The sequence below is a fragment of the Gnatocerus cornutus genome, chromosome 10, assembly GCF_029298725.1.
Source record: "Gnatocerus cornutus isolate USDA-ARS CGAHR chromosome 10, icGnaCorn1.1, whole genome shotgun sequence".
In the NCBI taxonomy this organism is placed as follows: Eukaryota; Metazoa; Arthropoda; class Insecta; order Coleoptera; family Tenebrionidae; genus Gnatocerus; species Gnatocerus cornutus.
The window spans coordinates 4,492,504-4,552,836 of NC_142242.1; the positions used below are offsets into that span (position 1 = coordinate 4,492,504).

Sequence of the window (60,333 nt, forward strand, 5' to 3'; positions counted from 1 at the left end):
CTCTTTCGGAGAGATACAGACTGTCCCAGAACATTCGCACTTTCTTTCAATGGCAAATTCTCCATCAAAAACTGAGATGTTCCGGCAGTTATAGAATTCAATCAATAGCATTTTAAATCGATCAATCACAGTGCATCTGCGTGTAATACAAAAAAAAAGACATTTACATGACACAATTACAAGCAAATCAAACTTTACAATTTCCTGAGAAACCGCGAAATGATAAAATAATTACAACAAAACGTTGAATATTTGGTTTTTTAACAAAGCGGACATGCCATAACTGTATGGGAAGTGTTTCTTCTTATTACATGTACAGTAGAGTCTCGTTAATCCGACCTCTCGTCGATCCCACTAATCCGAACAATTTTTCCTGCTGCGTGCGCGCAACTCGCAATTCTTCTTCATGGAGTCTGGTTTGGATAACCGCTTTTTGTAATGGATTTAGTTGTGGCATATTTGTAATAAAATTAAATTTAAGACTGACATAAAGTTAATTGACAGAAGTTTATATTTAACATTTTTGTTTCGTCTAATTTGCACCATAAAAATTTGATTGTTCTAATTTTTTTTAAATACGAACAATCTAGTACGATCTCGACGGTCGTTGATACTGCCGGATAAACCAGACTCTACTGTATGACTATTTTTTTGTCATAATTTGACCTATTTTGACCAGTTACCTTTAGTTAACAGTTCTTACTTACCATACTAATTTTTTTCTCAATTTTATTTACAATACACAGGAAAAAGTCGGATACTACCAGTAACATCAAGACGTGAGAGTGCGGGATTATATAAATGAGTAAATAAAATTCGAAACAATTTATTTAGCTTAAATATAAACATTTTATGCAACAGTAAATAAATTTTGAAAGTAAATTTCAACAGAATTCCCTACTAAACATATACGATTGTTTAGGTTTGATATATGAATATAAATAAAATGAATTAGCAGGCGTCTAAATGCAACATAGGCTTAACATTTATCATGCTACTTTTAACATTTGCTATGACAGTTCGTATGATACAGACGACACTCAGCGTTAGGTAGCGAAGCACGAGTAGATTTGGCACATATCACATTGCACTGTGTCCGCGCACCGCACACCGCAGCGTCAAATCAACAAGAAGAGTACCAAAAGGAGCCCGGATCGCAGCATCATGTCCTCCGTACTCCCGGAACTTCCGGAACTGATATTCGGTTGCAAGCTGCTCTCTTCAGTTTCAGTGAGTGGCCCTTGAAAGCCGTTATAGAGACGCTTTTCTGAATTTTCCGTTTCGACATCTTCGTCCATATTTTCGTCTTCGGAATCTGCCCGTTCTTGGATCTCCATTTCTGTAACGGTAGTCAATATTAAATATTTTAAACAAAAATGTCCGTATTGATCCCTTCCAATACGTTTCAAACTTTAAGTTTTATTTGAATATTATTCGAATCTCAGAGTTCCCCCTTCATTTTCGCATAGTTGCCGAACTTTAGATTCAAATTAGGTGGCTACAAATTTCAATAAACGAATACAAACAATCTTGGCTCGACCCTATTAATTACGGCCATATTTTCCATGATCAGGACTAATCGAAAATAAAACATCTTCCTCTCTTAAAAACACATAATGTTATTCTCGATTTGAAATCGCTCGAATCCATGGAAAGTTTTAATTTGTTTCGCATCGAAAGGTCGATAGGCGAAATTTTACTCCTAAATAAATAAACAATGGACTTAAATCGTTAAATCTGCTTGTAGCTCGCTTATAGGGGAAACGCAGATTCCAATAATTACGGTGATATTTTTGAACGCTGCATTTCTGTAGAACGGACAAAAAACATCGTCACCAACGTTTTTAAGCGCAGATGTGAAAATTTATGTCGGCATGAATTTCAAATGTACAACCTACGATATATTGCGATAGATCGTAAGATTATACTCGCTCAAAATAATGGGGACCGCGCAAAATTCTTTTGAATAACTTGAATAAAAACTGACTGCAGATTCCTACTTTTTGACGTTGTTCACTCTTAATATTTTATTCAACTTCGGCTGTAAATCAATCTATGTCAACAAAGATTTTTTCACTCAACACACGAGCGAAAATATTATTTACCGGAAGCATCAATTCTAGTTTTCATCCAGTCGCATTTTCACAGACCATCAAGTGACGAATTCGATGCCTTGTGTTAAACAAAGAAAATTATTAATTGAAATAAATATCCATATTTAATTAAACGCAATAAAATTGTGAAATATGTCCTCATTTATCTGCCATTATATCTATTTTACGAGGTGCTCACTATAATAATAATAATTAAAGACTCGATGAGTTATTATTATTATAATTTCATAAACCGATTCTGGAAAACGTGCTGCGTGCTACCGAAAGCTCAAATAAAACATTATTTACACATATCCAGAAAGCACACTTCTTACAAAGCAATACTGTTAATCCCTAAAAATATTGATACAAGAACTGCGAAAATACTCGTGTTTTTTCAGGCAGTTGCTAATGCCATAACTCTAGTAATAAATTAATGTTGTTCGAGAGGGTAAAACGATATTTTCCATTGTAACTGTCAGTTTCGTCACTGCAAATTTTATTTAAAATCCCGGAAAATGCACATGTGGGATAATTTACCATTAAGAAACCGCTGTGTACACTGTGCATTCTGTAGTAAAGGCTAATGAAAAACGGCAATTGTATTTAAATTTAATTTCAAATAATGCAATTAGTTTTGTACAAAATTACAACCCTAATTGTCATTCGCCCTGAGACTTCGTTTTAATTCGTTACATCGTTTACTCAGTAAACATAAATACGTCAAGATTAAAACTGAAATTCTCTTAGAAAAAGCTTGCAACTTACAGCCAAAGCTTGTACATACACACATTCGTGTTTCTGTAATCATAATTTATCACAACACTAAAATTGATTTCACACCATTTTTATTTCATCTCTAGGGCACGAGATGTGTAGATATAAATTAGAGTAGGTGTTTAGCAGACATTATACGATTTTTAATTAATATTTTGATTAAAACACTACCGGCATAGATAAAGCCGGTTTTTGTGGACAGAGGTTATTAATGGCGGAAATGATTTATTAAATCAAATCTGATGAAACAACATGAAAATTTAATTGCTTCAGTTTTAATATATTCCACTCACTTTAAGACTTAAATAACCAAAAGAAAAATATTTATCTATGAAACCTCCCCAAAAAATAAATAATTAATGTTGTTCACTGTTGATTGACTTGACAACCAACAAATCATTTAGTGTTCGTGTAAAAAATTAAAAATTCAAACTGTTGTAATATTATATTTACTACCTACGATAGATTTAATAAATAATTTGATGACTGGTTCTAATCTCGTAGAATTAATGCCAGTCCCTCCATTTCGAAAAGTTGAATGCATTCCAATATATTTATGCATGCCAAGCTAAATAACATTCCTGAATACGTAACTGACACTTTCATTATCTAGACACTCCGACGAAAGCTTCTAATCTCTTTTCTCGCCAATTAAACGCCCAACATTTTAACATTAATTTCACTATGGAGATTGAATCAGATGAAAATATTGCCTTCGTTGTACTCGTGCATAGTTACTTAAATAAGGAAAATGGAGAAATGTTGGAAGTTAAGCTGCCTTCCCAGATAAATGCACACTTTTTGAATACCGGTCTGCCTGGAAGTTTTATTTAGCTTCTCATTTGAAATATGCATATTTACCACGTTTTCATAAATAGCTTTACAGTTAAGGCGCATCAAGTTTGAGCATCATACATTGCAAAAAAAGTTTAAACATACGCCATAATTTTCTGCTAGTTCTGTGCTAATTTGTACTGCAATTCCTAAATACTGTGCTGCTCTTTTCGTTTTCGAGTTATTTGAAAAATACAAATAATCCTCAAACTGAGCTTCATATGTCATAAACTGATCTTTTATAACTTTGTATTAATTCTGTGTGAATTTGTGCTGCCAGTTATTATTATTTTGAAATTTTGTGCTCTTTTCGTTTTTAAGTTTGAAAGAGCGTCGTGTTTGAGCATAACGCATCAAATATTGAAAAATGTCGCTACTGAATAAACTTCTGCTAACTAAATAAATACACTAATGGTTGGAGAACTTAAGAACTTGAAAGCTCGTTATCACAATATGTAAGATCTATTCCCTGAAGGTTGTCAAAAAGAAATTACTGCCTTTCTACAATAATTCTCATCAATGACAGTTCAGATTAAAATTTTTAGAATCTTACACACGTAGATGAGTTTAATATGAAAATATTATTTTAAATTTCCGTTAAAATCTGTATTTTAAGTTGATTTCTATTTTCTGTATGTTTTTTAAAATCCACAAATTAGCACAGCATTTCACCTTCATTTCAACTCAGAAACAAAAAGAACACATAATTTAGAAATTGGAGCACCAATTAGTACAAAATTATAATGACGTATGTTTAAACTTTTTTTGCGATGTATAATGCTTAAACTTGACGCACCTCTAAGAAATCCACACTGTCGCATTTCAACAAGCAATTAATATAAAAGGTCAGAAGGAAAATCAAATGGATTGAAACAGCGATCGTAATTAAACGAATAAAAAAAATTTCATTTCAGGCAGGATGTGTAAATCCGTAAGGATCTGAAGTCTCAGAGGTGCTCAAAAATCCAAATCTAAAAATTCGAAAATCGAATAAAAAAAATTATTTAAAAGAATAAAAAAAATTATAAAAATAAGTGTGTTTTTCTTGGTTTGTTTATGAATTTTTAAACGGTTCGCTCTCGAGACAGTTGAATTTGAAGTGTGTAAACTACTACGCTTTGAAGCACTGCAATTAGAGAATTGCTTCTGATTGGTTTGTAGACATTGTGGCCTCGTCTTTAGAGATAAGATCGAAATGTATGTAGGTCGTCTTTGAAATATTATCAGTTTGTAAATTAGTGGTGGCGTCTTAAACCTAATGAAGAAAATTCGTATGCAAAGGGTAAGAATCGTGAGATTGAGCATATTTAATTTAACTAATAGAGAAAGGTGGAGTGAAATTTGAGTTGTATATTTTTGTGTAATTTGAGTGGAATGGTAATTGTGCCGTTAGAGTGTAATTGGTTTTCGTGTCGGAGGCGCAAATGAAGAAATATCGGAGTGGTCGGATAGAGGTAATTTTTGTGTAAGATGGCGCTTGATTGTTGAGTATTTGGGTAAGGTGTAAAGTTAAGAGAAAAGTGTGGGTAGAGGCAATAAAAGTGGGAGAAGCAATTGACTTAAACCGTTAACAGATATACATTGGTGTGTCGAAAATGGGTCGGATACAAAAGTAGTAAGTGAAATTTTAGCGATTTTTGTGAAAAATCCAATTTCATTTTATTGCGTCGCCAATTCTAGTGTGAGTCTCATCAACATTTCATAGTTTCGAAGCTGTAAATCAGAGAGTAAGTGGAAGTTGGCTTACCATAGAGACGAATGTTGCCTTCGGCGTCACCGATTGAGTTTTTGGAGATACATTTGTAGCCTCCCAGGTCGGATTTGTGAAAGCGCTTTATGACAAGCTTCATCTGAACGCTATAATAAGAATTGTTAATTTCGGTCATATGATACTTGTCATTGGTGATGATCATCTCTCCTGCAAAAACAAAAACCTTCTAATCAAACTAAAAATTTAAATTATAAACTTACCGCTTTCTCTCGTCCAGTAGTTGATTGCCTTCGGTGATGCTTCTACGTGACACTGGAGGGTGACATCGGTGTTAACCGGGGCGCCGACGAGCTGGTTGGGAACTTGTATCAGGGGGTGAACTGCAACAGAGGGGTTTACATCATCCGTCAACGGTGTCAGGCGCAGTGCTCTACCCTTCCCACAATACGCCGGAAATAAGCTACGAATAGCCAGCGGAAACTGCACGAAAATGGAGTGTTGTGACAATTATGCCTGTGCGGGCCACAACTCGACGAGGTTAGCGAGGTGCAAACACAGCGGTCGGAGCAAAAATCGCGAATTTCGCGAGGGGAGATACAGACACGACCAACTGATAATATCTGCGATAACAACTCCGCACTGGTCAATGAGCAGAAAAAACTTCCAAATTTAACTTTATTCTAAGTAAATCTTGGCTCGCCCTTTATATTTATTATTGTTAACATTCAATAACGCAGCGACTTTTATTTCTTTCAATTTCATTTTATTAATTATTGTTTCAAAGTTATTGATGCTTTCAATTTAACTGACTTTTGTGGTTCTATTAATTCCCACTCAAACAAAGCATCTTGTTGGCAAATCTTATTAGTACCCTCAATACAACAAGAGTAAAAACTTTGATGAAACACTGTGACCTTTCCAGGCGCTATTTTTAAGTGTTGGTGTTTTGGAAAAACATTCCAAAAAGAGAAGTTTTACTTTAAAATGATTAGACTTGGTGGGATAATTTAAAATGGAGGTGTTGACGGTATAATATAAAAGAATGTAAATATTGATGTTAGAAGTTGGCGTTATAATTTGAAATACATCAGAAGTTATTTAATTATTTCCAGCAACCTGGTGATATGGCCCAGTGTGCGGGTGGCTGAAAGATGTGGTGAAAGACCAGTGAGTCATAACGGCAGTGATAAGCTTTTATAATATAAGTACTAGAACTCCAACTGCTCATACTTTTTATCGGGCTGTGAAGTTGGAACCTCCTTGTGCCCTACACTAACATTTCTTAAGAGATGACTTTCAATTTCAGACTTTACACAGTATATTTACTTAGCGGCCTGAACAGCGGCGCGGTAGATGTATAGCTGAAATTCATTCCCCTCGACGATAAAACTTTGGAGCGCGATCGAATTATTCACTATATTGTGGCACGGGTAGCGGAACTGAAAACTGATAACAAGTGCCCCAAATTGATTGACTAACTGACTGTTTTTTAACTGGAAAAATTGAAATTGTTTCCAAACTTAACTCAACTACATTGTTTCTTACAAATCGACTGCAATATACGAACTTTGGGGTGAGATATTGGTCACATTCGATACGATAGTGATTTACGGTTATCATTTGGAACGTATCAAGATTAATTTCCGCTCGGCGCGTCCAGCAATCGACGCCAAGTACGGACGACCCAACAAAATCATTTTAAAATCTACATCTAAATGTCAGTTTCTGCGAATACATTTAATGCATACCTTTTGATGCAAATGTTACCCGTACTAAAATCCATTAATAGATGTTAAATATTCCAGAAAGTTTATTAGGAAAGCGACGGACATTCGTCCTGTGAAGCACTCATACATTTATTTATTTAATGTAATACATAAATTACTCCATTCCGTATTGCGTAAATGCATAACCGGTATAAACCTATGAGCGCTTAGCATACACACGTCGGAAAATGATTGAAGTTGCGTCGGCCAACGTTTGTATTTATGGTTATGTTTATAATCAGCCAGCATTGTCTACTTAGCGCGCACCCATTACCCCGGGCTATTGTACCGTGTGCATTCCGCCGCATCCATATTCATATGAGCTTTTAAAACAATTGTTCATTCTCGCCTTTATGCAACAAAATAAATAAAAATGCAATACCGCATAGTAAACATCCCAACTGTCAGATCCGCATGTCATCTCTACTCTAACTTATTGTTACATTGAACCATCGACCCTCCACACATATATATTCACCCTGTACAACTACAACCCTTTTCCCTCTTTTCCAAGATCACTGCATAATTACATCCCACACCCCAACAAGCACAGACTCCACGCAATTGTTGAAACAGTACCATTAACTAGATTTACTGTTCCATTTTTTATCTACTATTTCGGGACAATTTCACGTTTCGAGAACCAAATCGATCATTGCGTTTTCAACCCGTACGCTCTTTTACATCATTTCATATTTCCATTTTGCGATTCTATTTAATCAAAGACCACTTGGAACCCAAGCTCCGTACTATTATTTCACCAGTTTACAGATTAAACGTCTTTCATTTTCGCTTTCCGTCGACAGATAATCAAATCAATCTCAATATCCGTCATTAAAACTCAAATAACATTCACACCACCAAATACATTTATCATTTCTTTCCATAAAAAGCTCCATTCATTGAGAACTGGACCGCGCTTTAATTCTTAACTTATTGTTAAACTACCACAATACTATCTCGTTAATCACAAATATTTATTAGAATTTAACTTCTAATTATACTGACCAAAATACAATGTGATGACAAAAAAAGTGCCCATGTTGTTTTCTATTAAACGATCAGAAAATTTATTCTTTTTTTTTAAATACGCATTGTGTTTCAATAGCAAGAATTTGCAATACTGCACAATTTAATATTTCGAATACTAAATTAAAATTACTTGAACTAGTTTTCGAATTTAAGAAACATTAAAAAAATATGTCAAATTAACGTAGTTTGTAGTCAATCAATTTAAATATTCAAAAAATAAGGAAAATAGGGTAAATCGGCACCATTAGCCAGATTTCTCAACTTCAAAATGCTGTATAAAATTGAATTTTTGTTCTACGTCTGTATGATTTTTGTCATTTTTCTTAGAAAAACTTTAATTTGTTGTAAAAATAGTTGTGAACCTCCAGATAATGTTAAAAACTCGTAAATCTTCAAAATTCACAAGACACAGCATTAAGCTAATAATAGGCACCGTTTTTGCCAATAGTCTCGACTAATAATGGGCACCATTTCAAAACACAGAGGATTACTAAAATTGCAAAACTGTAAATTGGTATATTAATATTAATTATTGTAACTAAAAATTTTAATTGTAAAAGTCTTTTTCCTAGTTTTTTCTTCTTGGCTAATAATAGCACATTTGCTTTCTGCAATTTTTCTCTCTCAATTTCTTTATCGACTCTTATAAACAATTCAAACTCGATTAATCAAGCCACGGTTAATCGAGGTTCCTTCCACTGTCGTATAAAAAGTAAAACCAAACAAATTTTTGATTGTACAAAAAGAAAAGCTTTTATTTCAGTGAAGGAAGCATTCATTCAACTTGGGTTACAATTTCACGTTTAGACAAATATTACAAATAACCTTGTATTGAGCAGGGCCGTCTTCTTTTTTGAACCTTTTTATCACCCTAAACAACAGTGTTTTTTTATAAATTCAAATTTGGGATTCTCATGTAAAAAAAATGCAACAATGCCAGTGATGGAAAATGGTTGTAACTCAAAATAACAATAATGTATGAATGAAATTTAATATTATTCATCATTTCCAATAATTAGCAGATTTCAATTTATTTAATTTCAATACACCAAAAGACTTGCATCAAAACAGGTACCCACATATTTTATTGAAATAACGAATATAGAATAGGAAATTTTAATAAATAATTATATGGCAAACATATTTATCTATATCAAACAGCTTTGTGGATAACTCTTTCAGAAATATGAGGACGAATTGTTTTTTGAGCAATCGTTCACGTGCGCTAACCAATTAGAAAGAACTTATTGAGTTATAGGTTGGAACATCTAGACGGATACTTGGAGCGGTGTTAATAAAATATTTTTTTTAGTCTCGTTTCTGTTAGACGTCGAACATAAAAGAATTCCCAAAGGTTAAGAAGAATTTTCTTTGCTAGTTGAAATGAGTTGTACAATTTCTTGATTAAAGCTTGTTTTACATTTTGTTTCGCAAAATATATGACTCTGACTTGCGCTAGTTTCATATTTAACTTTATGTACACACGTTATTAACCCAAATGCTTTTAACAGCACAACAGAGAGGCTTTGTGAACACTGGAAAATCAATACCAATTGAAACGAGTTCAGTTATCAAAAACTACATTTTTTGACATCTCGTTTCGCGTTTGAGAATTGCTCATTCGTTAAAAGATAACAATAAGAAAAAGAGATAATACTTTAGTAGATTTACGTGTTTTTTAATCTGTCAATTTAAAAACTCTGCCACTTGAAGCGGTTTCCTATGTTTATATAATTTAATAAATAAAACTATACAATTTGAATGCTATTATAATTCTTTAGAAAGTTGCTAACGCTATGTTTGAAGTCTAAAAGCAGTTTTTGCAGTATTCCCAACGAGCACTCTGTGAGCAAACTTCAACATTCCTATGCGGAAACTAAACAAAGCTTTTCAATTTTAGCTCTATAGGTTTCAAATTAGTTGGAATCGCTATATTTAACGATCATTACTAATTTATTTAAAAAGCAACTGAAACATTATGTTTATATATTTGATTCTTAATTAGATTATAATTGGAATTGAGTATTTTATTAGCAAAAAATAACAATAAAAGAAGTGATCTATGTTCTTCATTTCCGTCGCTCTTGGCAAATAATGTTCGTTTCAATTTTATAAATGGTCCGTAGGTATTTCGTTTTAAATGCCAACAATTACAAGCTACATGAAGAGTTATAATTTGCACCCTTTTAAAATATGGACAATACAATTGTTTGTAGAATCTGAGTAAATTAGCAAAGTCTACAGAGCACCACATTCAGGTGATGAATTGTATTGTTATTGAATTTGATTGAACAGTCGAAATACAAACCAACAATAGTTCAATTACATATCATACTTAAATCGTTTTACAGGATACTAATAATAGTCGATGGTTTGTTTACCAAATACTCAAAAAACACAAATTCAGATTTTAAATTTGATTTAAATGCAACTTTTAACAATTTGAAATACACTCGAAAAGTTTGTGCACCGGTATCGTTTTTTTTAACTTCGAATACAATTTCAATTAAGTTTTTTTAGAAGAAATTATCGGGAAAATTATATTTTCAACCTCGACCAGGCTGCTTTATATCGAGGCAAAATGTAAGTTAATTATTTCAATCAGTTGCTAATTAATTAGGTTAAGATTAGGGAGAACCATATCAATGGAAAATCTAGGATATATTTTACAGACTTTGTAATTTTATACGACCGGAATCTCGGATGAATTTTATTTGAGTTTTTATTTTAATCACAGCATTGTCCAAACGGAACATTTCTTTTTGGCTTAAGGCAAATAAAGCGACAGATCTGTATTCGCAAATTTAATAAAATCTCTCTGTTTCCTATATAACACTCATAAAATAAGTTAATTTTGTGGGAAATAACATAAATTTGATATATAAGAGATTTGCAAATGGAGGATGACAGCTCCCCTGTCATTATCAAGTTTCGAAAATGGTTCCCTCAAAGCTATGAAAATCTGGTACTGTTTCTTTGACTATAATTGAATACAGCGCTTATTCCGCAAATTTATGCCTCTAGGGATTAAATGTTTGCTCAAACCAAGGCCTTAAACCAACAAACAAAAGTGCAGTGAGTTGAAAACATTTAAAGAAATTAACAATTTGTTGTTACAAAAACACAAATATTTACGTAAATTCAATTCTGGTATAGTTGTTGGCGTTGACGACTAAATCTACATTTTGCTCTTTATCACAAAAATGAACAGTGAAGATCTTACATTTTAATATTATGTATATTCGGAGCGAATCGCTTTACGTGCTTGTCGTAAGAAGAAAAGAAATAAATTGCAATAAAAGCTTGTTTTATTTAACTGATCCTTATTTTTCGAGAAATTCAATTATTCAAAATTGTATCCGAGATGGGTTGTATATGTACGGTAAAATTCGCACGAAATTAAGTTGTCGGATTTATTTGAAATTCACCCTTACATCCAACTGAATTAAGAAAGAGCATCACAGCGTATATTCCCTTGAACCGGGTGCTAAAATATACAGTCGGGGCGTCGCAACGACCTCACATACGTATTCGCCAAACATAAGTTTCAATAATAATGATATTAATAGCAACACGCATCGCAGCCCCGTGCATTGATTATTTACAGAATCAATTTTTTTCGATACTTACAATGTACATGGAGCATCATTCTTTTGCTGACGGAAGGCGGCACGCCGTTGGCAGCGATGCAGAGGTAAGCGCCCATTTCAGACCTTGTGACTTTCGTCAGGGCTAACATTTCACCCTCAACGGAGGTGAGTCTTTCGGCTCTACCGCCAGTGGAGCTTCTGGCGACGATTGCTCCGCCGTCCTCTCGCCGCCAGACAATGCGCGGTTTTGGATAGCCGCGAGCTTTACATACCAACTTGGCGGAACCACCTTCTGGTACCATCATATCTCCCGACGTTTCTTCATAAATAATGTCCGGAGGAATTACCACTTCTAGAAAGGCAGTCTGCAAAGATAGGCAATTACAGAACGTTTATTGCTTTGCCAGGAAGAAGCGACTTAAAAAGTAATTGTTTAAGCGCTGCAAATGTCTCCCCATCTACTATATTATGATGGTGGCCTTATTTATTGCTCTGCAGCCATATTCAGATTGCATTGCGAAAACCCGACATACATCTTTTACCCAGTTGTCACTCTCGCGCAATTCATTAAATGTGCGCACACTACGTTTTCACGTTAACAATACTGTAATGTTACCATTAAATTTTCACTGGGACAGTTCTAATCACCTCTTTATACTTGTTGGGGCTCGAATCTCGTTTGAAATTTTATTATTGACAGCATTGTTTATTTCGCTCCAAATATATACAACTCCAATTAAGTCAAACCAGCTTTTGTTATAAAAATACGTACCTACAACATACGCTGCATGTCAATGAATAGACTCTTAATGTATTAATTCTACTATACCAACTGAACTTCTAAACTCCATAGAAATAGCAAGAGTTATGTTAGAGTCACGGAGAAATGAACTTCGCTCAGTAACACTCGCTACATCTCGAAATATGCATTCAACATATTTAACAAAAATGATAATGAACAATATAAAACTTCAATGAATGTTTTATCTATTGTTTATTTTAACTAAAATACCGTTTTTAATTAACGTTAATAAAATTGATTTGGAAAATCAATATTTAACAGGAAGTAAATCAATCAGTTCAATTTCGTTTGAGACTTATTGAAATAATGTGCTTCGTCTTTAGCATTGCGTGTTAAGGTCCCGAAAATGGGATTAAAAACTTGTTGTAAGTTTGTAAGACTGTTCCACTGTAATATGTAAGCGGAAGAAGTGTGAGTATATTAAGCAGAAGCAACTTTTCATTAGTTAATTTAACCAAAATTCTTCGGCAAAAGCCGCAATGTTGGTAGAATATACACATAAATAACTAGTAATAAATTGTAGGGAATAGCGCTAATAATGCAAAGAAATTTTAATGTGCAAAGCTGTAGGACAATACGGAAGCTCACATTTCACGCGCGGCACAAAACTTGTTGACAGGATTTGGATGGAAAATTCTCAAACAGTCCCTGAAGTCCTCTCGTAAGCAACTACAATTTGTCTGGATCTTATAAGGAAGCAGATCCTACAACGCCGATCACAAAATTCAAACCAAAACTTCAGAAATATAAAACACGCAAAAAATAAGGAATTTTTCCATCAACGTTTTTAAACTGTTTCTGTAACTTTCCGACGAAACATACTCCGATTAACGAACTCTAAACTTTTCTAAATCAATTTTGAGATGCTGCGTTTATCTCGAGCGTTAAACATTTTTAACAAACTCTGGCACTTACAAATTAAAGGACTTATGGCTGGCTAGTGGAGTGACTTGCCCACCACTGATATTCTTTTCCAGTTATCTGATTTTAAACCATTAACAGACATTTAAAGCAATTTCGGCACATCGATCAGATTATCCGATCAAACTGATTGACAGATAGACAGTTTGACCGTAAGTGGAATTCTTGCGATATTCTTCCAGTTAACTGGCAGATATTCGGTTAAATTTTTCGAACAAAACCGATCTGCTTTCTAATTATTGAAACCCGAATAACCTAACCTTTATTCAACATCAAAATCGAAATAGATGAATGCGGAAATTTGAATAAACCTGGAAAATCAGGACCTTTTCATTGCTAGTTAAAACATCACAAATCAATAACAAAACTACAGTTTTCACACATTTTCATTTTATTAAATTCGTAAAATAAAGAGATAAAATCAATGCACTAAATACATGTGCTAACAAATCTAGCAGTGGCATCAAATTTATTTATGGTTCAATATTTACACTTTTATTAAAACGTCGGTAAAATCACACGGTTTATTTTTTTTAAAGATTGTTGTTAAAAAGGTTTCTGTAAACAATTTAGTTGTTATATGTAATGACCACATTCATTTTTAGAATTCTCAACAGTTTCCTTCACTGTTTCAACAAATTTCCATGCACTTCGTTTGCGTTCTCTTCTTTCAAACTATCATAACCAGAAACTCGTTAAATTATTCTTAGCGACAAAATTCCAGCCAAATGAAGGACTATTTGGAATAGCAACTAGATTGAACTTGAAACGAGTAGCTAAAAATAACTAAATCATCGGAACAATGAAGATTGAAAAAATTATTTCAGACAATGATCCTGGAAAGTAATCCATTTTTGTCGTATTGAAGATTTAAAAATCCACTCTTACAAATAACATTGTTGCAACGAATAGTAGAAAATCCCCCTGTCATTAACAACAAAACCAAATAAAATTTCCAAGGTAATAAAAGCTCCACTCACCTGCATTTTCATTGGATCAGTGTTTACTTGGCACATATACTGACCCCGATCTTCTCTTTTAACGTTTCGTATATTTAACGTCCATGTGTTGAAATCGTTGTGTGTTACGGATAATCGTGCGTTGTTGGTAATAACGTGCTCATGGATGGCTAATATTGCCTTGGTGTCCGCTTTTATCCACGCGACCTGATCCAAAATGAATTGTGAACAGTTGTGGTAAACACGCTTTAATTCGATTTCAGTTTATTTATTTCCAAAGATGCGCGAAATTTCAAAACAAAAGGCGTTTTGAGATTTTACGCAATAAGTGCAATACTACAATGTTAACGAGGAAAATCTGCAGTCCCTTCTAAAACGTTAAAAAGGAGAAAGACGCGACACGGAAGCAATCATAATAATAATTAAGTGTCGCAGCTTTCAAAAAATATGATAAGAAATATCCTGTAATTAATTTACCTTTTTACGCAATTACAACTAATTACACACCAACCACGCGACTTTCGTTGTTTACGCCACAAAACCAAAGCTTCCTGAGAAGTTTGAAAAGAAGAAAAAGAAATTTCTAATTAAAAAGTTTGAGTAGCATAATGACCTAGCCGATCACTGTTTGATTGGAGGCTATAGCATAACTTAAAACTGAGTAAAAAATAAACGACGCTCGAAAACAATCTTAGTATTTATTCAAAATATTTACAATTACACAACGGAAGTTTAAGCCCACAATGACTTGATCTCATCTTACGGTAGTTATTTTTGGTTTCCCACTTTCTCTCCTCGTTTTTATCATCCTATAAACGCAAAACTCCTTCAAAATGTATGACAGAAACTTTTAACGCTTACCAACAATTTTGGTGGATGCGCCGCACAACATTTAAATACATAAAATTCGTTAGTTTTGCCAATCGGTAATTAAAGTTAGCCTTCTTAGTTTATTATAGTAGTGGGGTTTCAACCAAAAATCTAAATTTTTAGTGACGTCATTTGCATTTAAATTTAACTTATTTTATTACAAATTACATGTTTATATCTACCACCTAAGTAAAAGTTGATAATGCGGTGGAACACTAAACACTGGCTTTATCCCTCATCTGCATAAAAGAGACTTTACAAAACGGGGCATTAATTTGAACGGGCGCAACTTTATTAAATTTTCCTACAATTTTTCTAAAGTTTTGTTGAGTGTTTAGTGGAGTTAAATTGGGTTTAATGATTTTATAAGAAGTAACTTTAGTAATTTTATTTTCACCTAAACTACAAGAAAATATTTTCCATTGGTTGGCTAATTAATTAGTAATTAGCAAGATCGGTAATGAAGTGTCCAACAACCAGTGCACCGGAACAAAACCTAGTTGACTTGTTTTATTGAGTAAATAAACAGTATAAAATAAAGACACCCGTGCTGACAGAACAAAGGAGCACAATATTGTAGTGCGATGTAAAGTTTTTTCTTTTTCGTAGCTGTAATTTATACGTGAGAAAGTGCATTTTATGGAATAAATACATGAAGCCATGCATTGTGTATAAAATTCTCATATAATGTAGTCAAGTTTAGCATTTTAAAATCGGTAAATTAGAACGCTGCCGCCCCTAACTGTCAACCGCAGCTTCGTCTACCTTCACATAGTACATGTTGTACAGTAATCGCGTTGTTCTGGTTACGCATTTTAATAAATTAAAGGTGACCAACATTTCCCATATCCGAAGTAAGTTAGTCAGCGCACCATTAACTAAATAGAGGTCCGCAATTAATTGTAAAGAACAAAGTATCTACATAGTTGGAGGAATATCAAAAAATAAAAAGGCAGTTCCGTTGCAAATATCGGTGTGTTTGTTGAAAATTTGCATCCAGTTGAGTTAATCTAAGTAAAGCAGATATGCAGTGTGTCGCGTGTAGTTTTTCTAGAACAGCAGCGTTTACGCGAGGATGGATATGCAATGATAGTTACGCACTGATGGTTACGTGTTTGGGATCGATACTGTGTAAGTGTTACGATTTTAATCCGTGAGTTATGGTGTTATCCATATATCTGTTGGGCATGTATTTCCTCTTTCAGATAAGTGTTTACCAAATCTGATGCGACTGGCGTCGAAGGTGAATAATGGCAATCTTGTTTGCATATGAAAGCTAACGGTCCCGCAGTTGGTCCCGGGCCATGACCTCGCAACCATGTCACATGCAGCCGATAGACTCACGATAGCATCAAATCCTATAGGTCGTTCACGGCGAAAGTGAATTGGAATTAGAGATATGCCAGCAAACAGCACCCATAGTGAATTCGGGTCTAGTGAGTTAAGCCCTTTAACACCACGCGCATCAACTATTGTGTGCTAAACACAATTGCATATTTCATTATCTGGAGAAACAGAAGGATTACTAGAGTTCGCACCAAGATGGCTACATAATAGAACGCATAATTCCGCTACAAATGTCCGTGTTAGTGGCGTGTTCAGGGCGCTCGAGGTCGTCCTTTCGCAGGACATTCTCTGTACCGAGATATTGCTGATCTAGCAATTAATCCACGCCATTGTTTGGTCAGACGGGTCAGACACTAGTTTTAGATCTGCCGCGGTAAACTAAATAATGGTCGCTTAAACATTTAAAGAAAATTTTATACCACCACTCTAACAAACACATCCGAACTACAGAAATCCTAATTAATGCTACGAGACCCGCATTAGCCTAATCCCGACAAAATCACCAATCCGAAAAATGACGCTATGCACCGTGACGTGATTCTTAATTTCAGAAGTAATTCTGTTATCATCTGCTTCAACAAACTCCAGTACAGTATCAACAAAAACATACATAAATATTATCAATATTCCAAAGATTATTGGGACAACCTGACGTGACGACACCGTAAATTTTCACTATTGCAATAAAAGAATGTAAGAATGACTGTGCTCACAGTAAAACCCACTCTCGAGTAGATTTTTATGTTGCTTCAGCTTTACCTAGTTACATCAAACTCATCACTACTCTAAAAATTCCACTGAAGCTTTATTACTTTTTCAAAATAAAATTAGAGTTAAATATTCAATTACAAACACAATATTTTTTTATAATTTGAGATTTCACGCCCGCCTCTCTAACACTTTTGTGTTTATAGAAGACTACATTTTCTCTGTTTTTATATTTACTGATAAAGCTTAACAGTATTGTTTACACTATGGACTGAAGATGGATAAAGCAGAGCCCGAGTATTCAATTAAAAGATCCAAAGTGAAAATATTTCAGTGTTTCTGTTTTAAAAATTCATTTATTTCACATGAAAGGATCAATTTTTTCTTGCCATTATATATACTATAGTACAGAGAGACCGCGATACAAAAATTAAACATGCATTATCTTCTATCAGACTTTGTAAAATTAATTGGGGATTAAAATTAATTAATAAATTGACTAGTTTCGCCAAAAAAAAGACAACTAAATGCAGGTATACCAAAAAGTCGTGACGTCATTAGATCCACGTCTTCATAGTAAACTAGAACCGGTCCACATTCCTTCGCGTGCTTACTCGTTGTTTACTAATAACTAGTAGACCTTGAGAAACCTGGAGAAGTGGGTGACACTCAAGGCCACCAAGTGGTTATGTGGGTCAGATTCTTTCGGTAGTCTTGCAATTTTCACTTTCCAAAGAAAATCATCAACATCATTTATACTACCTTTTGCTTCATATTTATACATATGAATCATTCTGTAATTTACAGATTTTTGCTTAAACGGTTTGTGCTGTGACATTTTAGATACCACTGTGTTGTCATTGTCAAATTTGGATTCTTCAGTTAAATGTTTAGTCCATGGCCCAATAATATTGAAAATGTTGGAGCGATAAATTAGGGATAAGAAGATGGAGTTCAGACAAATTATTTTCTCATGTAAAGACTTGACATAATACCGAGTTAAGTAATAATATTAATAAATAATAATATTTTCGTTTATACCCGGCATTACCATATTAACCTGACGGCAAAAAATATTTTATTAGGCTTTGGTAATGGATTTTTTGCATAATTTGATATTGAGAGCTCTTAATTACCTTCTTCACAAATGTGAAAAAAAAAACATTCACGTTGAATTTTAAAAAAAACTGGTAAGCACCAAAATGTTAATTATAAATAATCAGACTTTGACCAATACGAATTAATTAATACTTTCTTTTCTTTTAGTTTAAAAATTGGCAATCACATTTATTCAATGAGCAAAAACGTAAAAAATTGGTATGAATTTTATTAAAAAAATCGTAACAATACTAAATCTTTTAAAGTCTATTTATTAAATTGTCGTAACTCTTAGTTTTCAGCTTTTAAAAATGGTAAAATTTGCTGGCGATTTTTCATTTTTAATGATTGTTCACAATACAGTTGTACCAATGCAAGCGTACATGTATAATACACCTATAACATTTTTAACAATTAAGTAAATTTAAGAATTTTTATTATAATAAATTAAATTATTTAACAATTGAGATTGTTTACTGTCACATCAATTATAAAAATATTAATTTATTTACCAAAAATTGTCTGAATTCACGTTTCTATATAAGAGAATTAGTCGATTTTGCTATTAAAAAATCATTACTTTCTTGAAACTATTTAGTAATGATATCTTTGAAATAACAAATAAAAGCGTTGATTTTCTGCACCCCTGCTGAACTTACTTTTTGACAAGTTTCAATTTCTACACGTTTTAACAATTCTGCGTCAATGCATTGCAATAATTTCCAAAAAATCGAAATAACAAACCATAATAGAACCGAAATAGGCCTGTGTTGGTTGAAATTAAGGATAATCAGACTATAATCTCAAATAAGAAACCTCAAAAACGACAGATTGAAACAGATGTCAGGGATGTCCAAGTTTGCACTTAATTTTATAGCCGAAGATGATTTTGTACTTTTGGTGCTTAGTTTTTACTCTTTTTTTTTAGAAATTTAATCTACTAGAAGGTTTGTTTAATTTATCAAGGGATTAAAATGTTATCTTGCCTGATTTTTCTTTTCAACCAAAAACGACCAAAATCAATTGTGAAACAATTTTTAATTTAAGTTGACCAAATATTTTTGAATCAACTAATTATGCCGAACAAAGCCTAGCATCCGCTAATAATTTATTTCCCTACAATAAAGCATTATTAACACGATAACGAGATTAATTAATATCAGCGCACTAATTAATTCCCCGTTACTATGAATTGTTTTAACACAACCTGTTGTTACCTTCAAAAAATGTTTCATTGTAGTTACAAATCTCCCTCTTTCGATCATAAATCGTCAACTCCGATTGTGGCAATATCAGTTATTATAGTACCACCAATATAGCAGAAATATTGCAAATCTCGTAAATCAACAAAAATTTGCGTTGCTCAATCTGGGCTACATTTTGAATGATTTACAATTCGCCCACTGTTGGCGAACTCAGTAAACAAACTTGTGATCTGTGTTCAGCCAATCGTATTGTGTCAAAAGTAATCCTTGATGAAGCTGAACACCACACTATTCCGCCCACGTCTTAAACTAACTAACCTATTACATACAAGTATTTCGGATTTTTTTTCCACAGAGGTTAATAATCACAGTCAAAAAATGACCTTAAACTGAAGTGTCAAGTTTAAAAAAATCTCTACATTTATCACGGAATAATCCTGGAAGGAGTATCCTTTAGATCCTCAATCATAGTTATTCTATTATCCTTTTTTGTCTTTGTATGTAAATAGGGCGCAATTATTAATATTTTCTTTGCGGTGTAGTTAAAAGAAACGACGCTTTGTATTTACCGATTTAAATTAGCCATTACACATAAAAACTGGGCGACGTAGCCCTGAGCTTCCAAAGTTATTAAGGTATTAAGCAGGGCTAAAAGTTCGCGTTTTGTTTAGGACTTGCCTACAAATATAATGAATTTCGTGAATTGAAAACAGATGATTTAACCCGGAGATCCCTTTAGATATCGTGTAAAAATCATAATAAACATTAATACGTGAATAATTACGTACCGTTAATTGAAATAGAATACTGAATGTACAATTTTCTCAATGTCTTTAAAGGATTTTTTTTTGTTTTACCAGATGGAAAGAATCTGTTTGAGACAGACAATCATACGAGTAAATCTCTCAAAGAATACTTTGGCGATTTCACGTAAGTATATGAGATTTATCACTTTTACGTCGAAATAGTGTATATTCCGGTTTTGCTCCGGAAATAATGTAAGTATGTGTCAGGCTGCATTTCACAAATGCATGGTAATGGACAAGCAGAATAAAAAGATTCCTCTGGACTATGATCCATTTAAAAAACGCAGTCCAGTAGTTAGAAATCTGATAAGCTCACAACGAGTACCAACCAATGTGAGATAAAACTTGGAAAAGATCATTAATGCATTATTTGTAGTCAGGAAGAGGACGTTCGTTTAATATTCCTGCGAGTATCGCAAACTGGCATTTCTGCATATCTACCTAACCTCGGCTTTTCTGGGATTTATTTTGTACACGATAAAATTTCTCTGATACATCGATTCTTTGATCGAAATATCTATCGGATTGCAATTGCAGAATGCTTGCAAAGATTCACCTGTCCTTTTTGCAAGGACAAATCCATTACATGTTGTGCGCTTAGTCTCTATTTTCTTTTTGCGCGAAATGAAAATCGACTGTTATAAATGAGAAGCTTTGATGCAGAGACGAGAATGCGAGAAGTTATTATTTTTCAGGCTCATCAAAATTAAACTCTTCAAATGGAGTTTAAGTATCGCGATATTTGCATCCTTTTAACTTCTCAGAGCTCAAATAAAATGTATTTGTTTCACATGAATGTTTCATGATTTTATTCTAATTTTACAGACCAAATAAAACCCACATTACATAACATAAAGCTATAAAGCTCTGCAATGTCCAATCAACAATAAACACACAACGTTAAAAGCTGCTAAAAGCACTTCAATCATATTATTAATACCACAACTACGAATTCCCAACTATTCAATTATGTTTTTATTGCTGTTATTTCCGTAAAGAGTCATTTAAATCCGACTGTGCTTAGGTTTTTGCAAACGATTAAATTATTGTCAGTTACAGCATGCCGATTTATCTTCGATGTACTTACACTGCTCTAATTTATTTTGTTGCCCACAAATGAACATTCCGTCGTTTATTAAAAAAGCAAGTATATAAATATTTTAATACAAAAATCTACTACATTATTCACTGTTGTCATCCATTAAAAGCCCCAGTGATACTGCCTTTACCAAAAAAAAATTAATTAGATTAAAGGTGGAAACCTAAATCGTTGGGAAATATAAATGTACACAAACAAAAGAATTTAGTTACAATTGATTTATTTATAAATATTAAAAAACACGAACACTTTAATCGCTAATAGATATTGCTTTCTGTTGGATTTTATCGTGAATTTATTACAGGAAGCTATAAATAGCTGTTACAAAATGCTATTAGTCATAATAATTAGAATGGCTATTAAGCAACTCATTGTTCATTTGTATGGTAAAAGCCAAAGCACGGTTTCCTTGAAATTACGTTCATTTCTGTTCAAAAATATCAGCAGAATCTAAAATGTGTAATGACTTTCAAACACTTCTCTCTAGAGACAAAATATGCAAAATGTTGTGTTCAATGATTGAATTTTATGTGCACTAACTACCATTTTATAGAATATGTATTTCAAAACTTGAGCAATCTAATCGTCAACTCAGAAGGAAAAGTTATTCTCTGCGTAATCATTTGTTAATCAGTTGTTAATTAGGGAAAATCGAGTTTAATTTAATGATTTTATATGAAAGCACTTTAAAGTATTTCTAGTAAATTTTAATCTGCATGCCAATCCTTCAGAATTTTATTAGAATTTTTGCGAAGCCGATCTTCAGTTTATAGGAAACTTTTTCTTTATTACGTAACTTTAAAACGATTATAACTTTATAACAGTTATGAAAATGAACCAATAGTACTTTTTGTTCTACAAAGAAATATTTCTACCCACGGAACCCGCAAAACTTGATAGAATCTAACCTCACCAAGTGTATCACCAAGATTTACAAAAACCCAGTGAAGTCAATTCTTAAGTGAGTGGCTCTTATTCTTATTGTAACGGATGCTCTAGCATAAGCAATACAAATTGTACATAGTATATAAGTTTAAATAATAAATATCAATTATTGAATAATTAAATCAATTTACTAAGTGTCCAGTTTCTACTTTTGTTAAATTTTAATTAGTCTATACATACAGGTGGCCCACCTTAAGACTTAAGAGCTCAAGATATCAAGGTAAAGATTGATTTGGCAACTCAAACGACACCATTTCCTAAAAAAGATTAATTTTACTTGTCTTCATTTACATTTAAATAATTTCAAAGGATCCATCCAATTTTTGGTAGATAAAAAATGTAATGTTATACTCAACGTCATGGTAAACATTTTGAATAAATTTAACCGTTAAAAAGTTATCAAAATTACAATTTATTCCCAAACACCAAATTTCGTCAAAAAATGCCGCGTTTCGATAGCAATGCTGATCGTTTGGGATTAAATTGTAATTTTGATAATTTTTGTCAACACCAAGAATTGATTCAATAAATGTTCTTTGTTAAAAAGTTGACTAAAATTGCATTTTTATGTTAAATTAAGCCTCACGTATTCAATAATCTTCGTTTCAAATTGTGTTCAAATCCGTTCACAAATGACAAAGATATGGGACTCAAAAATCTTAGGTGGGCCACCCTGTATATAGATTTTTTTTTAAATTATCTAGAAACTTACATTAAAGTGATCTTGCGCTTGTATCAATAATGGTACTCATTTGTTTATTTTTGTTGCTAGGTAAGTCCAGCAAGTACCTCCTTTGTTCTTCTCAGTGCCGCTCGGTGTATTTAATTGTTTTGCGTTTACCAATTGAATAAGTAGAGGTTAGCGTAAACAATGAAAGGTGTTTTGTGGTGTCGAGGGTGAATCGAGCAACTGTGCAAGGTGCTATCGTTGTGCTGGTGCTCAGTGCTGTGGTGCCGTGCGGGTGCAGTGCTCGGTGCATATGGAGTGTGTCCCGCAATCTGACCGCTTTAAACAGATCTGCAGTCAAATTGCGGTCACATGGGTGCATTAGTATAGTAGTATAGATACACACCCTGGCTGTGGCGAGTTCCCCACTCACCCTGTATCCCCCCAGATTATTTACCACACAGGTGAAGGTGGCATCGCGTCCCTGGGCCACCGTGATATTCTCCAACGGGTAGAGAAAGTCCGGCTCGAAGCCAGAAACTCCTGCTGTAACATATCACCACATATTACAATAAACCTCACACATGACATGCATAACAATTCACTTATAATATTTAAGCAAGATAAGGAAGCTCTAAGCTCTTACTACCCCAACGTTCCTTGTATGTTAAATTTTAATTATTAATTAATTCCACCGAAAACCGAGTTAAACTGCAACCCAAAACGGTTCAACTAAACTGTCTCTTATCAACAATTTTAATAAATGTGCGGACGTACGCACACGGGATTGCTCTCTTGTGACAAGTCATAATGACAATCATTTTTCAAACATTTACAGTTCACTCAAATAATACTTGCACCCCTCGCTATCACTGGAAAATTTTAATACAAAACACATTAAGCAAGCAATTAAAACTCAGGAAAATTATCTTATTGTCAGAAAAATTATGTTGTGCTCAACACATGTGACTACCATGCTAATGCATTACTGGCTTTTTAAATATCTTTTTAACTCGAATTCCAACATGACAGCAAAAGTGGCAGCATTATTAAACGCCAAACTAAATATTTCTTCATTTCAGCAATTTGTCCACATTCTTCTCCGTACTAAACATATAATTAAGATTTTGTTGCGTTGAATCTAAAAATTGGGTATTGCTTCAATTCTGTTTTTGTGAAGAGCTTTAAAAAACGAGGTGTAAAACAGCATTTAAGCTCTCGGAAAAAACGGATCAATTTAATTAGTGGGTAAACAAAACAAACTTTTTAACTGAATTAATTTCGTGAATTACAATTTTTTTACACAATCAACAATAATGTAACTGTCATACTAACTTCACGGATTATGATGAAGTATTCTGTTGTAACATTAATAAACATAGAAAAAAAACGCTGATCATAAAACGTAAAATTTCAGTTAATATTTTCTTTATTGTTTCAAGTGATTTGTATAGTACTATTAACATTATTAATCGAATTGGTTCGACCCTATCAAAAATCTTTGTGAATAAGAAGGGTTACATTATCCATCCCCCATTACTCTAATTAATTTCCCTCCCAGCAATTCGCCATTTATATACGCTGTTGCTTTACAATTAATTCAAAACATAAACGTGAAGCTTTCACTATTCCCATTTGTGATACACTTGCTTAAAATTACTTGTAAACGCACAAATACCAGAGGCCACTTTTATAATTCAATAAAAATATTACGCGAACGAAAGGGTGCATCAAAAACATGTTTTAATGTACAAAATAAAATCTTATTAAACTCGCTGGACATAAATTTGTACCCCATTTATGATCCACATAGTAAAAATCCGTCTGAGAATTTCTGGATTTGATAAGTTCCTTTTATATGGCGCAAACACATCCCTGCAATTCCATTTAGTACCCTACGGGGGCAATAAAGTGACTTGTTTAAATATAATTTAAAAAATGTTTTGTATTTTCATCAAAATATTCCGTATTCTAGATGCGCCTCTTATGCAGATTAATATTGTAAACCATTTTTATACTTAAAGCTGTATTCAGACGCAATGTCAACAGTAAACGTTCACTTTGCTCAAGAGATACGACACAGAAAACACCTGTTCTCGGCAAAATTTGCAGCATAATAAAACAACTCGGCAAATACAACGTGAAGATTTGATACGAAAATTATTATTTTTAGTCATTTGCATAAAAAGCACGTAAAGCTTCGTATTTAAGACGTATTGCTAAACAAACTTCTATTTCATAGTAATACGCCCTTAAACGGTTTATAGAGACATAAATTTATTGCAAGACTATAAAAAATTTTTCTTTCGCAGTCGCACGTTCTGCTTTGTTGTCGTTTTTCAAGAAGACTAATTCCGTGGAGCACTTTAATTTTATTTACTGAATACCAAGCTAAATGAAAAATCGACTACTTGCACAATTTAAACAAAATCAAAATTGAAAAAAAAAAAATAAGGAATTTTATAATTAATAATTTTATTTTCCAATATTTCTAGATCCTTAGGATAATGGCAGAACACTAAGAATAAGAGATAATCTAAAAAATAACTAAAATTCAATGCAAAATGATTGCTGCAATTATAGTGATATTAATAAAATCGTCACAAAAGGTGTAATGTAATTGCTAACCTAGATCCCCTTGCCTTTCATTGTTAATATTTGAAATAGCACGTGTTTTAATGACAACTATAATTTATGTTGATGACATCATAAACATTTAACAATGGCATCGGAGTCCCTAGATTCCAGTCCAATCAGAAATATTTGTTATTGAACGACTAACAAATTTGAGGTAATTTTAGTGTCTTTATTATAGAAGGAAAGTGTATGGAAAATTTCCGATACTAACATAATATGGTTTTTATTTAATTCTGTCTCGCACGTTTACGAAATCAGATTGTTGTACAACAATCTCCCACAAGCAAACACAACAAATGATCGCAAACTTTCTCTGAAGTTTCTCGAAACTTCTCAATATATTTCTTACTTCTCTCTGGATTAAGTCAAGATCGTTTACGGAAGCAAACGTCAAAGTATCGAAGCTTTCGCACCTAATTACTATGTATACTTGTATTTTTCCAAAGTATCGATATCATTGATTGCTTTTCCGTAGTATATTTAGATTTGCTGAAATGATTTACGTTGCAAACATTTGTTAAAATTCGAAGTGATGTATGTTTATTTGCAATAATTTATTGTCTGCACGGTGCACTCTCATTCCGTAAATTGATAGAATGTAGCTTAACGCCGTGCGTTGTCAAATGCTTTTTTAAAACTGAAAAACTTCGACATAAAAAATTAATTACTATAAACCAGATTACTGAAAATGTCCCGGATTTATTATAAAACAATTATTTTGAATTAGTCCGAACAGCACATCTGAGAACCATTCACAAAATACTCCCCTGAGCTTTTAATAAATGCGCCGGTACAAACTTTTCATAGAAGAAAAATTGACTATTGTATGATTGTTGACAGTACAATGGCTTAACTCTCTCGTAAATCCCACAATCTATTACAATTTATTGCACAACTCCACACTTGCTTATGACCAATGAAAATTCTATCGGCTAAAATAACGAAAACAATACAGTCTCCGCACCGTAAACAAACAAAAGCTGTGAAAACAATTACATTTTTCAATCGTTTAATTCTATTCAAATTCTCCCGTTTAACTACTTCTGACCGGCGATTGATATCTGCATAAAATTTTTAAATGAAATCCGATACTGGCTAAATATTTGACGAGGCAATGATCTCAACACTTTCACCCGGTGACACATCTAAATAAAGTTGAAAAAATCTATACCAAAATAATAAAACAACTTCTGCCTTAATTACGGTACGGATATAAAAAACCTTGCAATTCCTCGATTGTCCGGTGCTAATTTTAAATCTAAGCACTCATAAATTTGTTTTCAAGTTAATAGCTGTACCTGAGACGCATAAATTATTTTGGATGCTACTTAATTATGTGTAGCAGGCCTCTTAAATCAGACTTTTAAAACGAATCCAATTAACGATCTAATTGAGACGACTAATTTATCTAAATTAACAAAAATTAATTCAGACATTTTATTTTTAACGGCGTTTTCTAACAGAATCAATGATGTACCAACAAAAAATGGTGGATGCGCCGGAAAAATTTCATAAACGAGACCAAAAGTGGTGGTATCTTTTAAAAATTGAGAATAATGAGATTGAGAGTAGTCTCGTACAAGCATTTAAATCAATAATGTTTGTAGAGCATTGGTCCTGATGCTTGAATTTATCTCGTTTAGATGATCTCCTCGAGAAGGAATTTAAATCTGGAAAATTGATTTTGTGTATCGCTATTTAAAAGAAAAATAAAAAGCTGGATGGTGATATTGTGCAGTATAATTTATGAAGATTAGATGAGAAGTTCTTTGCTTAGCTGGTCGATAAAAAATTCGGTTTGGAAGGTGCTATTTCTTTCTTCGCAAAATAAACAATCTAGAAGAGTGTGACTGTTTGCATTACTAACGGGATGCACACGCCATCAAATGTTTACTTATATTTTCTGTAATAGAAAAATGGCATGTTATTGTAAGAACGAAGTGGACTACCAATCCAGGCTTTAGACGTAACCCAATTACGTGAGAAGAGGGCCTAGGCGTTAAGCCGTTTTTACAGCGAGCTATTGCGGGATTGTTTATTTATTGGGATGAAATGTGCGGATATAATTGGAGATTTTCAAAACTTGGAGAGTATTGTTTGCGGCGTGATAAAGTAGAAAAGTTCCTGGCTCCCCACCTTGACAGGTACAGCCCCCTTCCAGATGATCAGGTGGGAGAAAGCATGTGCTTTGTTTACGCGTGTCTGCCTTAGTAGATCGTCACGCAACCTAAAAGCTTACATACTAACGTAAATACCAGTTCATACTTGAAGAGCTTAGTTTCGTGACGTGCAGCGTTGCACTCAGGTAGAGCCGCATCAATATTATAATTTGTCGCTGTTTTGGGGAAGCGGGCCTTAGACTCGGGCAAGCGGAAGAAAAACTTAAACACGAAAAGTTTTCCGGCACGACTAGAGCCGGAGTCTTACCAGCACGTTGCCTAAGAGGAAAAGTTTTGTTTAATTTTGTTTGGTTTGACGTTAAGCTTGCCTCCTGTCACTTTCATCCCGTCTTCTTTGTCGGCCGCGTCTGTTGTTTGGCACCGTGTTGTTCCGAACAATATTTATATTACCCTTATTTCTTAGTTAATGCACTTCGGCTATACTTCACAACTATGAAACATTTCCGCCCACATTTAAAATCGTTTGTTTTGCGTGGCGTTTAAATTAAGTTGACTCGATATAGTGTTGTTGCACAGAAATGTAATTTTGTAGAGAATTTAACTTATTTAAGCGACTTCTTTAAGAGTCTAAAAAAAATACAAGACAATAGAGCGCACCGCGGCAGTGCCGTGGTAATAAATTCAAAACTTACAAAAATAGTTCCAATTTTCGCTTTAATGAAAATATAGATCATAACTTGCTTATTATTGTTGAGAATATACTTAGTAGTTACTTGTACAAGTTGTGTCTAGATGCGTTTTATGTGGTATGTTTTAAGTCGCTTTATACAGGGTGGGCCAACGAAAATGAAACCGAGGCGTTTTGAGGCACTTACCCTTCGGTTTAAAAAAAAACTGAAACTGGTCAATTTTAGTTGAAAGGGGCACTTTTTTACATTTAACCCCCTCTGAGGGGTGAAATTAGTTCCATTAATTTTTAAAGATAGATATAGAACATGGCATATTGAAGAGTTTTGCGGTGGTATTCAATTTTTTTTTGTTTCAAGCCCCTATAAAAAATAACACAGTAGAACAGTCTTTTTGTTACATATACATTGTAAACATGGTAGGATAGGTAATTTTGTGCTAAAAAACACCTCAAAAAGATAATATGTCCACGTCGTCAAAAAAAAAAATATTGTCTTCCATCGAATACTTATCGTCACCCCCAAAATCGTCTCTAGCTTCAAAGATAAAATTTTGTAATTTTGCATATGAAGCTCCACAATCTTTGCTTTTCATCACTATTTTTGATTAACATCGCGACGCCTAAGAAGTGTAATTATTAAAGATTTTTTGAATTTTTGCGCTTTTCAACATAACAGGGATAAAAATATCTATATTTATTTTTAATCTTATACAAATTGTGTTTAAAATTTTAGGAAAAAATGCTGTTTTTTCAAGTTACAACAAATTTTAAACACAATTTGAATTGAATCTTGAATGACAACAGATATTTTCAACACATTTGTATAGCAATATAAAAAAAAACTATTGTGCATTAATAAGAGCGCAAAAATTCACATTGCCGTTTAAGAAAGGCAGCTGCCGCGCTCCTACGTCGCGCGGAACTCCTTCAAAATCAACAATGTGAATTTGAGCTCGAAATACACGCATTATTCAAGAGGTAGTTAACCATTTATTAAAATAAATCTGTGGAACATTTGTTTAAGTGCCTTTTGGCGTTTTTATGTGTAAAAAATAGAATATACTATATTTTTTTATAATTTGTTCGTCGGAAGACAATAAAAAACTTTTTTTTTGACGACGTAGGCATAATGACTTTTTAGATAGTTTTTCAGCAATAAATTACCTTTTAGAAACCATTTTCAGAATGCTTGTAACAAGAAATTTTTATAAAATTGTTCGACTGTGTAATTAGAAACTATTAATACAGCAATAACGAAGACTAACTCCTGAAATACTTTAAAATGTACAGGAGGATTACAAAAAAAATTTGTATGATTGTATGACTGTTGGAGGGAAACACTTTCCCAATTTTTTCAAACTAGTTTTTTCTAATTGCGAGTTGAAATCAAATAAATGCATGTATTACCGTAAAGCTTTTAAAAAAAATGCAATGTCCTATAGCTTTCTTTAAAAAAAAAAAAAGGAAAATCAACGAAATACGTAAATCAGCTACTACTTCGAAATGCAAATCCATACTATTCACTGAAACCGTAAGAAACATGGTTTTTGTATAAAAAACAGTTGATTCATTCTGTTTTATCCTAGTTATTATTCTTGTATTTTTCAATTTTTGGGTAATTTACACCCCTTAGATGAGGTCAACCAAAAGTTTTTTATCATTTTTTTTAATGAAATTTACGTATTTTAGTCTTATTTTAATGTTTTGTTATGCATGCACCACTGTAAAGCTCTTCAATGGGCCTTTCCAAAAAAGTGCCATGTCCTATCGCTTTACTTACTATCTTTAAAAATTAAAGGGATTAATTTCACCCCTCAAAAGAAGTTGACTGTAAAAAAATTTAATTACGTGTGTTGTATGTCCCCCTCCCAACCATAATTGACCTGCGCGTTTTTTGAAAATCTACAGGTAAATGCTCTAAAACGCCTGTTTCGTTTTCGTTGGCCCACCCTGTATCTATGGTGTCGGTTATTGGCGGCGGGCGTTCAAGTACCACCCGAGTTCGATTAAGTAATTTAGAAGCAATAACAGAGGTTTGGGTGGCAGTGATGTACATCGTGTTTTGATAGTGGTAGTCTATTTTTTGTGGAAATAGGGAGACGTGCCGGGGCTGCGAAAAAGGGTAAAAATTTAAAGAATAGGGTGTGTACGGAGTATCCGGGCCGGTTGAGTGTAAGGATATGATTCAAGGCAATGTGAAGCCTTAACGTGATAAACGCACGCGACGCATGGCCCAGCGCTTCGCTTTATTGCCGACGTGACTCGCGCTTTTTCAATTTCGAACCGTGGGAATGATTGGCGCTCGGGGTGTGATTGCCATGATGACGTATCGACTCGGACAACCCGCATTTGACCGACCGTTCGACTTGACAAATGTTCAGCAATGTAGCGCATCGGAACCAGTTCAAATCTATGTGTATATCCTGCAATGGATGCGATAAATATGTATATTTACGTCCATGCACGTATTGTGCGTGAACGGGTCATATCGCCAGTTTCACCTCCGCTCTCGCATCACGACGAAAAACGACGTCCATCAAACTGCAAATAAATTTTTCGATAGCATTAAAACGCATTTAAACAATTAAAATCCAATTTTCATCCAGCCCAATATATGTCACAAAAAACTAACTTCCATTCAAAAGCTCGCTTTGTCTCACTCCCGCAACGTTCGCTCGGTCCCTTTCCAGGACAATTACTAGCTCTCGCCCTCCAACCCGCACAATCCAAATATTTTAATCCTTTACTCCCTGCTGCATGTCTTGCCACACTTCCTACTTCGTTTTAAATGGCTAACCATTGTCTCTACAGTCCACTCGACAACTTTCAGTGTACTGGAATTTCACGCCCAAGTAGTTGATCAAACTTTAAAATTAACTCCGGCAAGAATGTGATCATATTTACTTAATAACTCGGATATTATACCCAAGCAGAGAATACGCTAAAGCGGAGAGGCGTCTCTACCAAAATTGAAGCAATCACAACTGCAGACTGATACACTTTTCCCTTGCAAATATCAACAAAGTTACCATTAAAATTCCTAGAATGCTAGATGCGCCGAGAAAACGCATTTCGCCTTTAGGTTTTGTAAACCCCACCAAGAAATCGCCCTCCATTTTCTCACATCAAGTTTGATATATTCTATAATGCCGACATTGCCCGGTCGTGAAAAATGTGGTTGGATAACAATTTATTAATCTTCTCTCGTACACAAAAAAAGATTAAAGCAATATGAAAATTCTCCTCTACAACTTTCGATTTACATTTCTTGTCAAAATGTGTGTTCCTTTTTACTTTTGCAAATACCCCATAACGTTTGTTATCGCCTCGAGCTATGAAACATTTCTCGGTTTGTAAATAAATATTTATATAAATCCATTTAGTAGAGTACATTGGTATTGTGTATTGCCATAATGCTTTGTAATCCAATGTGATATTGAAACCCAGCACATAAAAAAAGCTAAAATAAATTTAGTTTGTGTATTAAATAGAGGCAAAGCAGGTCAATCTATCAGGAGCTCCAATTACTAAACCACAACAGCAACACCTAATCTATAAACTACATATATGTAAACAATAATAAGCCGGCGATTGCACCAAATTTCAAATAATTTTAACACGAGTATTGATCCATTATTAGGTTTTGCTCTAGGCTCCAGATCATTTCGCACGTTTAATTATTTCTTTCATTTTTTTAATACAATTCCAGTCTGCAAAGAACTTTTATTTTATTGTACAACTAACGAATTCTCGTTATAATTCAACATTTCAGCATTTGCCTTGCTACAAGTCCAAATATTCCTTTCTGTTTCGTTTCTGCTGCATTTTTAGATACACTTTTTTAATATTAATTACCTAGTTAAATAAAACACTAGTTTTAATTAGAATGAAATCAAATGAAAATAAGTCCTGTTTAATTTTAATAATGAAAATCAACAGATTAAAAATTTGAAAGCGTAGCATTTTTCAGGATAAATTAATATTTGCTTAGTTGCTCAAATGGAACAATATTGTGTAGCGTCATTGGTTGAAAACCATTGCAATAATTCTATTACTCGCAAGTTAGTGTCTTGTGAGAACGAAATTGTTGAATTGTTGGCAAACCGTTCGTTACCACGAGCAGATTTGAAGAAAATGAGCTAATTTGGTTGCGATTAATTGGAAAAACTATCAGAAGCGCAGCAGTCAAGTACGTCAAATATTATTAGCCAATTGGTTCGTCAAGTTTTGTTTACCCACTTTAAGTTAACCTCTTCAGAAAAGCCAGCACAGGTCACCAAACTAACAAACCAATATTGTTAGAGGTAGCTGTTAAATTTTCAGAACGAACCATACAATCAATACAAAATGTCTTAAAGGGCTAGCGGGATTCTATCTCTTGGCAATTTATTCTCGTTCCATTTTATTAACTACCTTTCGTTGATCATTTCACTACATCTAAAATCTTGATACCATTTTAAACAGAAGTCCTCTTTTAATTAAAACTAATATCACATTAATCTCCAAGATACCGATTTTTAATCAAAAGAATTTCACTATTTACTTTAGTGTTGATTCAAAAAGAGTCTGCTTTTAATAACCGCAATCGTCTGGTCAGCTAATACGTTCAGTCGTTGCGAATAATTACTTCAGGCGATCGTCGGCAGATGTGGAGAAGTGTTTAATAAAAAAGATGAACAGCTAATGGAGTACACGTTTTCTATATTTCGTACAAACGCAAAAGATACCAATACTTCTACAGCCATTACAAAAATAATAATGTCTTATTACATATAAAGAAACAACAACTGAAACAAGAACCAGTTAGATTGAGCTAAAAAATTCATTTCATGATCTGGTTTAAAAATTTACACAAAAAGACGCCAAAACTTTGAAGCTTAGATCGATTTTCGCCATGACAGTGTTCGTTCGTTGAATTAAAATTGACTTTCGTTCACTGAACTGCCGAGGAACAAATTTGCCGACGCTAATTGCCTTAGCTATTTTAAAGTAAACACTGTAAGCAGATCTAGAAAAATGAAGAGATTCTAGGACATCTAAAGAGAATTTCAACAATTGGGATTCCATTTCTTAATTTTATCGGATGCAGTAAAAGAATCCGAGGAATTGAGAATTTTAAAGATTGAAGAGAATCGGAAAGTAGAATCTGAAGCAGGTAAAGAAATTTTTGAAAATTTAGATTTAGATGGATCAGAGATTAAAGAAAGTAAATAATACAGAAAGTAACGAAATGACTGCAAAGTTTCAAAATCTGAAGAATATTTTCCGCTCACTATTAAGTATTCGGTGTGGGTTTAAAATTAATTGATGATGTTGGCTCTCGGCAAACAAAAAAAACCCTTTTTTACTTTCCGCCATTTTTAGATAACCGTTTACTCTGTCTGTACACATCCGTACTAAAATCGTGAAACATTTTAGTCTATAAATCCGAAACATTCTAAGTGCTTTGAAATCTAAGCTTTCTTGTAAATCCTGGGAATCCTGAGAGCTGAGGAAATAATATTTAAAACCTGTATTCCGGAAATTCTAATGGAGTTAGAGAACTATTTTAGTTCAAACTATCGTTAATGTCATTCGTCAACAATGTTGACCGAGATAAAATCTCATGAAATTAGTTAAAGCACGACAAATTTACTTTAGACTTAACTGATTTATTAACCAAAATTAAACACTTAGTAATGAATAAAACGCTTCAAAAATATCAAATCCGATCTCCATGTATCCCTGGAAACCAAGCGTGAAATTCTTAAAACCTTGTTCCCTTTTTATATGGATATTGATGAGATTATGAAGGTGCGCTCAACGAAATGTTTTCTCAATAAAACGAGTTTTAGACCAATGTTGTCTAGTGATGCACTCGTTTAAAGACGCGTTGAAGTTTCGCCAAGATAAAAAATCAAACGCAGTTGATAAATTTATGAAGGAACGTGTGGATGCAAATCGCGGCTTTTTAGAGTTGGATGAAGAACTTGGAGTAAATTTAAGAGAAAAAAGTTATAATGTAATAAATAATTTCCGATTAAGCCGGATTGGGGTATAATAAATCAATTTCTATGTACACATTGGAACAAGTGTTTATCGTGTGTCGAAAAAGATATCCAATTTTTAGAGAGACAAGGGGGTGACGACGACGACGGCGACGAGCAGGAGAGATATGACACGGGACGTTGAAATCGACGAAGGCCAATAACTCGAGCCGTCAGCGCGTGGCCATCGCAGGCTGTAATCCACTTGGGTCCGACACTTCCAGAATCTCCAGTTTTTGCGATAACGTCAGTTGTAATTTAGTAGCCGGTTTGATTGCTATATGGCGCTGGTGTTGGTACTTTTTCAATAGCTGGACATTTGTGAATCGAATCTAGATATTCAATTCAAATGTTCGCTAGCCAGTCTGGCAATGTAATAGTCTCTTTTTAACTAGGCCTCGTATAACTCGGGGATTTGTAAGATCCCTGGCGACTACTATGCGCGTTGAGTAATAACACTCAATCTTATATGTTCCCCTTGGGTCCGGTGGACAAACAAGTCAAACACCCATTCCCATAAGTGCAATTGATGGAAACTCGATATGTACAGTACAAAGTGAAATTTTATCTACTTCTACTTTCGCAAGCAACACTCTGTAATGCTCTAAACGCTAAATAACGATTTTCACTCCCGCTGACACATCAAATCATAAAACAATCCTATCGACAGATTAGCACTGCTCGACTAACACATTCGACATTATCATTAACATTATTACCATCATTATTACTTATATTATACCCACATATATCACTAAATGTAAAATGACGTAAATGACAGATTACATGCATAGATACAAACAATCTAAGAATCTATACTAACAAATTCAAATTCTAGATTTTTGTAGATAATTTAAATTATTCTTATCTTACCTCTTACTTATCTCTACGCTTTAAATTTTTAGCATTCTCTGAATTGAAGCCATTGCTATACAAAAGTGTTAACTTATTTTTTCAATGTTTTCAGAAAACGCCGTTTTAGGTTTGTATTTAGAACTTTTCACTTTCAATTTTTTTTAGATACTTGCCAATTGAGTAATTGACACATTTTTGTTTATTATAAAACTTTCACTTTAATTACGTTTAAAATAGGTGTTATTTACTAGAACAGTAGCATAAAAGACAAATGACTACTCAGTATTACTTTGTATTTGAACTTGTTTAATTAGACGTTTTTTAATATAATGTATCACCGACCATCTAAAAATCGAAGCATTATCATAATAATTTGCGGAAGTAAACATTTGCTTTATTGTACTTGTACAATAAAAATTTTTACCTACGGCAAATTCCAAATTTTGATGTAAACAAAAAATGCATGTTTTATGTTTAAAAAAAAAACATAATAATAATAATAATTGATTGAAAAAAACATAATAATAATAATAATTGATTGATTATTATATGTGAACACAACCACCAAAGCAACGACAACATAATCTAGATTTTGCCTAGTGAAGTGCAGGCACTACAACCTGTAAAGTATGCAACCTTCCACTCTGGAAGATTAACAAACCCTGCCGGTCTATTTAAATACCATTTGAACACGTTGTTTAGATGTAGTATCCAATTATTTTTTGTATTCTAGTTGGATTGCAACATTTTAAAATGTGATCATTTTTATCAGTGAGCGGTCAATGTTTAATTTCAGCAAAATACAAACAATAATAATAATAATAATAATAATAATTTATTGACGCCACTAATAGCCATTACATAATCATACATTTAACAAAAAACCAGAAAGAACACAACATAACATAACATTACAACATTGTTTTTAGCTTAGACTTAAAAACTTCAATTGAGTTATACCGAAACAAATCAATATCTGCATCATTGCAAGACTGCGATAGTATATTCATTGGAGAAAACTTAACATAATTTTGTTTAAAAATCTTAATGTGAAAAACAGGCACCGATCTACTCCTATAGCAAGGTATGTAAAAAAAGATATTATGAATAATATCCTCAGCATCAATATAATTATTTAAAATATTAAAAATAAAACAAAGTTTATTATCAAGAAAGATTCCAAGATCTTTAACAACTGTCTTAATTTGAATTTGACATTCATTTAATGTATAAATAGGTAAAGTAGAGACCATCTTCCTACTGAAATTAATCACACAACATTTGTCAATATTTAGAAACATGTGATTGACTCTGCACCAATTATTTAAAGCATCAAGATCTTTTTGCAAAAGTTTGACATCATTTGGGTTTTTAACAACGGTAACTTAACAACGAAAACTTGTCGTATCTCCGTTGATTTTCGGCATATCAAGTTGAATTTTGGTAAGTTCTTTAGAAACATTTCCATGCAACCAACTTCATTTTAAACTGAACTCTAACAATATGTATTTTTTGTTGAGTGAAAAACCTCTTGCTTGTGTTACCCTCTTATGCCAAAATAGTTAAAGTAAATTTGAAGAAAATTGAACAAATTTATCGTTTTTTCAATTTCTTGTAAAAATTTATGAAATGGATTTATTGAGTTTTGAAAAAGAACTCCTCAATTCAAGATCAAATTTAAAAATGTTAATATTTAAAGAAATTTGAAATAAGAATTTTGTAAGAATTGTAAGAATTGTATTCTGAGCATTTTTTCTTAAAAATAGTTATCAAGATGACCAACTTAAAGCAAAAACTGAATTTATTCAAAAACTCGTTAAACATTCCATCAATTTTTTTTCAAGAACTAAATGAAAAAATAAGCTTATTTACTTAAATGTACGCACTGTATTAATTTTATTTTAATTTTTATCGTCTCGACAAACGTCTGTAACTTTTTCAATACAATTTTTAATTAAAACATTCGAGTTCTCTTTCGCTGGCGTTTTTGAACTACCTATTGCATTAAAAGTGTCTTAAAATTAACAATTACTACTCACGGGCAGTATAAGTAATACATCTTAAAAGTTTCAACCCAACCACAGTAAAAACACAGTAAAAAATAATTAAACACTGCTCCGAAACAACGTATTCAATGGTATTCGTTTCGTCGCAATTGTAATTATAGTAATAGAAAATAATGAGTAAAGAAGCTGAAGAATGTACACCCCATAAATCCAACAAAAGGCGCTAGAAATTACCAAAGTATTCATTCGGTGGAAAAGTAACTAATTGTTAATAACGGATTTTTTTTTCAAACTACAAATGTTGACGGTTAGCAATAAAAGTTTTATGCACCACGTCAGTAAAGTGTCGTTATTGAACTCGCTCAACTCAAGAATCATTTTACTGACTTGGTACATAAATAACTATTTTAAAACTCATGATAACGTCTTGTTAAATAAAAATCTTTGAATGAACACAGTGCAAATGTTTTATTATAAAAGTTAAAAACGCATCTTTAAAACATATATTTTTAGATGAACACTATTGATAAGCTATCTTTTCCAAAGAATGTATGGAATGTACTTTTGCAAATCTTTGGAAAACTTTAGCGAATAGATCGGTGACTAAACAGAAAACTTTGGAATCAGAAACACTTTTTGAGCTGAATTAAAAGCTTGGGCAGTAGAGAATTTATTGAAAATCAAAAATGATGAATGCAGGTAGGTATATGCATTGTTTTTTCATGTTCTTTTTCCAAATAAAAAATCAAAATTCTAGTGTACTTTTTCATAATTAAAGGTAGAAAATCTAATATCCAAGAAGTAATTAGAACAACACTACTGTTAGATGAAATCTTATCTTTGGAGAATTAACACCATCACCTCTTTTAAATGCTGTCACGAAAAAGGACCCCTTCTTGCATCATTGTCTTAATTCTGTAAACTAAATATCTCTAAATAAAAAAACAAAAAGCATTAGGAATTAAAATATTCGCTCGTATATTCACTTATATGTTCCAATAATGTGTTTACACTCGAATTAAGGCGTCTGTTATACCTTACAAATATTAATCATACCAGTCTGATAAAACCAGCATTTACTTTACCAATTAATCCCAAGCAATATAAACACACACAGAAAACTAAACACCTTGAGTAAATTAAATTCCTTTCATTTAATGTTCCTGTGTAAGTTTGATAGTTAATAATTGATTTAACGTAACTTGACGCAATTTTTTTTATACACTCACATGGACATTATGTTTTATTATCTCTCATTTAGTAATCTCACATTTCTCCCATTACACGGAAATAAATCGAAAGTATTATTTCCAGAAATGACATACATTAAATTAAGCTAAAATCAATTGTAACAATATTAAAAATGTGGATAATTTTATTAGATATGCACCATTCAGTTTTTACGCTACGTGACCCCGACCAAATTGAAGCTTTTTCATTGCACAAAAATTCCGAAAACATTCAATTTGTTCAATTAGACCATACAACAAAATATTCAGGGTTAAATTTAATTAATGTTATTGTGATACCAATAAAATGTACATACAAATTTTCACTAGTATATTAATAAAATTTTATAATAATTTAGTTACTATCCTAAAAATCTATAAATCTGTACATCACTTTTTAATTTAAAATTATTGAAAACAAATTTGACTAATAAAAATAAAAACTGGTCAGCTATGTTTAATGCGTTTTTCCAATTTACTGGATAGATTTCATGGTTTTTGGGACGCTTATTTTATATGATTTTAGTTAAATTTAAAACTAAAAGAAAGCATTACCGTAGTTTGTTTACAAAGCAATTGCCAGTTTCGAAAATGGAAATGATTGAAGTTTATGTTATTTGATTTTATTGCAGTCTAATGGGCGAACTCATCTATAAATAATTCCATTTATTGATTTTGGTTTTGAAAACAGTGCAAACATAAGTTTTTCATTATGATAAAAGGCGACAAATCTGTAACACCATGTTACTAGCGGTGTTATCAATTTATTGATTTGTAACGCGTTAATACTGATGCAACTACAATTTACTAATGAATTTTAAATACTTTGCTAACAGTGCGATAATGTATAAATAATTACATTTAAGTGCTTCTATCGGGTTTATTTTTACATAGCGTAAACCATTTATAATTTGCATTAAAATAGTACATGGTTATTTCAAATCTCAGTGAATATGTATTTATAATAAGAATAGTTATACTTTTTACAAACTGTGACTAAAACATTTTATTTCAGTATTAGTTAATAAATGCATCTAATTAAAAGTAAATTTTGTGTTGGTTTAACTAATTTTGTACGAATTTATCATGGTGTTAAATTCAACACAAAAAACGATAGCTAAAAATAATTGTTAGTTTCCTAGTGCATTAAATTTTCCGCAATACACAGTTTACATATTATTTCGAAACTCGGGATTTTAGAAGTTTTAACAAAGCCTAGATTCAAACGAGTTGTATTCATTTATAAAGTTTTGAGAAGTTTAATTATTTAATTAGAAAATACATTGTGAAAAAAATGCGGTGTAGGTTTAGGCTTTAGTTGGGTTATTTTCTGTTATATTTTAGGAAGCTTAAGAAAGGTTCTATTGGCTAAATGGATACTGATTATTGTTTCCAACAGTTTAATCCGAGATGGTAATTATGTATTACGTTTAATTTGGATGAAAACAGTTGAGTGCGCACGTGTACGTTTAGTTAATTAACTATTCATACATACGCGTGTATAAATAGTTAATCAGTTATTAATGAACTGGAGGAAAGGAAAGTATTAGTAAGCGGCGGTAAGTGGAAGAAAATAAAAGTGTCTTGGACTCTGTCGGAGCTAATCTGGAAGTTTAGTTGATAAATGATGTAATATGATGTTGATTTTAGGCTGTAGATGGTCTAGAAATGTAAGTCCGGGCGTGTGTTCAGATCGTTACGTCACAAAGTCAATTAGTGTTTTGGTGTTTTAGTGGTGTAAGCAGACAGTCTATCGAGACAGTCAACAGCCGACGTTAAATGGATTAACTACATAAAAGTGTAGGTAATGATAATTAAAGAAACTGCGGCGCGTGGATCTCAGATGTTGTCGTCATACAATAACTCCGAACCGAGTAAAAAGCAATTTCACTAAAACCCAAGGGTGCAAGCTCAACCGGACCACTCAGAACAGCTCTCGCCGAGTTCACTTGTAATTGTTGGTGAGACAGTGGAATGCAAGTGGTGCAGTCGTGGTTTCAATACAAGTATGTATATCAAGTTCTCACTATTGTACCTGAGCCCGCGTGTACCCCATTTCAGGCATTATACATGCAAATCGCCGCCTGCACTAGTCGTTTTCAAGCGACAAGTCCTTATTATTATTAGCGATGAGAGCCTTGCTAGGGTGGTTCTGTTTCGGACGGTGCTGCCTGCTAAATCTCAATCTGCAAATGGCAGCTCACAAAACCCGAGTCGGGCTATTGACAGTTGATGAGCCTACACCAGCGACCAAAAAATCACTGCTCAACGCTACTTTCAGACCTACTAAAACGACATCCCATTTTATTCATTATTCTCTTCCGCGTTTTATCATCTTCTCATAATATGATAATTGTCTACACCCCCGCACGTCTACCTTTGAAATCCAATATTCTTTTTTCGATCCAGAAACACAATACCACTGTAAAATATAACAAAAGACACGAAAATCAATAAAATTTCAGATTTTTACCTCTATCCATTCTACACCCTTCAGATCTGTACATATGTAGGTTTAAATCGAATAAAATTTTTCAGATTCTGTCCAAGACTACACTAACAGTTGTGGTCTTCTTGGGTTCCTCTTCAAATTGAAGGTTTTAAATTCTTCAACTTGATTAATTATGCAGTGTAATCATTCAAACTTAAGTAATTGGGCTCGAATCATAACTAGCTTGACAACAATAAAACAACAAAATGCCCTTTAGGATAGATAAGTTTTCGCAATAAATTTTCATATTAAACCAATTTAATATACAGTTAGTTTCCGCCACAAAATCAGATTCAAATGATTGGAATATTAAATTGAGTTCATAGAAAACAGATACCTGTTTCAATAGCGCAGCAAGTAAAACCTATTCAGTGATTATAATCTCTCTTGTCGAAACCAACTTCACTTCAAAACACCATTTAAAGTGTCTTTCTACAGTTTTGCTTTCAATATCTTTTATTAAAATTATTAAGTGATTTGCGAATAAAAAAAAGTTGTTTCCAATAGCTCTAAAAAATCAAAATCAAAAACAAATCACGACGTTAAATTACTGCTCATTTTTAAATCAATTGACAATTTCTACTACACCGTCAAATGTAGTAAACTTTAAAGCCGAATTTGGTTTTGATGGTGTATGATTTTAGAAGTAAATAAAACGACAATTGACTGAAATATGTTCACACAAACAGAAGTTTCAACTTCGCTTCATGCACTTTTCGACTTCGATCAAATGTGTAACAATCCATTGTATTAAAAAAATACTGTTGTAAAGTTTTGCACAAATGATAAATGCGCCTAATCTGCATTTCAGATTGCTTTAATAGCCTTAGTTTCAGAGAACCGAATAATGGAAAATGCGCAATAATAAAGTTTCTTTTTACTACAAAATTAAATAAATAAGACACTTAACCTTTAAACAGTAGTCCACTTTCTTTAAGTAAATTTAGGTTTTTTACGGCGTCTGTAGTCGTTCTCTTGAATACCTCATTCGTTTAAACTCAGAAATGACGAATTTCTTAATGAACAACAGAAGAGTTTACGTCCGACGTGACAAATTGTGGTGATACCGCAGAAATTTTTCTAAATGAAAAATGCAGATTTTCGTTATTGTCTCTAATTTATCACAATTTTCCTGTTCACGAAAGAGACAATTTCCACCTTATATAAAAACAATTTTAAAAATGGTGGATGCGCCGGGATTAAAAAACACCAATTTTCTATTGCTTACAAGGTTGGTTTCGTAGCAATAATATCTGAGTATTTAAAAGATTGGTTCTAAGATAGTGTCTTGGGAGACACCGCTGTAACGTAGGAAGGTTACGACCTCCCATTTGAGCGAAATTATATATGAAAACCTTGTTACAGTGTAATTCGTGTGCTGACAACATAACTGTTTGCAGTGAGATTGTCTACACGCTTCTGGTGGCAATGTCACTGCATTTGCATTTCGTCATTCTCTGTTTGCGCCTCAAAGAGTTTATACAAAGAATAAATTTGTAAGTTTTTAGTAAATGTTTAAGTGAAAAGAATGAACAAAATAGGAAGGTCCAGAGTGGAGTTTGAGGGAAAGTCGTGAAGGGGTTAACATTAGAACGTTCCGGTTTGATCGTAGGTAATAAACGGAAAACAGCATCAGGGCGAGGACTATGCAGATATCGTAATATAATTACGAACGCGTGAAATTGTAACATAGGTGTAAGCAACGCCATTTAATACTGGGTAGTATGTGGCGTTGCACAGTACAAACCGCACACAGTATAAATGTGACCGAAATGGAATTTAATTATTGTGTAATGCATTTATGCAGGGTGCATAGAGGCATAGAGCATCGGTGACGCCTTGCGGCCCGGGCTATGAGCGCTGATCCGGACTGCTCTTGAGGACGATCATATTCAATCTAAGCTCGTTAATTAAGTATACCGAGAGCGTAAATGGGCCAAAACCCGTTGCGATGCCGAACACGTAGTGAAATTGTGATTCTGAGGTGGTTAGTTAATTATTCAGGCCAGCGAAACAAAAGCGCTGAACAGCCTACACGAACCAGAAAATTAAAACAAATAATTTACGCGGATAATATGGATAATTCCGGCATCTATTGCCTCTGATAACTGACCTTCAAACTGAAACATCAAAAGCATGTGCACTAGGAGTGTCGCAGTCGTCGGAAGGATTTGCAGGATATGCATGGTTGCACGATCTCAATCCACCCCGGCTATTTGGCCGCTGAGTCCCATGGCCCTGCAACAGACATTAACTTCGGTCAGGTCTGCACTTCTCCAATATGAAACTCCGCTCTTATCAACAACCTCAAACGGAATACACAATTCCAACCACTTTTTACGACTTTTATATATATTAGCGGTTCAATTCACCTACTTACTTCACGAAAAAATACTCCCAAAAACTATACAACTAAGTTCTAAAATTGTCAAGAGAAATGTTGGCTCTGGAATAAAAACACGCTCGCTGTGCTCGCTTAACGAATCTCCAGGGAGATTTGTTACGATTTTCTTAATTGCTTTTATCTCAAAAATTGCCACGAAAAGAATTCTCTAAACTCATCAAGTATACAAAAAAGTTACATTTTACATGCTCACTTCAAAAATCAGAAATCTAAAATTGTACAACAATAATCTACCAGAAAATTATGTGTTTTCTAAGCCATCTACCAGGCACAAAAATCCGAACCTATCAAGTTTAGTTCCAACAATAAAATTCTCAACATTTATAAACTGTCGTTATACCCGACCCGTATTCCAACTTTGCAACTATTACATCGATAAAAAAGATCGTCCAAATACTTCCATAAAACATGAATTTATTTACCAAAATACTCTTGTCATAAACGCGAAATTCTAAAACAAAAGATGACTATATTTAACAAATATTCTGCCTTCGCATCGAACGGTCGATTGTGTATTTTTGTTATACAATCTTAATTTTAAAAATATTTGGATTGTTTGTTCTGAGGTGTTAAATGGTTTTGTCTGAGGAACTTGTAAAGAATTCAAAAAATTTCAGAGATTTGAATGATCTAGAGGCGAATGCGTACCTTGAGCTGAAATATCTAAAAAAAAGAACACAAATTTAAAAAATCCGAGGAATTTGAAAAACTGAAAAATCTAAGAAATTTACCTATTAATGTTCTACTAAAAATATAAAACCACGACTGTAAATTATTTTATCTTACAGTTTAGTTTGCTTTTCAAATAAAAGACAAGTGTCGTCTTTCAATAATTCTGATCTTTACAAGTCTGTCAAAAATAATTGACGTTATCCAAATTAAATTTAAAGCTTTCCACGCTCCTTCATCGTAAAAATTTGTTTGCCAAGCAGCAGGAATAGACAGCTTTATAACATACATATAACATTAATTTCATAGCCTTTGTAAAACACAGTTCGCCTAAAAAACGGTAATATGTGCGTTGAAGCACAACTGGAAGAGACGTTAAAAGGTTTATTCAGTATTAAGGTGAATCAAAACAAAAAAAATTCATTATATAGAAAAAAAATGTGATTTACTTTGTAAAACATTTTAAATCATGAATTTCATCGATACACGTTTGGAACCGTCAACCAGCCAAAATATAATTTTTTCCGGGAACAATCCAAAGTCATTAAATTGTATTTTACTAAATTGAATGTCAAGCGGAAGCCGTTGTTTGCAGTTCCATCAGGTATCACGCTTGTAATAAAATTAATAACAATTCTAAAACAACATTTATCAGTCTACAGTAAACAAAACTTTACCACACTTTGATCTCAAATTATTAGTTTGATCATACGGCATAATACGAACCCTAATTTGCTTACTCAAACATTGCGTGAGACTGAGTTGACAGTTTGAGATTTCAGAAAATACGCATATCCTACTAATAAAGTATTCCACATGGAATGTGGCTTCAGTTTTAGTTCGCTCGAGATTGTTGTGGACATTGCTACAATTTTAGTGTCGATTATCACGGATGACTTAAATTTGGTACGGAAACAGTGCTTCAGGACGTTATTGACATAATTAGTGCGGTGTCAATAACTGTCATGGGAAAAATAAAACGGTTTCCTTAATACAGTCGAGAACAGAGTAAATAATACATAAAAAATTCAGCCACTGTAGAAACGTGATTTATTTATTTGTGACTAAAAGCCCCTCAATTTGAATTTTTAATTTTTGATTCGTTTTCCTTGACTTCTGTAAAACCGCCACATTTTTTAATTAAACTAGTTTTAAAAGAAATTTGTCCGCTCGCCGCATGTAGACCGAAGTCGGTTTTTATGGTCCAAATTTTATTCCGGTTTTCGAGTATTAATTCGGCCGCGCCACGGTTTATATACGTAGTTCCGGTTTCAATTTGGTTCAGATCTCTGGTTAGGGGATGAATTGGACATGACGGGTCCTTCTACATGTTATGATTTAACATGAGTTAGGGGACGCATTTGATGAATCGGTATAGGTATGAGAATACACAAGTGCCTTTAAAGTTAGTATCTATGGTGTTGTTAACTTACTAACTTAGAATATAACATAGAAATGCGGTATTGACGCAAATATTCCTACTATGTGAATTATGAAGTACTGACGTAACATATCATTAAAAACGTTGGTTTGATGCGTACAAATACGTTGTATAGCAAATAGTAATCACAGAATGGATGACGAAGGGTGGAAAGTAAGACTTTCAAACTAAAAACATCGGTGAAGTGCGCTTCTGTGATATGATAATTTTCAATCATATCTTTTGGACTCTAAATTCATTAGATGCTGTGAGATTTTTACATTTTATTTTGATATCTCAAATGTCTTACATTGAACAATTAAAAGACTTGCAGATTCTGGTTAAAAGTTAAAGATAGTTTTAATAAAGTTTATTATTTGTTTCTGTAACGTTGGTATAAATTATTTAAATAAGTATCCGGTAAAATTTGATTTTTCTTATTTGTTTCCCTTGAACTTTATGATACTCGTACTTGGTGCTCTAAACATAAAAGCAAGTTTATTAAGAAGTTTCTTAAACGTCATGTCGATGCATATTTTCCACTATAGCTTTTCTCTGCATTGTTGCTTAATATAATTTAAAGTATCACAAAATTTAAGTGAGTTGCAAAGAATATTTTGCTGGCAAGGAATAAATACTTGTATAAACTTGTGGTGTTTAAAAACATATCTATGATAGTATGAGAGGGTGTAAATGAAAATGTTGGAATATTTTGGGGTGCTAGTCGAGGATATTAAAAAAGCAAATAAATTTGAAAATAGCATGATGTCGAGAAGAGGGTAAAGGCGCACCAAAGATAGGGTTATTTAAGAGCCAGGCAACGCTTTGTTAATTTACTTTACTGTGACATCGTGATGGAATGTCACATCACTTCTACGGAAATTGAGAAAGTATTGTAATAGGAGAGGTTGAGTGACAGGCGCGCTTCTTTATCAGCTGCACTATATTCTGGCCGGTTGACACCTTCGGAGCGCATACTAAACTTCTTTATGTCTCGGCGACGCTGACGCTATGTCGGTCCGAAGGACCCGTTCTTCTGCCACACGCGTGATTGCCCCACATATGACATACATCGACGGCTGCTTTCTTCCGATAGCAGAAGCATGTGTCCGCATAATGCGACTTCCACAACATCCATTCAACGTCACAAATGCCGGCCCCGGCCCCCCGGCCCTCGCTGCAGTTTGTTTAACAATAAGTAAAGTACTGCGTGCATATTTATGTGCTGCCTAGCTGGCTACGTCTCGCCTTTCCATTTTCTATATTTCCACCGTATGAATTTTCGTTGAAAAGGATCTCTGCACCACTGCTGTCGTCTACCGAGTCTCAGTTATTTTAATAATTAAAATTATTCTTGAAATTATTGTGTACGTTTTGGACTTGAAAAGATCTTAACTTTATTTCTTAAGGAATTTCAAATGAGCTACTCTGCTTTAACAGTTCACGGAATTTTAATGCTTCGTTCCATTAAATATTTTCTTTTATTTATCAAGTGCAATCGCCTTGATGAACAAGCAAAGAAACGCTCGACATCAGGTGCCGATAGGTGTAAACACGATAAGGTGTTCGCACGTGCCTTCATTCACCACTTACCAACTTAGCTCCACGAATCCCTTATACCCTGTAAGCTTCTAACTTTTCAAATTGTGACCGCATCCAAACCGATAAATACCGAGAATTAGTTGATAAAAAAACGCCGACTTTGCCACCATTCTATTTAATCAATTTTTAATTCTGCCTTTTCAAGCTTTATTAGTTCGATGCCTTTTTCTTCAACATAGCACTAGACAGATTTTCATTCCAAAATGTTATTTACAAACTTTATCTAATATTTGCAAAGTAAACAAGATAACGCCAAAACGGGGAAGCTCTTGACTAAAAGGAGGTTCTAAACCTATACTTGAAGCTAATAAAAGGGCTCCGAGTGCGTAACATGAAAACACTAACAAGTGTAATTGCATAAATTTTCTCTCATCGGATGCAGTTTCTTACGTTTTATTTCCAATAACCGAGTCGCGGTTTGCTTTTTTATATTTTTATTGACTTTTCTAAAAAAGTTGCCACCACCCTTTGCAGGCTTTTTAGAAACGTAAAAAGAAAAAAGATTTAATTCCAAGTTAATAACAGTCTTTGATGTGCGGTGTTAGCGTTAACAAATCAACTCAAAAATATGATTTTAGGTTTTCTTGAGTTGGATTTTGAGCACGGAATGAAGAAAACTGATACAATGTGATGAGCTGATGAGTGAAGCGGAATAAAAAATACATTTACGTGAGCGAAAGTTTCGTCGTGACTCCATCAACATGAGTTTAATCGCTTTAATCTTAAGCTTGAATGACCGTGGTTAATTCCACTAACGGGGCAATTTCTAATTCAGATTTGATTTTGAATTTTAGTAGAGGCGCCGAGTTGATATTATCAGGGAAGGTTTTAGTGTTTAGCAATAGATGAATAGTTGGTTCGTGTAACGGGCCGGAGTGCGTTGTAAGAAAGGAAGGTGCAGAATCAGAAAAATGCTCAAGCCTGTGTGTAGAGAAACAGACACGCTAGCGTTGTTTGAACGTTTGGAGTGGCTACTTTGTGTCGGTTTCCGCTACATTTCGGAATTATCAGGTCGTTATTGTAGAGAATAAAGGAAAGAAAATGTTATTGGATCAGCGTAGCTTTGGCGTGGCGTAGCAGAGCGAAGCGAATGTAGTGTTGAAGTAATGATTAGACTACTGGCCATAGAGGTTCCCCGTTGGATCGTGGTTAAATGTTTGTTAATCTATGCGAGTGCGTGTGTGTCGGTAAGCACAGTAAGCACAGTAAGCACAGACGGGGCGCTTAACATCAATCGGCCGCATTCGTTTGAAACACACACAGATTCCTAGCCAAAGCCCATACAGTTTATACATCAGTCTAATTAATAAATGGCAGACCCGCGCACATAAGATGATTAAAGCTAGCACTCTGTTTACGAATCGTCCTCGAGGGTGAATAGACGCACCAATTCCGACATATTCAGTGGGCATTTGAATAGCGCGTGACACGTGAAATTTATAATTAGAGAGCTTGTCCAATAGGTCCAAGCGTTCGAGGCGGCCCTTTTCGGTGTGTTTTTAATTATTTAAATGAGGACAGAGCGTGAAGATAACCGTCAGCAATATCGGGTGAGCTTTGTCAGAGTAATGAGTGCAGCGAAGCACTTGTATCGACAGCACGGTTTCGTGCTGATCAGACCGGATCGCAGGCCATAACGAGTCGGGGGCCACTAAACTACACCTGATTGATGGATGTGCTAAAGGGCCAAACGCCGCCAACTTCGCCGCCGCCGCCGCCCGACGCTCGACCGACATATCCTACCACCACGTTTCCGACTCTAGTTCTAGTTCCGCTCAGAAATGTGCTCACCATTATCTCTTATATTCTTTCAATTCGCAGATTGTTTTGGTAGTCTAAGCGCGTCGCTCGGAATTGCGCACCCATAGCACGGCCGCTCGCGAGCACTTCCGGTTCGTGTTATACACTTGGAGATTATTTCACTTCAACTACTAAACTTCCCTCCGGATTATAAAAAAAGACCTTCAAATTATAAGCAAACAGTTTTCCTTTTTCTTATCATAACCGACTTCTCTCTGCCGACCGCAGAGAAAACTTGAAATAATGAAATAATTGCCAAAGAAAATCGCTTCCTTCACCCCAAAGCCAATTGCACACAAAAAATATACCTCCTTCTCTTCCTCTTCTACTTAAACCAACAATAATTAAACTCCGACAAATCGATCTCTAATAACAACTACGCCCCCCGTATGTTTCATCAATTTATACAAATAGGTACACCATTTACAGTAATTTTATTTAACGCTTTCATTGTTTCCAATACGTAAACATGTATTTAATTTATATTTAATGACAAGTCTGGCCTCAAAAAATATCTTTTAATTTCAGCCTTGTTGTACCCAAATTTATAATTTAACCGTACAAAAAGCTTCGATATTGATTGATTTGTAGAAAAAAATAAATGAATAATCATTTCTATAACAAAGCTAAAAACATAAATGGAACGATTATTTATATTTTTATTGTTGAATTAAGGAATATAAATCTCAGCAGTGTTGTGTTGTTTTTTTTTTCCAAAGCGAGGGCGGTAATAGAATTGTGAACGCTACAGTTTGTTTCGAGTGTTGAGTATCCTTCTTCTATGACGAGTGTGCGTAATGTCGGGCGGCAGTGTATAACGCAATTGTGTGACAGTTTGGGTGAACGTGTTCTATTTTGTGGGGAATCATCGACATATTTGAAAGAGAAAATGCAATTGTGTGTATTTTCGTGAAATCGGTTCGCTTTATCACTTTGAAGTGATTGCGATAAATAGGGCGGCTATCTGAAATCTTTAAAGCGAATCGACGATTATTAGGCAGCAAATCTGACAACACATCTTTTATTAATCACGCGATTGCTTAATGAAATCACGCTGGGAAAGCTTCTAAGTGGCGATGCCATGATATTCTGACTGTTTGTAGCGATGCGTGCTTTTGTCCGCACGCAACCACTAATATGTGATTATTGCAGTAGAGTTCTTTCGTAACGGATCGTCATTGTTTTAATGCGGTTCAAGAAGTGACAAATTCCTAATTGGAATTCCTCAGGCCCCGGCCTAACCAACCCATTTCGTAATGACGCTTACTTCGCTTATACGCCGCGTAACAATTTTAATTGGCTCCAAACAATGATCTTTTAGCAGCGTGAAAGTAATTCACTGGATCCGGGGACTTTCCATAAATACGTAGGGAACGTCAGATATTGACAAAAATAAACGGAGATGGAATCCGCTTCGTCGTTCTATCAATTTCGTTTGCAAAAGTTAATTTAAATTTTAAAGAAATTTTAATAACATGTTCGTTACGAGCACAAACAATTTATTAGATTTATTCGTCTTTACCTTCAGGCTAGATACTCATGTATGTATGTTTAAGACAGAGTCACTGGCAGAATCGGCCGGAATGTAATATGCGAGTTAGTCGTAACTCCGTAAATCTCTTGTAGGCCATAAAGACAATATTAACTCTCTCTCTGCACTTAGCAACCAGATGAGATTATAAAGGTGCATAATGTATCGCGAGACTGATGCGCGGGTCAATTCTCTAAAAGCGTTGCTAACTTCAAGTAGGCTAATGAAATTACCGCTTTCACTTTATTTTCAAGAAAAACAGACTCAAACTTCTAAGTGCATGTATTCATGTTTCACCGACTACCTTTCATTTGCTTAATGAATTACGTTTAACTGCTCAAACTCGAACCCTTTTCCAACAACTCACATTCCAAACTTTTTATTGACAACGACCATAGAAAAATTTCCTGCAATATCTATTTCAAGGTAACAACCACCACCTTCTCATACCCTCAGTCCGCAACCGCTTCAAAAGCTGAGAAGTCGATTAACGTCACGCGTAGGGAAGAGAAATAGAGCTTAAATTGCAGCACATCTAAGTTCCTTAGCAGGGAATCTGCCAGAGCGGGGTACTTTACAACGAATATCCGGACAGACCAGCGAGATACCCCATTTGTTTCATTTTCTACAAATTATTTTCTTTTCACTCTTCAACCGTTAAATTATGCATACGACGTCTCCTTAAACTAGAAAATCAAAATTAAATTTTCATTCCGACCCCACAAAATCATACTATTTTTAATTTTCACACACAACTCATCGCTAAAAGCTCTGTTTAATGTTATCCCATTAATAGCCGCTCGAATAATGCAAACACGTCGATTTACATAAAAAACTAAACTAAACTACTTTATGCAAATAACTAAACAAACACTTGAATACATAAAAGTGACTAATAAATATAGCCATTGCTATTTAATTTGTCTTTTCAAAAACTAATCAATTTTAAAAGCGGCAAGATTCGTTGTTAACAAAAATTTTCTCTCTTATCAATGAGATCAAAAGCAAACATTTAATGGCCATCATTTATTATTTCGGTTTTATACGAGTCACGCAAAATAGGTTTTAAAATAGTGAGGCATTGAATAAATGAAATCTAATCTAATTTAAATAGATTTACTAGCGTTAAGCTGAGAATACGGGAGCCTAAATTAATCGAGCTTGATAAAATGAACTCCATAGAATCAACTACGTCTAGTTTGCTAACTTATATCATATGTACATCATGTGCAATGTAGAACTTGTAAAGTTGTAAAATCTTCCCTCGAGTAAACCTAAAGTTATCAAGCCATCAAATTGTCTGTATTAATATTCGGACCGCCAATTTGCAAATTACTGTGATTTATTTGGAAATCAATACAAAACAGCCACTTATTTGTTGAGGATTACATCCTGCTATTTCCCGCAAAACAATAGTTTACTATATAACTTTATCGACAGCACAGCTTTACAAATCTTATTGTAAAGTTTAAACACAATAGAATCCGATCATTCTGAGGCAGAAAAACGTGAGACGTAACGTAAAAATATTTAGGAAAGTAACAGATTCTGCGTTAGGATTAAAACTTAAACTAATCGTCTCAAAGCTCTATATTTTTAGACTTCATGCCACCCCAACCCATATAATTCATTGTTACGCCTGAATTAAAGCACATTAGGAACTTCTTATGTTGGCTAAAACGGAAGGAATCGCACTAGCTAGAAACCTACGCCTTTCTAACAGACTGCTCTGTTTTATTTTTTTTAAGCATACAATAAATTCATCGAAACATTGTAAAATTTTCAATTAATTCCAAATTTTAACAACACAAATATAAAGCGTTACGTTTGATAAAACAGTTGTCAAAGAGTTAAAATGAATGTGGTTTGTCAGTTTGGGCTGTGACATTTGATTAGCTAATTAATCGTTGATTAAAAAAGTCGTTCAATGTTTATAAAAATATGTAAATCTAAATAGCACTTCACAGGTACGTTTAAAAAATTCGCATTTTAAGCCATTATAAAAGTGAATTATTCATTTATTCAAAACTACGAAACAATGAAGCATAGATTAGCTTGAACATACTTCGGGTTTAAACTAGATTAGACGAAGCCACATATTAATTATAAAAATATTCATGTTGCTTGGAATTATTGTTTGTTTATTAAAAGTGTGGTTTTTGTGGTAAAAACGTAATAATTTAGGCATTGATTAGCGTCGTCGTCTTGTGAACATTGATTAATACAAAAAGGGGATGAAAACAATCAAAGTAGATGGGGTGTCGGTGGTATTTTGTGAATGTAATATTTGTGGAGGACGTTTTATCAGTTTAATGTGCGCATTGGATTATGTAATGAGAAGACGGGTGAGTGTAACGGGTTGACTTGCAATCCCAAAATGGTATTTGGCAAATTTCCGAACAGGCGACTAAAATTAATTTCTCTATTCTCAGACATCAATTCATACAACCCCTTCAGTGACATTTATAAGTCAGGAGTGTATTGTTATCCAGAAGTAACCGCGCGCAATGGGGCCTCGAGTAGTTAAAAGCTGTGCGGGAGGTACTCATCAAGTCGGTCCCTCGGGAGTTGGCTCTTTAGCTCTTTTGTTCGAGGACTGAACGGCGGCCCGTCCGCCGACTTGCAATGTCGACCCTGGTGTCGAATACTGATGGGGCCAAAGACAACGATAAGGTGATATTCTATTTATTGATTGTATTGGGCGTTTATATTCATTCGTTTTTGAGAAAAACGCAGCACCTGGGACTAGACCGAAAGCGTAGCGACTGCTTTTACGTTATGGCTTTTAAATGCGTGCGTTCCCGCCGCTCGACAATGCACACATATATTACCATACCATTAAGGAATCTCTTGTTACATACAAAACGAAAAACACTATTGCTTCGCAGTATCGACACCTCTGAATCGCGACAGATCGCGGAGCCGCCGCCGCCGCCGCCGCCGCCGCCACCACCGCTCTCATCCAGAATGATTGGCCGATGCTTAACAATCACTTTTCTATCCGTCACGTGTCAAACACACCGCTTCCAACAAACTTTTTAAAACAATACAGATTCTGCCACCCTAACGCTGACGCGACTCTGCATTCACTTAACAACTACTTCCAACTACAGCTTTATACCTCGTATAAGTCACGTTATCTTCACCTACCGACTTAATAGTCGGTAATCATTTTATACGTTTACATGTGTTGTTTTATCGCTTTTATTCGCTTCTTAATTTCACACATTGTTATCTATTCTTCACGTTCGGAAAGTTTGGAAGTTTCCAAGCGGGCGCAGCCGTCTATTGTAATTATTAGTGGTCATTTAACCGGTTGTTTGTGACGACATGGTTACAAATCAGGGCGTTATCCTCTCGAAACACCTGACAGGCACATCTGCTCACATACAATTCCAGTCTGAGGATATTTTAGTGGTGTAGGAAGTGCTGATGTTACTATACAGCCATTGTTTAACCCCCATCTAGATTAATGGATATTAAGAAAATGCAGTAGTGTGTCCTGGCGCATCCACCATTTTTCCAGCTCAATCCGTTCTAATTGTTTTGAAGCAGAGTGGAAAAAATAGCGCCTAACGATTTGTAAGACTGATATATCACTTCAATCCGCGATTCGTTTGTTGGTATTATCTAGCATGGCAGCGTAATCCGTGGTCGCAGTGCAGTGCGTCTGCAGATGGTCGCTAATTCTGGTGAGCCGTAGAGTTGGTCCCTATTAACCGACGATTCAGTCGTAATTGGAGGGTTGAGAGTAAGTCTTCGAAATCGAGGAAAAATTTTGACGAGTAATCGAGACTCATAAACAGAAAAATGAGAAGTAGGGATGAGGCAATTGGGGCATCATTCTCAGAGGTAGAGAGCCGACGCGAGTAAAGCACGCAGTCTCTTAATATGAACGAGAGGGGCACTTCTAGACGCGTTCCTAAATCAGTCTGATTACAGATTGCAAAAGGCGCTCGCTCGTTTACTAACTAACTCCCGGCCCGTTACTTTTATAACTACTTGCCAAGACAATGTAATTAAATGGCATCCATTTGTAATTTCAGAGCGGCGTGCAGGGAATGTAAACGGCGGAACATGGAGAAGGTGTGACTGCGCGGCCCGCTACAATCCCATCGGTACGCCAATAAAAACAAGCAGCTGCTCTGTCAATACTTGCACTGCCGAAGAATAATTAGCAGCAATAGCGACCGATATTTGCATGTCGGGCGGTGCCAAACGCCATCCACCAGCCGCAGCTAACATCCAGCCATCAGCCATCGACTCATCGACATCGGCAGCTCCGCGACATGCAAATCTAATTGACCTTGCGCTTATAAATGACCGTGCGGAAGCTGTCATAAGCAATAATGTGTACTATCAGATGAGTCGACGTCGCCAATGAGCTATGGGGGTTTGTATTCGTCGTCAAAAAACTCTTCATTAGCACTCGGAAAATGATCGCTGTCACTGCCAGACCGCCTCTCTCCCGGTCAATCATTTCGTCATTAGCGCCAGAATGCTAGACAAAACACATAGTTTGACTAGCACCGAGTTCACGGCAATTCTTCGATTAATATCCGCGATGATTAATTGAATGCGACCACCACGCCATCCCCATCGTCATCGGAATCTTCCACCCACGCAATCTCAGCCCCTACACCTATGCAGATGATTGCATCGTTTCACCCTTCCCTAATAAAACGAAAGCCTTACGTTGTCATTCCCCCTTTTTTATTTCTTCTTTTACTACATGTTATTCTACTCAAAATAAAGCTCTGTACAAAACAACATTCCAACACCGCTTACCGCACGACAACTTTTAACAGACTAATAACTAAAGCCCACCAAACTGTCGACGAAAACTTTGACGTTAATGATAAAGGAAATGCCTACAACTTCAAACGACACTACAACATATCTCATAACACTAAGGATTCGATAACTGTCTCAAATAAAAAATTGGGGAAAATTTTGGCCAACACTGGTTCTATAAACCAGTTCCGCGTATCCTGCGGTTGAAAACATCAAAATTATTTCCCATAAACAGAAGAATATAAAATCAGAACATTAAAAGAGTTTAATTTCGCGGCGCATCCACCATTTCTCAAAAATGTGTCAACGATTTCGCGCCGTTAATTAAATTCTAAAATTGATAATTAAGGCCATTAAAATTTAGCGTTATTTATGTGAAATAAATGTCTGCAAGACAAGTTAAACGATAACACAGCCGGTGCCTGCGTATTACTAACTTTTTTTGTAAGCTCTCTTATTCTTAACGTTAAACCACCGCATGTTTCCTGTAATAGCTTACTTCCCGCCGTTACAAAGCACACACGCAGATGTCTCCAACCTTACTCGGATAGCCAACGAAAATCGTATGGACCAACTGGCGTTCATTGTTTTATCAATTTTTATACCATTATATTTCAACCGAAACCAGCGTTAAATGAACTTATGTTTTTTAGCAAAAAATCGTGAAAGATGCTCGTACAGTGCAAACCCAATAATGTTAGAGCTGTGTGTGTTATAATCATCTACTCGGCTTCACGCCAATATTCAGCAGCATTTCTACAAACGGAAATATATTGACGTTGTCACTTTGAAAAGAAGTTTTCAATAGCACAACAAAAAACATTTAATTTCATGCAAAAACCGTACTGTACTCAGTAATCTAATTGTACTCTGGATAAAGTGGAACCAAAAGGAGAACCATGAGACACGCGGATAACTATAAACTTTCGACGTGGCTCCATTAAATTGGCTCGGTTTAAATTTGTTTTATAGATAAATGCATAGATAAAATTAGCACTTGTGTACTCTGTAGAAGAAAATTAAAAAAATGTTTACGTAACCGGATTTCGTACATTCATTCTCCCGACAAAGAACACACAAGTTAATTTTACGTAAATAATAATGATAATGGTGATAACAACTGATACAATCACTGCGAACTGTGGCCGCCGCCGTGGCTTCGATAACAATCTCCAACTTCAAGCATAAGCAAGAGTCTTTAACACCGCACGATCTGATTTATTGTTGTCATTACGGAAAGTATGCATTCTAACTTACACTCACAGATTTATGGTACATGATAATGGATATAAATTAGATTCGCTGTTAAACTCTATTGTGCATACATCTTAAAATTCAAATTTTCATTAAAAATAAAATGCAGTTTCATAACCAACGCGACAAGAATTCTTTCATGACACTAAACTATTTTTTTCCGACGGAAACTTCTTTAAGAAAAGCATGTTTGACAAAATCACTCAACTGAACATGCACCATGATTTTATATGCGCAGTTTGAGTTAGTCAACCAAATTAAATCAATTAAATTAATGTAAAACAAAAGTTGAAACATTGTGGTCAAACAAACATGAAATATTTCGACAGTTTATAAACAATTATGTGGATTAACTGTGCGAACTAATAAAAAAAGGACGTTTCTAAATATGACTAAATTACTACTCAAAAATTACTATTACAATCATGTAAACCTGCAAAAATAATAGTGCAATCGTTACGTGTTTCCCGGCGCATCCACCATTTTTCCTCTGGAGAATTATTTGCGTGAATTGGTGAACGTTAACAGGTCTGTATTGTGCACCCAAAAAATTCTAACTTTTGCAAATAAGGGAGTTTTGTTACATTGTTCTGTTTATAGCTCGTTTAAAGACAACACGTTTGTCAAAAGCTTTTTTTTTCTGATCAAGACTAGCTAAAATTAGTTTTCATAATTCACGTTCCGACACCAAAATCTGCAGACAATGCTATTAATAATAATCGAGTGTTGAATAAGAAAACGTTACTTGGAGGAGTTATAACTAGTTCCATCAACTGAATTTTTATAGACGTATGTATAGAAATTAATTAAAAATGGGACAAGTTGGAGGCGCTCCTTGGGGAATAAATTAATTTAACTTTGAATAATAGCAAAAACTAAACAGGAAAATGGTTGTAAGAAGTTTGTAGTTGTAGATTGATTTGCGTGGAGGGTGAGACAATGGGATTCTAGGCTAACATTAACAATTTGCTTAAACAGCGAGCTTTCAATGAAAAAAGACCGGGAAACATAAAACTTGATTTTGATACTTCAAAGTCTGAATACTGTGCAAAAAATGCAGTTTCGAGATGATTCGATTAGAAGTGCATCGTCGAACGGTTGGAAGAGGAAAGATGTTCAACCAAAAGTAAGTTTTTTATGATATTTGAGAAGCAAATATAAAACGGATACCGAAAAGAAACTAACTATTTTAGAGTTAAAGATATTGCAAGAGAATTAAATTTTCCGTTATTTGATAAGGAGTAGAGCTGATCGTTAAACCGAAATTAGTAATTTTTTTAAGAAGAGCAATTTGGGGCGTCTGAGTTGGATGTTATATTCGTAGGATCGTACGTGCGATGCATGATCAGAAAATCGTCCGCTTGGTTGTGATTAGTTTTGATTGGGTGGAAATTCTTGTGTGTATGTCTGGTAACGGGTACGGAAGTGATGGATCGTTGTCGGTGTTGAAGCGCGATCCATCGACAGTTAAATAAAATTAGTGTCAGAGTGCATGTAAATAGCGGTGCTCGGCGCATGTGTTTATTCGAAGCAGAGAGAAGACATGCACGGGAAATTAATGTTAAGGGTGAGCCTCGTCTGGCGAACCGCGACCGTCCGACAGCAGAGAACCGCGCATACAAGAAATCAATTTAACGACTGAAGAGTAGCGATGCCGTAAGCCGTATAAAGGAATACGTTATTGGCGATAAGATGGACGAGCGTGTTGATTGCACGCCCCGACGCCCGGCCACATTCCGCTATGCGCACGAAGCACATCCTGTAGGGAAACGTTTTAATAACACGTTTAAAAATAAAAGAGCGCCCCGCTATCAGGCGGGAATTAAAGGATATTTGTCATTCATGATGTTTCATCGAAGCACCGCTACTCCGCGCCCCGTGCCGAAACTCCCTCATCAAAGTTTCAATGATTGTGTATTGCGAAAGTAAGTGTGAACACTTACGATCGACTTGCACCGTCCTACAGATAAAGCTTTTATAAAGTGAGCGATCGCACGAAGCGCTTTCGCGCTGCTCCGCGCGCCACCCCCAAACTAATGGCTTTTAATAAAAGCCCGACTATAAAAATGTTGATTTATTATTAGTTTGGACGATTACAGCTCGCGAATTTTTGCCAAATTTCTAAATTTTATTAAATGCATAATTAAAACATTTTTCATCATTACTTAAACGCGCGATATCCTCACCGTTGATAAATTCCATCCGACTAGTCGCCCTTAAATCTAACAAATCGTCTCTTATCACGTCAGCCGCGCCAAGAAATCGTATAATTGTTTCGAAATCACACTCTTTTATCTTCTGGTGGGATTGTTGACGCGCGCCGCCACACACGCATACAAACAGACGGAAACCCTCGGAGAACTCGCAGCACGTGCTTTAGCGTTACCTCTGTCGTGCATGTGCAGCCGTCGAAAGTTAGTTGCGGAGTTGGCGAAAGTTGCGCTCAACAGCGTCGCCGACGAACGTCCCGTTGCTCGCAGCACAAACACTGGTCATATACTGAAAGGGCACCGCGTGCCTTTGCTCGAAGGCCCGCGACCGCCACCGAGCCGGGCATCGAGCCTGTGGGAGCGGCGTTTCACCACGCCCCCAAACACTGAAACAAATGCGACGAGGAGTGAAGTAACTGTTGCTCTTGCAGAGCGAGGCTGGAGGGATGCTCCCTTACGGAAATCTGCACAGGAATGCAATTTCATCAAAGCACACAACAGCGTTGTGTTTTGAGTCCAGATCACAGGGCTCGGCCACATGGAAAACAAAGTTATAAGTCGTGGTTACGGTTTCATTACACCAGTTGAGAACGGCACGGTTCGCGATGACCTACAACCAACTGTTCGATCAACAACTTAGGAATTTACAACGAGCTGTGAGTGCTCAGTGCCAAACCAATTCATAAACAAACATCAAACATCTTTATACTTATCACGTGCTCCACCACGGGTTTCGTATGCTCTACCCTTTAGACACATTTACAATTTTTACTATTTTTACCCACTCATTCATTCATTACCTCAAGGTAAGTCTCATTTCATAATAATACCATTTTAATGTACAAAATCAAAGTCAATCTATGTAGATAAAATTGTATTTTAATAGCGCTTCAAGCCATAACACTGTTATTTACTAACCGATTCCAATAATTTAAAAAGCAAATAAAATAGTTCTAAAACACCATAAACCACTCAAACAAACATTTGGGTTTTTAGTTAATATCACTGTTATATGCAACTTTTAATTGATGCGTCAGTGTTAAGCACTGAAAAGTCCATGGAACTTGTTAGCAATTTTTGGTATTTTACCCAGCGGTTCAACCACCTGATTCGGATCGGGAATTCACCTAAACGCTTTCTTTGTGGCCGTCATCAGCTTATCTAAGGGCACAAAGTCGATATTCAATATTTGGCCGATATGGCTGACACTGAAAGTGTAAAGGCACTGTATAAACCCTCAAATAAAATCTATAAATGTTGCTAATTGGCAGGAGTTTTCAAAAACAGTTAACTACTCGTTAAAATGTAGCTGCTGCGGAAAACTTTCTATGTCACAAATATTCATTCATAAAGTCCGGAGAAAAGAA

The 60,333-nt window shown here is 34.5% G+C and overlaps 1 protein-coding gene across 4 annotated transcripts; it reads right to left on the bottom strand.

Moving 5' to 3' along the window:
- Window positions 1–860: 860 nt before the first annotated feature.
- LOC148167289 (lachesin-like) lies at window positions 861–59,263 on the bottom strand. 4 transcript variants are annotated; one of them, XM_088047431.1, is made up of 8 exons: window positions 59,143–59,263; window positions 43,396–43,520; window positions 23,637–23,773; window positions 14,507–14,692; window positions 11,844–12,168; window positions 5,676–5,795; window positions 5,452–5,622; window positions 861–1,339 (listed from the first exon to the last, which is right to left on the bottom strand). In XM_088047431.1, exons 2-8 carry the CDS (start codon window positions 43,466–43,468, stop codon window positions 1,119–1,121), a joined length of 1,233 nt encoding a protein of 410 aa, XP_087903557.1. In that variant the 5' UTR covers window positions 43,469–43,520; window positions 59,143–59,263; the 3' UTR covers window positions 861–1,118. The 4 variants fall into 4 exon arrangements, with proteins under 4 accessions (XP_087903557.1, XP_087903558.1, XP_087903554.1 ...); XM_088047432.1 differs by having other exon boundaries at window positions 23,664–23,776; XM_088047428.1 differs by having other exon boundaries at window positions 23,637–23,776.
- Between the last annotated feature and the right edge of the window lie 1,070 nt (window positions 59,264–60,333).

Bases quoted from the DNA above. Each gene is read 5' to 3' on its own strand.
- LOC148167289 (XM_088047428.1), bottom strand. From the start codon at position 43,468: ATGCATATCCTGCAAATCCTTCCGACGACTGCGACACTCCTAGTGCAC. The intron at 14,693-23,636 runs GTGTGTATCTAT...ATTTTGGATCAG, and splicing joins GGGAACTCGCCACAGCCAGG to GTCGCGTGGATAAAAGCGGA. The intron at 5,623-5,675 runs GTAAGTTTATAA...TTGTTTTTGCAG, and splicing joins CTACTGGACGAGAGAAAGCG to GAGAGATGATCATCACCAAT.